General features: G+C 51.8%; 3 protein-coding genes across 10 annotated transcripts in view; all 3 read right to left on the bottom strand.

Annotated features, from left to right (window-relative positions):
* Window positions 1–36452: 36452 nt before the first annotated feature.
* Window positions 36453–49355, bottom strand: LOC142464220 (uncharacterized). The gene is made up of 8 exons (XM_075567596.1): window positions 49196–49355; window positions 42804–42942; window positions 41537–41676; window positions 39649–39793; window positions 38896–38996; window positions 38303–38335; window positions 38110–38188; window positions 36453–37466 (listed from the first exon to the last, which is right to left on the bottom strand). Exons 1-8 carry the CDS (start codon window positions 49272–49274, stop codon window positions 37205–37207), a joined length of 978 nt encoding a protein of 325 aa, XP_075423711.1. The 5' UTR covers window positions 49275–49355; the 3' UTR covers window positions 36453–37204.
* Window positions 49356–49562: 207 nt separating this feature from the next.
* FBXO3 (F-box protein 3) lies at window positions 49563–63667 on the bottom strand. Of its 4 annotated transcripts, none has more exons than XM_075567593.1 (11): window positions 63522–63667; window positions 61491–61580; window positions 60942–61105; window positions 60389–60503; window positions 59452–59656; window positions 59137–59182; window positions 58839–58889; window positions 57903–57966; window positions 57198–57313; window positions 55369–55556; window positions 49563–54303 (listed from the first exon to the last, which is right to left on the bottom strand). In XM_075567593.1, the coding sequence occupies exons 1-11, from the start codon at window positions 63611–63613 to the stop codon at window positions 54178–54180; spliced, it is 1257 nt and encodes a 418-aa protein (XP_075423708.1). In that variant the 5' UTR covers window positions 63614–63667; the 3' UTR covers window positions 49563–54177. The 4 variants fall into 4 exon arrangements, with proteins under 4 accessions (XP_075423708.1, XP_075423710.1, XP_075423707.1 ...); XM_075567595.1 differs by having other exon boundaries at window positions 57961–58083; window positions 58805–58889; window positions 63522–63666; XM_075567592.1 differs by having other exon boundaries at window positions 57961–58083; window positions 58805–58889; window positions 63506–63644.
* Window positions 63668–69723: 6056 nt separating this feature from the next.
* The window catches only part of LMO2 (LIM domain only 2), a 32981-nt gene continuing 32256 nt past the window's right edge, over window positions 69724–70448 (bottom strand). For all 5 annotated transcript variants that reach the window (XM_075567587.1, XM_075567586.1, XM_075567590.1 and 2 more), the window contains exon 4: window positions 69724–70448. This exon is cut by the window's right edge and continues 2450 nt beyond it. The gene's annotated coding sequence lies outside the window, so the exon portion shown is untranslated.

Below are 70448 nucleotides of genomic sequence, written 5' to 3'. Positions count from 1 at the left end.
GTGTTTGCCAGACTGACTGGTGACTGGGGTTTGCCAGACTGATTGGGGTTTGACCGGTGTTTGCCCTTTTCCTCCCTGCCCTTTGCCCCCCCGCCCCTCCCTGCCCTTTGCCCCCCGCCCCTCCCTGCCCTTTGTCCCTCCCTGCCCTTTGTCCCTCCCTGCCCTTTGCCCCGCTCTGCCCTTTGCCCCGCCCCTCCCTGCCCTTTCTCCTGCCCCTCCCTGCCCTTTCTCCCGCCCCTCCCTGCCCTTTCTCCCGCCCCTCCCTGCCCTTTCTCCCGCCCCTCCCTGCCCTTTGCCCCTCCCTGCCCTTTGCCCCCCCTCTGCCCCTCCCTGCCCTTTGCCCCCGCCGCCCCTCCCTGCCCTTTGCCCCCCCCGCCCCTCCCTGCCCTTAGCCCCTCCCTGCCCTTTGCCCCCCCGCCCCTCCCTGCCCCTCCCTGCCCTTTGCCCCCCCCGCCCCTCCCTGCCCTTTGCCCCCTCCCTACCCTTTGCCGCCCCTCCCTGCCCTTTGCCCCCCGCCCCTCCCTGCCCTTTTCCCCCCCCGCCCCTCCCTGCCCTTTTCCCCCCCCGCCCCTCCCTGCCCTTTGCCCTCCCCGCCCCTCACTGCCCTTTGCCCCTCCCGCCCCTCCCTGCCCTTTGCCCCCCCCACCCCTCCCTGCCCTTTGCCCCTCCCCCGCCCCTCCCTGCCCTTTGCCCCTCCCCCGCCCCTCCCTGCCCTTTGCCACTCCCCCGCCCCTCCCTGCCCTTTGCCCCTCCCCCGCCCCTCCCTGCCCTTTGCCCCTCCCCCGCCCCTCCCTGCCCTATATAAAAAAGAAAAAGAAAGAAACAGGCGCACACCTAGTGCATTACCATAATAAAAATGTATTAAAGGAACATAAAATCTATAAAATGCCCACTCACAAAGGTACTGCAATAATAAGCGTGTATGAGATAGGCTCTCATGTGCCAGCAGCTCCAGCAACAGCGTCCAGCTTAGATCAGTGGCGTCGTCACGTGGACCTCCTCCATGCAGCAGGAACCGGAAACAGAATCCCTCGCCTTTGGTGTTCAGCGTGTACAGCGAAACGGGTCTCACCAGGAAACAGAGTCTTGAGAGTCCTCAGTTCAGCTGAGCAATGGCCACAACAAGCGCACACGGGAGCCCAAAGTCTCTGTGCAAGTAACAGCAGTGTTCGTGGGCAAATGGCGGCCGCAATCTAGCCACGCCCTACGCGTTTCGTCATCAATGATGACTTCTTCAGGGTAGGCTTATTATTGCTGTCCCTTTGTGAGTGGGCATTTTATAGATTTTATGTTCCTTTAATACATTTTTATTATGGTAATGCACTAGGTGTGCGCCTGTTTCTTTCTTTTTCTTTTTTCTAGATATCTTTAGGGACTGGTGATCCCTTCGAAACGGGCTGCAAAGAACCTGGAGTTTGTGCCATTGGAACAGGACTTTATGTACTAAAGGTTTTTTAATTTTTATTTTAATTTTTTGACAATTTTTTCTACATTTTTTACATATTAAATTCATTTTTTTGATTTTTCCATATATTTTTTACAGGGTTGTATTGTCAGAAGATTGCACTAATATTGTATTATTTTATTGTTTGTATCATAGTGTATTAGTCTATATCTAGCCGCCCCGCTAAGCACATTCATGATTAGCTACTGGTTCTTCTAAGACTATATATATTTTTTATCAGGATATATAGAGGCGCTACTTCTATTTCTGCTTGTTTTGTAGTATATATATATTATATATATATATATATATATATATATATATATATATATATATATATATATATATATATATATATATATATATATACTGACTGGTGTTTGCCAGACTGACTGGTGTTTGCCAGACTGACTGGTGACTGGTGTTTTCCAGACTGACTGGTGACTGGTGTTTGCCAGACTGACTGGTGACTGGTGTTTGCCAGACTGACTGGTGACTGCTAGACTGACTGCTGTTTGCTAGACTGACTGGTGACTGCTGTTTGCTAGACTGACTGGTGACTGCTGTTTGCTAGACTGACTGGTGACTGCTGTTTGCTAGACTGACTGGTGTTTGCCAGACTGACTGCTGTTTGCCAGACTGACTGCTGTTTGCCAGACTGACTGCTGTTTGCCAGACTGACTGCTGTTTGCCAGACTGACTGCTGTTTGCCAGACTGACTGCTGTTTGCCAGACTGACTGCTGTTTGCCAGACTGACTGCTGTTTGCCAGACTGACTGCTGTTTGCCAGACTGACTGGTGACTGCTGTTTGCCAGACTGACTGGTGACTGCTGTTTGCCAGACTGACTGGTGACTGCTGTTTGCCAGACTGACTGGTGACTGCTGTTTGCCAGACTGACTGGTGACTGCTGTTTGCCAGACTGACTGGTGACTGGTGTTTGCCAGAATGACTGGTGACTGCCAGACTGACTGGTGACTGCCAGACTGACTGGTGACTGCCAGACTGACTGGTGACTGCCAGACTGACTGGTGACTGCCAGACTGACTGGTGACTGCTAGACTGACTGGTGACTGCTGTTTGCTAGACTGACTGGTGACTGCTGTTTGCTAGACTGACTGGTGACTGCTGTTTGCCAGATTGACTGCTGTTTGCCAGACTGACTGCTGTTTGCCAGACTGACTGCTGTTTGCCAGACTGACTGCTGTTTGCCAGACTGACTGGTGACTGCTGTTTGCCAGACTGACTGCTGTTTGCCAGACTGACTGCTGTTTGCCAGACTGACTGCTGTTTGCCAGACTGACTGGTGACTGCTGTTTGCCAGACTGACTGGTGACTGCTGTTTGCCAGACTGACTGGTGACTGCTGTTTGCCAGACTGACTGCTGTTTGCCAGACTGACTGGTGACTGCTGTTTGCCAGACTGACTGGTGACTGCTGTTTGCCAGACTGACTGGTGACTGCTGTTTGCCAGACTGACTGGTGACTGGTGTTTGCCAGACTGACTGGTGACTGGTGTTTGCCAGACTGACTGGTGACTGGTGTTTGCCAGACTGACTGGTGACTGGTGTTTGCCAGACTGACTGGTGACTGCCAGACTGACTGGTGACTGCCAGACTGACTGGTGACTGCCAGACTGACTGGTGACTGCTAGACTAACTGGTGACTGCTGTTTGCCAGACTGACTGGTGACTGGTGTTTGCCAGACTGACTGGTGACTGCTGTTTGCCAGACTGACTGGTGACTGCTGTTTGCCAGACTGACTGGTGACTGCTGTTTGCCAGACTGACTGGTGACTGCTGTTTGCCAGACTGACTGGTGACTGGTGTTTGCCAGACTGACTGGTGACTGGTGTTTGCCAGACTGACTGGTGACTGGTGTTTGCCAGACTGACTGGTGACTGCCAGACTGACTGGTGACTGCCAGACTGACTGGTGACTGCTAGACTGACTGGTGACTGCTAGACTGACTGGTGACTGCTAGACTGACTGGTGACTGCTAGACTGACTGGTGACTGCTAGACTAACTGGTGACTGCTGTTTGCTAGACTGACTGGTGACTGCTGTTTGCTAGACTGACTGGTGACTGCTGTTTGCCAGACTGACTGCTGTTTGCCAGACTGACTGCTGTTTGCCAGACTGACTGCTGTTTGCCAGACTGACTGCTGTTTGCCAGACTGACTGCTGTTTGCCAGACTGACTGCTGTTTGCCAGACTGACTGGTGACTGCTGTTTGCCAGACTGACTGGTGACTGCTGTTTGCCAGACTGACTGGTGACTGCTGTTTGCCAGACTGACTGGTGACTGCTGTTTGCCAGACTGACTGGTGACTGCTGTTTGCCAGACTGACTGGTGACTGCTGTTTGCCAGACTGACTGGTGACTGGTGTTTGCCAGACTGACTGGTGACTGGGGTTTGCCAGACTGATTGGGGTTTGACCGGTGTTTGCCCTTTGCCTCCCTGCCCTTTGCCCCCCCGCCCCTCCCTGCCCTTTGCCCCCCCGCCCCTCCCTGCCCTTTGTCCCTCCCTGCCCTTTGTCCCTCCCTGCCCTTTGCCCCGCTCTGCCCTTTGCCCCGCCCCTCCCTGCCCTTTCTCCTGCCCCTCCCTGCCCTTTCTCCCGCCCCTCCCTGCCCTTTCTCCCGCCCCTCCCTGCCCTTTCTCCCGCCCCTCCCTGCCCTTTGCCCCTCCCTGCCCTTTGCCCCCCCTCTGCCCCTCCCTGCCCTTTGCCCCCCCCGCCCCTCCCTGCCCTTTGCCCCCTCCCTGCCCTTAGCCCCTCCCTGCCCTTTGCCCCCCCACCCCTCCCTGCCCCTCCCTGCCCTTTGCCCCCCCCCGCCCCTCCCTGCCCTTTGCCCCCCCCCCCGCCCCTCCCTACCCTTTGCCGCCCCTCCCTGCCCTTTGCCCCCCGCCCCTCCCTGCCCTTTTCCCCCCCCCCGCCCCTCCCTGCCCTTTGCCCCTCCCCCGCCCCTCCCTGCCCTATATAAAAAAGAAAAAGAAAGAAACAGGCGCACACCTAGTGCATTACCATAATAAAAATGTATTAAAGGAACATAAAATCTATAAAATGCCCACTCACAAAGGTACTGCAATAATAAGCGTGTATGAGATAGGCTCTCATGTGCCAGCAGCTCCAGCAACAGCGTCCAGCTTAGATCAGTGGCGTCGTCACGTGGACCTCCTCCATGCAACAGGAACCGGAAACAGAATCCCTCACCTTTGGTGTTCAGCGTGTACAGCGAAACGGGTCTCACCAGGAAACAGAGTCTTGAGAGTCCTCAATTCAGCTGAGCAGTGGCCACAACAAGCGCACACGGGAGCCCAAAGTCTCTGTGCAAGTAACAGCAGTGTTCGTGGGCAAATGGCGGCCGCAATCTAGCCACGCCCTACGCGTTTCGTCATCAATGATGACTTCTTCAGGGTAGGCTTATTATTGCTGTCCCTTTGTGAGTGGGCATTTTATAGATTTTATGTTCCTTTAATACATTTTTATTATGGTAATGCACTAGGTGTGCGCCTGTTTCTTTCTTTTTCTTTTTTCTAGATATCTTTAGGGACTGGTGATCCCTTCGAAACGGGCTGCAAAGAACCTGGAGTTTGTGCCATTGGAACAGGACTTTATGTACTAAAGGTTTTTTAATTTTTATTTTAATTTTTTGACAATTTTTTCTACATTTTTTACATATTAAATTCATTTTTTTGATTTTTCCATATATTTTTTACAGGGTTGTATTGTCAGAAGATTGCACTAATATTGTATTATTTTATTGTTTGTATCATAGTGTATTAGTCTATATCTAGCCGCCCCGCTAAGCACATTCATGATTAGCTACTGGTTCTTCTAAGACTATATATATTTTTTATCAGGATATATAGAGGCGCTACTTCTATTTCTGCTTGTTTTGTAGTATATATATATTATATATATATATATATATATATATATATATATATATACTGACTGGTGACTGGTGTTTGCCAGACTGACTGGTGACTGGTGTTTGCCAGACTGACTGGTGACTGGTGTTTTCCAGACTGACTGGTGACTGGTGTTTGCCAGACTGACTGGTGACTGGTGTTTGCCAGACTGACTGGTGACTGCTGTTTGCTAGACTGACTGGTGACTGCTGTTTGCTAGACTGACTGGTGACTGCTGTTTGCTAGACTGACTGGTGTTTGCCAGACTGACTGGTGTTTGCCAGACTGACTGCTGTTTGCCAGACTGACTGCTGTTTGCCAGACTGACTGCTGTTTGCCAGACTGACTGCTGTTTGCCAGACTGACTGCTGTTTGCCAGACTGACTGGTGACTGCTGTTTGCCAGACTGACTGGTGACTGCTGTTTGCCAGACTGACTGGTGACTGCTGTTTGCCAGACTGACTGGTGACTGCTGTTTGCCAGACTGACTGGTGACTGCTGTTTGCCAGACTGACTGGTGACTGGTGTTTGCCAGAATGACTGGTGACTGCCAGACTGACTGGTGACTGCCAGACTGACTGGTGACTGCCAGACTGACTGGTGACTGCCAGACTGACTGGTGACTGCCAGACTGACTGGTGACTGCCAGACTGACTGGTGACTGGTGTTTTCCAGACTGACTGGTGACTGGTGTTTGCCAGACTGACTGGTGACTGGTGTTTGCCAGACTGACTGGTGACTGCTAGACTGACTGCTGTTTGCTAGACTGACTGGTGACTGCTGTTTGCTAGACTGACTGGTGACTGCTGTTTGCTAGACTGACTGGTGACTGCTGTTTGCTAGACTGACTGGTGTTTGCCAGACTGACTGGTGTTTGCCAGACTGACTGCTGTTTGCCAGACTGACTGCTGTTTGCCAGTCTGACTGCTGTTTGCCAGACTGACTGCTGTTTGCCAGACTGACTGCTGTTTGCCAGACTGACTGCTGTTTGCCAGACTGACTGGTGACTGCTGTTTGCCAGACTGACTGGTGACTGCTGTTTGCCAGACTGACTGGTGACTGCTGTTTGCCAGACTGACTGGTGACTGCTGTTTGCCAGACTGACTGGTGACTGCTGTTTGCCAGACTGACTGGTGACTGCCAGACTGACTGGTGACTGCCAGACTGACTGGTGACTGCCAGACTGACTGGTGACTGCCAGACTGACTGGTGACTGCTGTTTGCTAGACTGACTGGTGACTGCTGTTTGCCAGATTGACTGCTGTTTGCCAGACTGACTGCTGTTTGCCAGACTGACTGCTGTTTGCCAGACTGACTGCTGTTTGCCAGACTGACTGCTGTTTGCCAGACTGACTGGTGACTGCTGTTTGCCAGACTGACTGCTGTTTGCCAGACTGACTGCTGTTTGCCACACTGACTGCTGTTTGCCAGACTGACTGCTGTTTGCCAGACTGACTGGTGACTGCTGTTTGCCAGACTGACTGGTGACTGCTGTTTGCCAGACTGACTGGTGACTGCTGTTTGCCAGACTGACTGGTGACTGGTGTTTGCCAGACTGACTGGTGACTGGTGTTTGCCAGACTGACTGGTGACTGGTGTTTGCCAGACTGACTGGTGACTGCCAGACTGACTGGTGACTGCCAGACTGACTGGTGACTGCCAGACTGACTGGTGACTGCCAGACTGACTGGTGACTGCTAGACTGACTGGTGACTGCTAGACTAACTGGTGACTGCTGTTTGCCAGACTGACTGGTGACTGCTGTTTGCCAGACTGACTGGTGACTGGTGTTTGCCAGACTGACTGGTGACTGCTGTTTGCCAGACTGACTGGTGACTGCTGTTTGCCAGACTGACTGGTGACTGCTGTTTGCCAGACTGACTGGTGACTGCTGTTTGCCAGACTGACTGGTGACTGGTGTTTCCCAGACTGACTGGTGACTGGTGTTTGCCAGACTGACTGGTGACTGGTGTTTGCCAGACTGACTGGTGACTGCCAGACTGACTGGTGACTGCCAGACTGACTGGTGACTGCTAGACTGACTGGTGACTGCTAGACTGACTGGTGACTGCTAGACTGACTGGTGACTGCTGTTTGCTAGACTGACTGGTGACTGCTGTTTGCTAGACTGACTGGTGACTGCTGTTTGCCAGACTGACTGCTGTTTGCCAGACTGACTGCTGTTTGCCAGACTGACTGCTGTTTGCCAGACTGACTGCTGTTTGCCAGACTGACTGCTGTTTGCCAGACTGACTGCTGTTTGCCAGACTGACTGCTGTTTGCCAGACTGACTGCTGTTTGCCAGACTGACTGCTGTTTGCCAGACTGACTGGTGACTGCTGTTTGCCAGACTGACTGGTGACTGCTGTTTGCCAGACTGACTGGTGACTGCTGTTTGCCAGACTGACTGGTGACTGCTGTTTGCCAGACTGACTGGTGACTGGTGTTTGCCAGACTGACTGGTGACTGGGGTTTGCCAGACTGATTGGGGTTTGACCGGTGTTTGCCCTTTTCCTCCCTGCCCTTTGCCCCCCCGCCCCTCCCTGCCCTTTGCCCCCCGCCCCTCCCTGCCCTTTGTCCCTCCCTGCCCTTTGCCCCGCTCTGCCCTTTGCCCCGCCCCTCCCTGCCCTTTCTCCTGCCCCTCCCTGCCCTTTCTCCCGCCCCTCCCTGCCCTTTCTCCCGCCCCTCCCTGCCCTTTCTCCCGCCCCTCCCTGCCCTTTGCCCCTCCCTGCCCTTTGCCCCCCCTCTGCCCCTCCCTGCCCTTTGCCCCCGCCGCCCCTCCCTGCCCTTTGCCCCCCCCCGCCCCTCCCTGCCCTTAGCCCCTCCCTGCCCTTTGCCCCCCCGCCCCTCCCTGCCCTTTGCCCCCCCCGCCCCTCCCTGCCCTTTGCCCCCTCCCTACCCTTTGCCGCCCCTCCCTGCCCTTTGCCCCCCGCCCCTCCCTGCCCTTTTCCCCCCCCCGCCCCTCCCTGCCCTTTTCCCCCCCCGCCCCTCCCTGCCCTTTGCCCTCCCCGCCCCTCACTGCCCTTTGCCCCTCCCGCCCCTCCCTGCCCTTTGCCCCCCCCGCCCCTCCCTGCCCTTTGCCCCTCCCCCGCCCCTCCCTGCCCTTTGCCCCTCCCCCGCCCCTCCCTGCCCTTTGCCACTCCCCCGCCCCTCCCTGCCCTTTGCCCCTCCCCCGCCCCTCCCTGCCCTTTGCCCCTCCCCCGCCCCTCCCTGCCCTATATAAAAAAGAAAAAGAAAGAAACAGGCGCACACCTAGTGCATTACCATAATAAAAATGTATTAAAGGAACATAAAATCTATAAAATGCCCACTCACAAAGGTACTGCAATAATAAGCGTGTATGAGATAGGCTCTCATGTGCCAGCAGCTCCAGCAACAGCGTCCAGCTTAGATCAGTGGCGTCGTCACGTGGACCTCCTCCATGCAGCAGGAACCGGAAACAGAATCCCTCGCCTTTGGTGTTCAGCGTGTACAGCGAAACGGGTCTCACCAGGAAACAGAGTCTTGAGAGTCCTCAGTTCAGCTGAGCAATGGCCACAACAAGCGCACACGGGAGCCCAAAGTCTCTGTGCAAGTAACAGCAGTGTTCGTGGGCAAATGGCGGCCGCAATCTAGCCACGCCCTACGCGTTTCGTCATCAATGATGACTTCTTCAGGGTAGGCTTATTATTGCTGTCCCTTTGTGAGTGGGCATTTTATAGATTTTATGTTCCTTTAATACATTTTTATTATGGTAATGCACTAGGTGTGCGCCTGTTTCTTTCTTTTTCTTTTTTCTAGATATCTTTAGGGACTGGTGATCCCTTCGAAACGGGCTGCAAAGAACCTGGAGTTTGTGCCATTGGAACAGGACTTTATGTACTAAAGGTTTTTTAATTTTTATTTTAATTTTTTGACAATTTTTTCTACATTTTTTACATATTAAATTCATTTTTTTGATTTTTCCATATATTTTTTACAGGGTTGTATTGTCAGAAGATTGCACTAATATTGTATTATTTTATTGTTTGTATCATAGTGTATTAGTCTATATCTAGCCGCCCCGCTAAGCACATTCATGATTAGCTACTGGTTCTTCTAAGACTATATATATTTTTTATCAGGATATATAGAGGCGCTACTTCTATTTCTGCTTGTTTTGTAGTATATATATATTATATATATATATATATATATATATATATATATATATATATATATATATATATATATATATATATATATATATATATATATATATATATATATACTGACTGGTGACTGGTGTTTGCCAGACTGACTGGTGACTGGTGTTTGCCAGACTGACTGGTGACTGGTGTTTTCCAGACTGACTGGTGACTGGTGTTTGCCAGACTGACTGGTGACTGGTGTTTGCCAGACTGACTGGTGACTGCTAGACTGACTGCTGTTTGCTAGACTGACTGGTGACTGCTGTTTGCTAGACTGACTGGTGACTGCTGTTTGCTAGACTGACTGGTGACTGCTGTTTGCTAGACTGACTGGTGTTTGCCAGACTGACTGCTGTTTGCCAGACTGACTGCTGTTTGCCAGACTGACTGCTGTTTGCCAGACTGACTGCTGTTTGCCAGACTGACTGCTGTTTGCCAGACTGACTGCTGTTTGCCAGACTGACTGGTGACTGCTGTTTGCCAGACTGACTGGTGACTGCTGTTTGCCAGACTGACTGGTGACTGCTGTTTGCCAGACTGACTGGTGACTGCTGTTTGCCAGACTGACTGGTGACTGGTGTTTGCCAGACTGACTGGTGACTGCCAGACTGACTGGTGACTGCCAGACTGACTGGTGACTGCCAGACTGACTGGTGACTGCCAGACTGACTGGTGACTGCCAGACTGACTGGTGACTGCTAGACTGACTGGTGACTGCTGTTTGCTAGACTGACTGGTGACTGCTGTTTGCTAGACTGACTGGTGACTGCTGTTTGCCAGATTGACTGCTGTTTGCCAGACTGACTGCTGTTTGCCAGACTGACTGCTGTTTGCCAGACTGACTGCTGTTTGCCAGACTGACTGGTGACTGCTGTTTGCCAGACTGACTGCTGTTTGCCAGACTGACTGCTGTTTGCCACACTGACTGCTGTTTGCCAGACTGACTGCTGTTTGCCAGACTGACTGGTGACTGCTGTTTGCCAGACTGACTGGTGACTGCTGTTTGCCAGACTGACTGGTGACTGCTGTTTGCCAGACTGACTGCTGTTTGCCAGACTGACTGGTGACTGCTGTTTGCCAGACTGACTGGTGACTGCTGTTTGCCAGACTGACTGGTGACTGCTGTTTGCCAGACTGACTGGTGACTGGTGTTTGCCAGACTGACTGGTGACTGGTGTTTGCCAGACTGACTGGTGACTGGTGTTTGCCAGACTGACTGGTGACTGGTGTTTGCCAGACTGACTGGTGACTGGTGTTTGCCAGACTGACTGGTGACTGCCAGACTGACTGGTGACTGCCAGACTGACTGGTGACTGCCAGACTGACTGGTGACTGCCAGACTGACTGGTGACTGCTAGACTAACTGGTGACTGCTGTTTGCCAGACTGACTGGTGACTGGTGTTTGCCAGACTGACTGGTGACTGCTGTTTGCCAGACTGACTGGTGACTGCTGTTTGCCAGACTGACTGGTGACTGCTGTTTGCCAGACTGACTGGTGACTGCTGTTTGCCAGACTGACTGGTGACTGGTGTTTGCCAGACTGACTGGTGACTGGTGTTTGCCAGACTGACTGGTGACTGGTGTTTGCCAGACTGACTGGTGACTGCCAGACTGACTGGTGACTGCCAGACTGACTGGTGACTGCTAGACTGACTGGTGACTGCTAGACTGACTGGTGACTGCTAGACTGACTGGTGACTGCTAGACTAACTGGTGACTGCTGTTTGCTAGACTGACTGGTGACTGCTGTTTGCTAGACTGACTGGTGACTGCTGTTTGCCAGACTGACTGCTGTTTGCCAGACTGACTGCTGTTTGCCAGACTGACTGCTGTTTGCCAGACTGACTGCTGTTTGCCAGACTGACTGCTGTTTGCCAGACTGACTGCTGTTTGCCAGACTGACTGCTGTTTGCCAGACTGACTGGTGACTGCTGTTTGCCAGACTGACTGGTGACTGCTGTTTGCCAGACTGACTGGTGACTGCTGTTTGCCAGACTGACTGGTGACTGCTGTTTGCCAGACTAACTGGTGACTGGTGTTTGCCAGACTGACTGGTGACTGGTGTTTGCCAGACTGACTGGTGACTGGGGTTTGCCAGACTGATTGGGGTTTGACCGGTGTTTGCCCTTTGCCTCCCTGCCCTTTGCCCCCCCGCCCCTCCCTGCCCTTTGCCCCCCCGCCCCTCCCTGCCCTTTGTCCCTCCCTGCCCTTTGTCCCTCCCTGCCCTTTGCCCCGCTCTGCCCTTTGCCCCGCCCCTCCCTGCCCTTTCTCCTGCCCCTCCCTGCCCTTTCTCCCGCCCCTCCCTGCCCTTTCTCCCGCCCCTCCCTGCCCTTTCTCCCGCCCCTCCCTGCCCTTTGCCCCTCCCTGCCCTTTGCCCCCCCTCTGCCCCTCCCTGCCCTTTGCCCCCCCCGCCCCTCCCTGCCCTTTGCCCCCCCCCCGCCCCTCCCTGCCCTTAGCCCCTCCCTGCCCTTTGCCCCCCCGCCCCTCCCTGCCCCTCCCTGCCCTTTGCCCCCCCCCGCCCCTCCCTGCCCTTTGCCCCCCCCCCGCCCCTCCCTACCCTTTGCCGCCCCTCCCTGCCCTTTGCCCCCCGCCCCTCCCTGCCCTTTTCCCCCCCCCCGCCCCTCCCTGCCCTTTGCCCCTCCCCCGCCCCTCCCTGCCCTATATAAAAAAGAAAAAGAAAGAAACAGGCGCACACCTAGTGCATTACCATAATAAAAATGTATTAAAGGAACATAAAATCTATAAAATGCCCTCTCACAAAGGTACTGCAATAATAAGCGTGTATGAGATAGGCTCTCATGTGCCAGCAGCTCCAGCAACAGCGTCCAGCTTAGATCAGTGGCGTCGTCACGTGGACCTCCTCCATGCAGCAGGAACCGGAAACAGAATCCCTCGCCTTTGGTGTTCAGCGTGTACAGCGAAACGGGTCTCACCAGGAAACAGAGTCTTGAGAGTCCTCAATTCAGCTGAGCAGTGGCCACAACAAGCGCACACGGGAGCCCAAAGTCTCTGTGCAAGTAACAGCAGTGTTCGTGGGCAAATGGCGGCCGCAATCTAGCCACGCCCTACGCGTTTCGTCATCAATGATGACTTCTTCAGGGTAGGCTTATTATTGCTGTCCCTTTGTGAGTGGGCATTTTATAGATTTTATGTTCCTTTAATACATTTTTATTATGGTAATGCACTAGGTGTGCGCCTGTTTCTTTCTTTTTCTTTTTTCTAGATATCTTTAGGGACTGGTGATCCCTTCGAAACGGGCTGCAAAGAACCTGGAGTTTGTGCCATTGGAACAGGACTTTATGTACTAAAGGTTTTTTAATTTTTATTTTAATTTTTTGACAATTTTTTCTACATTTTTTACATATTAAATTCATTTTTTTGATTTTTCCATATATTTTTTACAGGGTTGTATTGTCAGAAGATTGCACTAATATTGTATTATTTTATTGTTTGTATCATAGTGTATTAGTCTATATCTAGCCGCCCCGCTAAGCACATTCATGATTAGCTACTGGTTCTTCTAAGACTATATATATTTTTTATCAGGATATATAGAGGCGCTACTTCTATTTCTGCTTGTTTTGTAGTATATATATATTATATATATATGTATATATATATATATATATATATATATATATATATATACTGACTGGTGACTGGTGTTTGCCAGACTGACTGGTGACTGGTGTTTGCCAGACTGACTGGTGACTGGTGTTTTCCAGACTGACTGGTGACTGGTGTTTGCCAGACTGACTGGTGACTGGTGTTTGCCAGACTGACTGGTGACTGCTGTTTGCTAGACTGACTGGTGACTGCTGTTTGCTAGACTGACTGGTGACTGCTGTTTGCTAGACTGACTGGTGTTTGCCAGACTGACTGGTGTTTGCCAGACTGACTGCTGTTTGCCAGACTGACTGCTGTTTGCCAGACTGACTGCTGTTTGCCAGACTGACTGCTGTTTGCCAGACTGACTGCTGTTTGCCAGACTGACTGCTGTTTGCCAGACTGACTGGTGACTGCTGTTTGCCAGACTGACTGGTGACTGCTGTTTGCCAGACTGACTGGTGACTGCTGTTTGCCAGACTGACTGGTGACTGCTGTTTGCCAGACTGACTGGTGACTGGTGTTTGCCAGAATGACTGGTGACTGCCAGACTGACTGGTGACTGCCAGACTGACTGGTGACTGCCAGACTGACTGGTGACTGCCAGACTGACTGGTGACTGCCAGACTGACTGGTGACTGCCAGACTGACTGGTGACTGGTGTTTTCCAGACTGACTGGTGACTGGTGTTTGCCAGACTGACTGGTGACTGGTGTTTGCCAGACTGACTGGTGACTGCTAGACTGACTGCTGTTTGCTAGACTGACTGGTGACTGCTGTTTGCTAGACTGACTGGTGACTGCTGTTTGCTAGACTGACTGGTGACTGCTGTTTGCTAGACTGACTGGTGTTTGCCAGACTGACTGGTGTTTGCCAGACTGACTGCTGTTTGCCAGACTGACTGCTGTTTGCCAGTCTGACTGCTGTTTGCCAGACTGACTGCTGTTTGCCAGACTGACTGCTGTTTGCCAGACTGACTGCTGTTTGCCAGACTGACTGCTGTTTGCCAGACTGACTGCTGTTTGCCAGACTGACTGGTGACTGCTGTTTGCCAGACTGACTGGTGACTGCTGTTTGCCAGACTGACTGGTGACTGCTGTTTGCCAGACTGACTGGTGACTGCTGTTTGCCAGACTGACTGGTAACTGCTGTTTGCCAGACTGACTGGTGACTGCTGTTTGCCAGACTGACTGGTGACTGCCAGACTGACTGGTGACTGCCAGACTGACTGGTGACTGCCAGACTGACTGGTGACTGCCAGACTGACTGGTGACTGCCAGACTGACTGGTGACTGCTAGACTGACTGGTGACTGCTGTTTGCTAGACTGACTGGTGACTGCTGTTTGCTAGACTGACTGGTGACTGCTTCTGTTTGCCAGACAGACTGCTGTTTGCCAGACTGACTGCTTGTTTTCCCAGACTGACTGCTGTTTGCCAGACTGACTGCTGTTTGCCCAGACTGACTGGTGCCTGCTGTTTGCCAGACTGACTGCTGTTTGCCAGACTGACTGCTTGTTTGCCAACAGCTGACTGCTGTTTGCCAGACATGACTGCTGTTTGCCAGACTGACTGGTGACTGCTGTTTGCCAGACTGACTGGTGACTGCTGTTTGGCAGACTGACCTGGTGACTGCTGTTTGCCAGACTGACTGGTGACTGCTGTTTGCCAGACTGACTGGTGACTGGTGTTTGCCAGACTGACTGGTGACTGGTGTTTGCCAGACTGACTGGTGACTGGTGTTTGCCAGACTGACTGGTGACTGCCAGACTGACTGGTGACTGCCAGACTGACTGGTGACTGCTAGACTGACTGGTGACTGCTAGAACTAACTGGTGACTGCTGTTTGCCAGACTGACTGGTGACTGGTGTTTGGCCAGACTGACTGGTGACTGGTGTTTGCCAGACTGACTGGTGACTGCTGTTTGCCAGACTGACTGGTGACATGCTGTTTGCCAGACTGACTGGTGACTGCTGTTTTGCCAGACTGACTGGTGACTGGTGTTTGCCAGACTGACTGGTGGACTGGTGTTTGCCAGACTGACTGGTGACTGGTGTTTGCCAGACTGACTGGTGACTGCCAGACTGACTGGTGACTGCCAGACCGACTGGTGACTGCTAGACTGACTGGTGACTGCTAGACTGACTGGTGACTGCTAGACTAACTGGTGACTGCTGTTTGCTAGACTGACTGGTGACTGCTGTTTGCTAGACTGACTGGTGACTGCTGTTTGCCAGACTGACTGCTGTTTGCCAGACTGACTGCTGTTTGCCAGACTGACTGCTGTTTGCCAGACCTGACTGCTGTTTGCCAGACTGACTGCTGTTTGCCAGACTGACTGCTGTTTGCCAGACTGACTGGTGACTGCTGTTTGCCAGACTGACTGGTGACTGCTGTTTGCCAGACTGACTGGTGACTGCTGTTTGCCAGACTGACTGGTGACTGCTGTTTGCCAGACTGACTGGTGACTGGGGTTTGCCAGACTGATTGGGGTTTGGACCCGGTGTTTGCCCTTTGCCTCCCTGCCCTTTGCCCCCCCCGCCCCTCCCCTAGCCCTTTGCCCCCCCCGCCCCTCCCTGCCCTTTGTCCCTCCCTGCCCTTTGTCCCTCCCCTGCCCTTTGCCCCCGCTCTGCCCTTTTGCCCCGCCCCCTCCCCTGCCCTTTCCTCCTGCCCCTCCCTGCCCTTTCTCCCGCCCCCTCCCCTGCCCCTTTCTCCCCGCCCCCTCCCTGCCCTTTCTCCCGCCCCTCCCTGCCCTTTTGCCCTCCCTGCCCTTTGCCCCCCCCTCTGCCCCTCCCTGACTGCTGTTTGCCAGATGACTGGGTGACTGCTGTTTGCCAGACTGACTGGTGACTGCTGTTTGCCAGACTGACTGGTGACTGCTGTTTGCCAGACTGACTGGTGACTGCTGTTTGCCAGACTGACTGGTGACATGGTGTTTGCCAGACTGACTGGTGACTGGGGTTTGCCAGACTGACTGGTGACTGGGGTTTGCCAGGACAGATTGGGGTTTGACCGGTGTTTGCCCTTTTGCCTCCCTGCCCTTTGCCCCCCCCGCTCCTCCCTGCCCCTTTGCCCCCCCGCCCCCTCCCTGCCCTTTGTCCCTCCCTGCCCTTTGCCCCGCTCTGCCCTTTGCCCCGCCCCTCCCTGCCCTTTCTCCTGCCCCTCCCTGCCCTTTCTCCCGCCCCTCCCTGCCCTTTGCCCTCCCTGCCCTTTGCCCCCCCCTCTGCCCTCCCTGCCCTTTGCCCCCCCCGCCCCTCCCTGCACTTTGCCCCCCCCCCGCCCCTCCCTGCCCTTAGCCCCTCCCTGCCCTTTGCCCCCCCCCGCCCCCTCCCTGCCCCTCCCTGCCCTTTGCCCCCCCCCACCTGACTGGTGACTGGTGTTTGCCAGACTGACTGGTGACTGCCAGACTGACTGGTGACTGCCAGACTGACTGGTGACTGCTAGACTGACTGGTGACTGCTAGACTGACTGGTGACTGCTAGACTAACTGGTGACTGCTGTTTGCTAGACTGACTGGTGACTGCTGTTTGCTAGACTGACTGGTGACTGCTGTTTGCCAGACTGACTGCTGTTTGCCCAGACTGACTGCTGTTTGCCAGACTGACTGCTGTTTGCCAGACTGACTGCTGTTTGCCAGACTGACTGCTGTTTGCCAGACTGACTGGTGACTGGTGTTTTCCAGACTGACTGGTGACTGGTGTTTGCCAGACTGACTGGTGACTGCTGTTTGCCAGACTGACTGGTGACTGCTGTTTGCCCAGACTGGACTGGTGACTGCTGTTTGCCAGACTGACTGGTGACTGCTGTTTGCCAGACTGACTGGTGACTGGTGTTTGCCAGACTGACTGGTGACTGGGTTTGCCAGACTGACTGGGTGACTGGGGTTTGCCAGACAGATTGGGGTTTGACCGGTGTTTGCCCTTTGCCTCCCTGCCCTTTGCCCCCCCCGCTCCTCCCTGCCCTTTGCCCCCCCCGCCCCTCCTGCCTTTGTCCCTCCCTGCCCTTTGCCCCCGCTCTGCCCTTTGCCCCGCCCCTCCCTGCCCTTTCTCCTGCCCCTCCCTGCCCTTTCTCCCGCCCTCCCTGCCCTTTCTCCCGCCCCTCCCTGCCCTTTGCCCCTCCCTGCCCTTTGCCCCTCCCTGCCCTTTGCCCCCCCTCTGCCCCTCCCTGCCCTTTGCCCCCCCCCGCCCCTCCCTGCCCTTTGCCCCCCCCCCGCCCCTCCCTGCCCTTTGCCCCCTCCCTACCCTTTGGCCGCCCCCTCCCTGCCCTTTGCCCCCCGCCCCTCCCTTCCCTTTTCCCCCCCCGCCCCTCCCTGCCCTTTTCCCCCCCCCGCCCCTCCCTGCCCTTTGCCCTCCCCCGCCCCTCACTGCCCTTTGCCCCTCCTCCCGCCCCTCCCTGCCCTTTGCCCCCCCCGCCCCTCCCTGCCCTTTGCCCCCTCCCCCGCCCCTCCCTGCCCTTTGCCCCTCCCCCGCCCCTCCCCTGCCCTTTGCCACTCCCCCGCCCCTCCCTGCCCTTTGCCCCTCCACCCGCCCCTCCCTGCCTTTGCCCCTCCCTGCCCTATATAAAAAAGAAAAAGAAAGAAACAGGCGCACACCTAGTGCATTACCATAATAAAAATGTATTAAAGGAACATAAAATCTATAAAATGCCCACTCACAAAGGTACTGCAATAATAAGCGTGTATGAGATAGGCTCTCATGTGCCAGCAGCTCCAGCAACAGCGTCCAGCTTAGATCAGTGGCGTCGTCACGTGGACCTCCTCCATGCAGCAGGAACCGGAAACAGAATCCCTCGCCTTTGGTGTTCAGCGTGTACAGCGAAACGGGTCTCACCAGGAAACAGAGTCTTGAGAGTCCTCAGTTCAGCTGAGCAATGGCCACAACAAGCGCACACGGGAGCCCAAAGTCTCTGTGCAAGTAACAGCAGTGTTCGTGGGCAAATGGCGGCCGCAATCTAGCCACGCCCTACGCGTTTCGTCATCAATGATGACTTCTTCAGGGTAGGCTTATTATTGCTGTCCCTTTGTGAGTGGGCATTTTATAGATTTTATGTTCCTTTAATACATTTTTATTATGGTAATGCACTAGGTGTGCGCCTGTTTCTTTCTTTTCTTTTTTCTAGATATCTTTAGGGACTGGTGATCCCTTCGAAACGGGCTGCAAAGAACCTGGAGTTTGTGCCATTGGAACAGGACTTTATGTACTAAAGGTTTTTTAATTTTTATTTTAATTTTTTGACAATTTTTTCTACATTTTTTACATATTAAATTCATTTTTGATTTTTCCATATATTTTTTACAGGGTTGTATTGTCAGAAGATTGCACTAATATTGTATTATTTTATTGTTTGTATCATAGTGTATTAGTCTATATCTAGCCGCCCCGCTAAGCCACATTCATGATTAGCTACTGGTTCTTCTAAGACTATATATATTTTTTATCAGGATATATAGAGGCGCTACTTCTATTTCTGCTTGTTTTGTAGTATATATATATTATATATATATATATATATATATATATATATATATATATATATATATATATATATATATATATATATATATACTGACTGGTGACTGGTGTTTGCCAGACTGACTGGTGTTTGCCAGTCTGACTGGTGACTGGTGTTTTCCAGACTGACTGGTGTTTGCCAGACTGACTGGTGACTGGTGTTTGCCAGACTGACTGGTGACTGCTAGACTGACTGCTGTTTGCTAGACTGACTGGTGACTGCTGTTTGCTAGACTGACTGGTGACTGCTGTTTGCTAGACTGACTGGTGACTGCTGTTTGCCAGACTGACTGCTGTTTGCCAGACTGACTGCTGTTTGCCAGACTGACTGCTGTTTGCCAGACTGACTGCTGTTTGCCAGACTGACTGCTGTTTGCCAGACTGACTGCTGTTTGCCAGACTGACTGGTGACTGCTGTTTGCCAGACTGACTGGTGACTGCTGTTTGCCAGACTGACTGGTGACTGCTGTTTGCCAGACTGACTGGTGACTGCTGTTTGCCAGACTGACTGGTGACTGGTGTTTGCCAGAATGACTGGTGACTGCCAGACTGACTGGTGACTGCCAGACTGACTGGTGACTGCCAGACTGACTGGTGACTGCCAGACTGACTGGTGACTGCCAGACTGACTGGTGACTGCTAGACTGACTGGTGACTGCTGTTTGCTAGACTGACTGGTGACTGCTGTTTGCTAGACTGACTGGTGACTGCTGTTTGCCAGATTGACTGCTGTTTGCCAGACTGACTGCTGTTTGCCAGACTGACTGCTGTTTGCCAGACTGACTGCTGTTTGCCAGACTGACTGGTGACTGCTGTTTGCCAGACTGACTGCTGTTTGCCAGACTGACTGCTGTTTGCCACACTGACTGCTGTTTGCCAGACTGACTGCTGTTTGCCAGACTGACTGGTGACTGCTGTTTGCCAGACTGACTGGTGACTGCTGTTTGCCAGACTGACTGGTGACTGCTGTTTGCCAGACTGACTGCTGTTTGCCAGACTGACTGGTGACTGCTGTTTGCCAGACTGACTGGTGACTGCTGTTTGCCAGACTGACTGGTGACTGCTGTTTGCCAGACTGACTGGTGACTGGTGTTTGCCAGACTGACTGGTGACTGGTGTTTGCCAGACTGACTGGTGACTGGTGTTTGCCAGACTGACTGGTGACTGGTGTTTGCCAGACTGACTGGTGACTGCCAGACTGACTGGTGACTGCCAGACTGACTGGTGACTGCCAGACTGACTGGTGACTGCCAGACTGACTGGTGACTGCTAGACTAACTGGTGACTGCTGTTTGCCAGACTGACTGGTGACTGGTGTTTGCCAGACTGACTGGTGACTGCTGTTTGCCAGACTGACTGGTGACTGCTGTTTGCCAGACTGACTGGTGACTGCTGTTTGCCAGACTGACTGGTGACTGCTGTTTGCCAGACTGACTGGTGACTGGTGTTTGCCAGACTGACTGGTGACTGGTGTTTGCCAGACTGACTGGTGACTGGTGTTTGCCAGACTGACTGGTGACTGCCAGACTGACTGGTGACTGCCAGACTGACTGGTGACTGCTAGACTGACTGGTGACTGCTAGACTGACTGGTGACTGCTAGACTGACTGGTGACTGCTAGACTGACTGGTGACTGCTAGACTAACTGGTGACTGCTGTTTGCTAGACTGACTGGTGACTGCTGTTTGCTAGACTGACTGGTGACTGCTGTTTGCCAGACTGACTGCTGTTTGCCAGACTGACTGCTGTTTGCCAGACTGACTGCTGTTTGCCAGACTGACTGCTGTTTGCCAGACTGACTGCTGTTTGCCAGACTGACTGCTGTTTGCCAGACTGACTGCTGTTTGCCAGACTGACTGGTGACTGCTGTTTGCCAGACTGACTGGTGACTGCTGTTTGCCAGACTGACTGGTGACTGCTGTTTGCCAGACTGACTGGTGACTGCTGTTTGCCAGACTAACTGGTGACTGGTGTTTGCCAGACTGACTGGTGACTGGTGTTTGCCAGACTGACTGGTGACTGGGGTTTGCCAGACTGATTGGGGTTTGACCGGTGTTTGCCCTTTGCCTCCCTGCCCTTTGCCCCCCCGCCCCTCCCTGCCCTTTGCCCCCCCGCCCCTCCCTGCCCTTTGTCCCTCCCTGCCCTTTGTCCCTCCCTGCCCTTTGCCCCGCTCTGCCCTTTGCCCCGCCCCTCCCTGCCCTTTCTCCTGCCCCTCCCTGCCCTTTCTCCCGCCCCTCCCTGCCCTTTCTCCCGCCCCTCCCTGCCCTTTGCCCCTCCCTGCCCTTTGCCCCTCCCTGCCCTTTGCCCCCCCTCTGCCCCTCCCTGCCCTTTGCCCCCCCCGCCCCTCCCTGCCCTTTGCCCCCCCCCCGCCCCTCCCTGCCCTTAGCCCCTCCCTGCCCTTTGCCCCCCCGCCCCTCCCTGCCCCTCCCTGCCCTTTGCCCCCCCCCGCCCCTCCCTGCCCTTTGCCCCCCCCCCCGCCCCTCCCTACCCTTTGCCGCCCCTCCCTGCCCTTTGCCCCCCGCCCCTCCCTGCCCTTTTCCCCCCCCCCGCCCCTCCCTGCCCTTTGCCCCTCCCCCGCCCCTCCCTGCCCTATATAAAAAAGAAAAAGAAAGAAACAGGCGCACACCTAGTGCATTACCATAATAAAAATGTATTAAAGGAACATAAAATCTATAAAATGCCCACTCACAAAGGTACTGCAATAATAAGCGTGTATGAGATAGGCTCTCATGTGCCAGCAGCTCCAGCAACAGCGTCCAGCTTAGATCAGTGGCGTCGTCACGTGGACCTCCTCCATGCAGCAGGAACCGGAAACAGAATCCCTCGCCTTTGGTGTTCAGCGTGTACAGCGAAACGGGTCTCACCAGGAAACAGAGTCTTGAGAGTCCTCAATTCAGCTGAGCAGTGGCCACAACAAGCGCACACGGGAGCCCAAAGTCTCTGTGCAAGTAACAGCAGTGTTCGTGGGCAAATGGCGGCCGCAATCTAGCCACGCCCTACGCGTTTCGTCATCAATGATGACTTCTTCAGGGTAGGCTTATTATTGCTGTCCCTTTGTGAGTGGGCATTTTATAGATTTTATGTTCCTTTAATACATTTTTATTATGGTAATGCACTAGGTGTGCGCCTGTTTCTTTCTTTTTCTTTTTTCTAGATATCTTTAGGGACTGGTGATCCCTTCGAAACGGGCTGCAAAGAACCTGGAGTTTGTGCCATTGGAACAGGACTTTATGTACTAAAGGTTTTTTAATTTTTATTTTAATTTTTTGACAATTTTTTCTACATTTTTTACATATTAAATTCATTTTTTTGATTTTTCCATATATTTTTTACAGGGTTGTATTGTCAGAAGATTGCACTAATATTGTATTATTTTATTGTTTGTATCATAGTGTATTAGTCTATATCTAGCCGCCCCGCTAAGCACATTCATGATTAGCTACTGGTTCTTCTAAGACTATATATATTTTTTATCAGGATATATAGAGGCGCTACTTCTATTTCTGCTTGTTTTGTAGTATATATATATTATATATATATGTATATATATATATATATATATATATATATATATATATATATACTGACTGGTGACTGGTGTTTGCCAGACTGACTGGTGACTGGTGTTTGCCAGACTGACTGGTGACTGGTGTTTTCCAGACTGACTGGTGACTGGTGTTTGCCAGACTGACTGGTGACTGGTGTTTGCCAGACTGACTGGTGACTGCTGTTTGCTAGACTGACTGGTGACTGCTGTTTGCTAGACTGACTGGTGACTGCTGTTTGCTAGACTGACTGGTGTTTGCCAGACTGACTGGTGTTTGCCAGACTGACTGCTGTTTGCCAGACTGACTGCTGTTTGCCAGACTGACTGCTGTTTGCCAGACTGACTGCTGTTTGCCAGACTGACTGCTGTTTGCCAGACTGACTGGTGACTGCTGTTTGCCAGACTGACTGGTGACTGCTGTTTGCCAGACTGACTGGTGACTGCTGTTTGCCAGACTGACTGGTGACTGCTGTTTGCCAGACTGACTGGTGACTGGTGTTTGCCAGAATGACTGGTGACTGCCAGACTGACTGGTGACTGCCAGACTGACTGGTGACTGCCAGACTGACTGGTGACTGCCAGACTGACTGGTGACTGCCAGACTGACTGGTGACTGGTGTTTTCCAGACTGACTGGTGACTGGTGTTTGCCAGACTGACTGGTGACTGGTGTTTGCCAGACTGACTGGTGACTGCTAGACTGACTGCTGTTTGCTAGACTGACTGGTGACTGCTGTTTGCTAGACTGACTGGTGACTGCTGTTTGCTAGACTGACTGGTGACTGCTGTTTGCTAGACTGACTGGTGTTTGCCAGACTGACTGGTGTTTGCCAGACTGACTGCTGTTTGCCAGACTGACTGCTGTTTGCCAGTCTGACTGCTGTTTGCCAGACTGACTGCTGTTTGCCAGACTGACTGCTGTTTGCCAGACTGACTGCTGTTTGCCAGACTGACTGGTGACTGCTGTTTGCCAGACTGACTGGTGACTGCTGTTTGCCAGACTGACTGGTGACTGCTGTTTGCCAGACTGACTGGTGACTGCTGTTTGCCAGACTGACTGGTGACTGGTGTTTGCCAGACTGACTGGTGACTGCTGTTTGCCAGACTGACTGGTGACTGCTGTTTGCCAGACTGACTGGTGACTGCTGTTTGCCAGACTGACTGGTGACTGCCAGACTGACTGGTGACTGCCAGACTGACTGGTGACTGCCAGACTGACTGGTGACTGCCAGACTGACTGGTGACTGCTAGACTGACTGGTGACTGCTGTTTGCTAGACTGACTGGTGACTGCTGTTTGCTAGACTGACTGGTGACTGCTGTTTGCCAGATTGACTGCTGTTTGCCAGACTGACTGCTGTTTGCCAGACTGACTGCTGTTTGCCAGACTGACTGCTGTTTGCCAGACTGACTGCTGTTTGCCAGACTGACTGCTGTTTGCCAGACTGACTGCTGTTTGCCAGACTGACTGCTGTTTGCCAGACTGACTGGTGACTGCTGTTTGCCAGACTGACTGCTGTTTGCCAGACTGACTGCTGTTTGCCACACTGACTGCTGTTTGCCAGACTGACTGCTGTTTGCCAGACTGACTGGTGACTGCTGTTTGCCAGACTGACTGGTGACTGCTGTTTGGCAGACTGACTGGTGACTGCTGTTTGCCAGACTGACTGGTGACTGCTGTTTGCCAGACTGACTGGTGACTGGTGTTTGCCAGACTGACTGGTGACTGGTGTTTGCCAGACTGACTGGTGACTGGTGACTGCCAGACTGACTGGTGACTGCCAGACTGACTGGTGACTGCCAGACTGACTGGTGACTGCCAGACTGACTGGTGACTGCTAGACTAACTGGTGACTGCTGTTTGCCAGACTGACTGGTGACTGGTGTTTGCCAGACTGACTGGTGACTGCTGTTTGCCAGACTGACTGGTGACTGCTGTTTGCCAGACTGACTGGTGACTGCTGTTTGCCAGACTGACTGGTGACTGCTGTTTGCCAGACTGACTGGTGACTGCTGTTTGCCAGACTGACTGGTGACTGGTGTTTGCCAGACTGACTGGTGACTGGTGTTTGCCAGACTGACTGGTGACTGCCAGACTGACTGGTGACTGCCAGACTGACTGGTGACTGCTAGACTGACTGGTGACTGCTAGACTGACTGGTGACTGCTAGACTAACTGGTGACTGCTGTTTGCTAGACTGACTGGTGACTGCTGTTTGCTAGACTGACTGGTGACTGCTGTTTGCCAGACTGACTGCTGTTTGCCAGACTGACTGCTGTTTGCCAGACTGACTGCTGTTTGCCAGACTGACTGCTGTTTGCCAGACTGACTGCTGTTTGCCAGACTGACTGCTGTTTGCCAGACTGACTGCTGTTTGCCAGACTGACTGGTGACTGCTGTTTGCCAGACTGACTGGTGACTGCTGTTTGCCAGACTGACTGGTGACTGCTGTTTGCCAGACTGACTGGTGACTGGGGTTTGCCAGACTGATTGGGGTTTGACCGGTGTTTGCCCTTTGCCTCCCTGCCCTTTGCCCCCCCGCCCCTCCCTGCCCTTTGCCCCCCCGCCCCTCCCTGCCCTTTGTCCCTCCCTGCCCTTTGTCCCTCCCTGCCCTTTGCCCCGCTCTGCCCTTTGCCCCGCCCCTCCCTGCCCTTTCTCCTGCCCCTCCCTGCCCTTTCTCCCGCCCCTCCCTGCCCTTTCTCCCGCCCCTCCCTGCCCTTTCTCCCGCCCCTCCCTGCCCTTTGCCCCTCCCTGCCCTTTGCCCCCCCTCTGCCCCTCCCTGACTGCTGTTTGCCAGACTGACTGGTGACTGCTGTTTGCCAGACTGACTGGTGACTGCTGTTTGCCAGACTGACTGGTGACTGCTGTTTGCCAGACTGACTGGTGACTGCTGTTTGCCAGACTGACTGGTGACTGGTGTTTGCCAGACTGACTGGTGACTGGGGTTTGCCAGACTGACTGGTGACTGGGGTTTGCCAGACAGATTGGGGTTTGACCGGTGTTTGCCCTTTGCCTCCCTGCCCTTTGCCCCCCCGCTCCTCCCTGCCCTTTGCCCCCCCGCCCCTCCCTGCCCTTTGTCCCTCCCTGCCCTTTGCCCCGCTCTGCCCTTTGCCCCGCCCCTCCCTGCCCTTTCTCCTGCCCCTCCCTGCCCTTTCTCCCGCCCCTCCCTGCCCTTTGCCCCTCCCTGCCCTTTGCCCCTCCCTGCCCTTTGCCCCCCCTCTGCCCCTCCCTGCCCTTTGCCCCCCCCGCCCCTCCCTGCCCTTTGCCCCCCCCCCGCCCCTCCCTGCCCTTAGCCCCTCCCTGCCCTTTGCCCCCCCGCCCCTCCCTGCCCCTCCCTGCCCTTTGCCCCCCCCACCTGACTGGTGACTGGTGTTTGCCAGACTGACTGGTGACTGCCAGACTGACTGGTGACTGCCAGACTGACTGGTGACTGCTAGACTGACTGGTGACTGCTAGACTGACTGGTGACTGCTAGACTAACTGGTGACTGCTGTTTGCTAGACTGACTGGTGACTGCTGTTTGCTAGACTGACTGGTGACTGCTGTTTGCCAGACTGACTGCTGTTTGCCAGACTGACTGCTGTTTGCCAGACTGACTGCTGTTTGCCAGACTGACTGCTGTTTGCCAGACTGACTGGTGACTGGTGTTTTCCAGACTGACTGGTGACTGGTGTTTGCCAGACTGACTGGTGACTGCTGTTTGCCAGACTGACTGGTGACTGCTGTTTGCCAGACTGACTGGTGACTGCTGTTTGCCAGACTGACTGGTGACTGCTGTTTGCCAGACTGACTGGTGACTGGTGTTTGCCAGACTGACTGGTGACTGGGGTTTGCCAGACTGACTGGTGACTGGGTTTTGCCAGACAGATTGGGGTTTGACCGGTGTTTGCCCTTTGCCTCCCTGCCCTTTGCCCCCCCGCTCCTCCCTGCCCTTTGCCCCCCCGCCCCTCCCTGCCCTTTGTCCCTCCCTGCCCTTTGCCCCGCTCTGCCCTTTGCCCCGCCCCTCCCTGCCCTTTCTCCTGCCCCTCCCTGCCCTTTCTCCCACCCCTCCCTGCCCTTTCTCCCGCCCCTCCCTGCCCTTTGCCCCTCCCTGCCCTTTGCCCCTCCCTGCCCTTTGCCCCCCCTCTGCCCCTCCCTGCCCTTTGCCCCCCCGCCCCTCCCTGCCCTTTGCCCCCCCCCCCGCCCCTCCCTGCCCTTTGCCCCCCCCCCCGCCCCTCCCTGCCCTTAGCCCCTCCCTGCCCTTTGCCCCCCCGCCCCTCCCTGCCCCTCCCTGCCCTTTGCCCCCCCCGCCCCTCCCTGCCCTTTGCCCCCCCCCCCGCCCCTCCCTACCCTTTGCCGCCCCTCCCTGCCCTTTGCCCCCCCGCCCCTCCCTGCCCTTTGCCCCCCGCCCCTCCCTGCCCTTTTCCCCTCCCCGCCCCTCACTGCCCTTTGCCCCTCCCGCCCCTCCCTGCCCTTTGCCCCCCCCGCCCCTCCCTGCCCTTTGCCCCTCCCCCGCCCCTCCCTGCCCTTTGCCCCTCCCCCGCCCCTCCCTGCCCTTTGCCCCTCCCCCGCCCCTCCCTGCCCTTTGCCCCTCCCCCGCCCCTCCCTGCCCTATATAAAAAAGAAAAAGAAAGAAACAGGCGCACACCTAGTGCATTACCATAATAAAAATGTATTAAAGGAACATAAAATCTATAAAATGCCCACTCACAAAGGTACTGCAATAATAAGCGTGTATGAGATAGGCTCTCATGTGCCAGCAGCTCCAGCAACAGCGTCCAGCTTAGATCAGTGGCGTCGTCACGTGGACCTCCTCCATGCAGCAGGAACCGGAAACAGAATCCCTCGCCTTTGGTGTTCAGCGTGTACAGCGAAACGGGTCTCACCAGGAAACAGAGTCTTGAGAGTCCTCAGTTCAGCTGAGCAGTGGCCACAACAAGCGCACACGGGAGCCCAAAGTCTCTGTGCAAGTAACAGCAGTGTTCGTGGGCAAATGGCGGCCGCAATCTAGCCACGCCCTACGCGTTTCGTCATCAATGATGACTTCTTCAGGGTAGGCTTATTATTGCTGTCCCTTTGTGAGTGGGCATTTTATAGATTTTATGTTCCTTTAATACATTTTTATTATGGTAATGCACTAGGTGTGCGCCTGTTTCTTTCTTTTTCTTTTTTCTAGATATCTTTAGGGACTGGTGATCCCTTCGAAACGGGCTGCAAAGAACCTGGAGTTTGTGCCATTGGAACAGGACTTTATGTACTAAAGGTTTTTTAATTTTTATTTTAATTTTTTGACAATTTTTTCTACATTTTTTACATATTAAATTCATTTTTTTGATTTTTCCATATATTTTTTACAGGGTTGTATTGTCAGAAGATTGCACTAATATTGTATTATTTTATTGTTTGTATCATAGTGTATTAGTCTATATCTAGCCGCCCCGCTAAGCACATTCATGATTAGCTACTGGTTCTTCTAAGACTATATATATTTTTTATCAGGATATATAGAGGCGCTACTTCTATTTCTGCTTGTTTTGTAGTATATATATATAATATATATATATATATATATATATATATATATATATATATATATATATATATATATATATATATACTGACTGGTGACTGGTGTTTGCCAGACTGACTGGTGACTGGTGTTTGCCAGACTGACTGGTGTTTTCCAGACTGACTGGTGACTGGTGTTTGCCAGACTGACTGGTGACTGGTGTTTGCCAGACTGACTGGTGACTGCTAGACTGACTGCTGTTTGCTAGACTGACTGGTGACTGCTGTTTGCTAGACTGACTGGTGACTGCTGTTTGCTAGACTGACTGGTGACTGCTGTTTGCTAGACTGACTGGTGTTTGCCAGACTGACTGCTGTTTGCCAGACTGACTGCTGTTTGCCAGACTGACTGCTGTTTGCCAGACTGACTGCTGTTTGCCAGACTGACTGCTGTTTGCCAGACTGACTGCTGTTTGCCAGACTGACTGGTGACTGCTGTTTGCCAGACTGACTGGTGACTGCTGTTTGCCAGACTGACTGGTGACTGCTGTTTGCCAGACTGACTGGTGACTGCTGTTTGCCAGACTGACTGGTGACTGGTGTTTGCCAGAATGACTGGTGACTGCCAGACTGACTGGTGACTGCCAGACTGACTGGTGACTGCCAGACTGACTGGTGACTGCCAGACTGACTGGTGACTGCCAGACTGACTGGTGACTGCCAGACTGACTGGTGACTGCCAGACTGACTGGTGACTGCCAGACTGACTGGTGACTGCTAGACTGACTGGTGACTGCTGTTTGCTAGACTGACTGGTGACTGCTGTTTGCTAGACTGACTGGTGACTGCTGTTTGCCAGATTGACTGCTGTTTGCCAGACTGACTGCTGTTTGCCAGACTGACTGCTGTTTGCCAGACTGACTGCTGTTTGCCAGACTGACTGCTGTTTGCCAGACTGACTGGTGACTGCTGTTTGCCACACTGACTGCTGTTTGCCAGACTGACTGCTGTTTGCCACACTGACTGCTGTTTGCCAGACTGACTGCTGTTTGCCAGACTGACTGGTGACTGCTGTTTGCCAGACTGACTGGTGACTGCTGTTTGCCAGACTGACTGGTGACTGCTGTTTGCCAGACTGACTGCTGTTTGCCAGACTGACTGGTGACTGCTGTTTGCCAGACTGACTGGTGACTGCTGTTTGCCAGACTGACTGATGACTGCTGTTTGCCAGACTGACTGGTGACTGGTGTTTGCCAGACTGACTGGTGACTGCTGTTTGCCAGACTGACTGGTGACTGGTGTTTGCCAGACTGACTGGTGACTGGTGTTTGCCAGACTGACTGGTGACTGGTGTTTGCCAGACTGACTGGTGACTGCCAGACTGACTGGTGACTGCCAGACTGACTGGTGACTGCTAGACTGACTGGTGACTGCTAGACTAACTGGTGACTGCTGTTTGCCAGACTGACTGGTGACTGGTGTTTGCCAGACTGACTGGTGACTGGTGTTTGCCAGACTGACTGGTGACTGCTGTTTGCCAGACTGACTGGTGACTGCTGTTTGCCAGACTGACTGGTGACTGCTGTTTGCCAGACTGACTGGTGACTGCTGTTTGCCAGACTGACTGGTGACTGCTGTTTGCCAGACTGACTGGTGACTGCTGTTTGCCAGACTGACTGGTGACTGCCAGACTGACTGGTGACTGCCAGACTGACTGGTGACTGCTAGACTGACTGGTGACTGCTAGACTGACTGGTGACTGCTAGACTAACTGGTGACTGCTGTTTGCTAGACTGACTGGTGACTGCTGTTTGCTAGACTGACTGGTGACTGCTGTTTGCCAGACTGACTGCTGTTTGCCAGACTGACTGCTGTTTGCCAGACTGACTGCTGTTTGCCAGACTGACTGCTGTTTGCCAGACTGACTGCTGTTTGCCAGACTGACTGCTGTTTGCCAGACTGACTGGTGACTGCTGTTTGCCAGACTGACTGGTGACTGCTGTTTGCCAGACTGACTGGTGACTGCTGTTTGCCAGACTGACTGGTGACTGCTGTTTGCCAGACTGACTGGTGACTGCTGTTTGCCAGACTGACTGCTGTTTGCCAGACTGACTGGTGACTGCTGTTTGCCAGACTGACTGGTGACTGCTGTTTGCCAGACTGACTGGTGACTGCTGTTTGCCAGACTGACTGGTGACTGCTGTTTGCCAGACTGACTGGTGACTGGTGTTTGCCAGACTGACTGGTGACTGGTGTTTGCCAGACTGACTGGTGACTGGGGTTTGCCAGACTGATTGGGGTTTGACCGGTGTTTGCCCTTTGCCTCCCTGCCCTTTGCCCCCCCGCCCCTCCCTGCCCTTTGCCCCCCCGCCCCTCCCTGCCCTTTGTCCCTCCCTGCCCTTTGTCCCTCCCTGCCCTTTGCCCCGCTCTGCCCTTTGCCCCGCCCCTCCCTGCCCTTTCTCCTGCCCCTCCCTGCCCTTTCTCCCGCCCCTCCCTGCCCTTTCTCCCGCCCCTCCCTGCCCTTTGCCCCTCCCTGCCCTTTGCCCCTCCCTGCCCTTTGCCCCCCCTCTGCCCCTCCCTGCCCTTTGCCCCCCCCGCCCCTCCCTGCCCTTTGCCCCCCCCCCGCCCCTCCCTGCCCTTAGCCCCTCCCTGCCCTTTGCCCCCCCGCCCCTCCCTGCCCCTCCCTGCCCTTTGCCCCCCCCGCCCCTCCCTGCCCTTTGCCCCCCCCCCCGCCCCTCCCTACCCTTTGCCGCCCCTCCCTGCCCTTTTCCCCCCGCCCCTCCCTGCCCTTTTCCCCCCCCCGCCCCTCCCTGCCCTTTTCCCCCCCCGCCCCTCCCTGCCCTTTGCCCTCCCCGCCCCTCACTGCCCTTTGCCCCTCCCGCCCCTCCCTGCCCTTTGCCCCCCCCGCCCCTCCCTGCCCTTTGCCCCTCCCCCGCCCCTCCCTGCCCTTTGCCCCTCCCCCGCCCCTCCCTGCCCTTTGCCCCTCCCCCGCCCCTCCCTGCCCTTTGCCCCTCCCCCGCCCCTCCCTGCCCTATATAAAAAAGAAAAAGAAAGAAACAGGCGCACACCTAGTGCATTACCATAATAAAAATGTATTAAAGGAACATAAAATCTATAAAATGCCCACTCACAAAGGTACTGCAATAATAAGCGTGTATGAGATAGGCTCTCATGTGCCAGCAGCTCCAGCAACAGCGTCCAGCTTAGATCAGTGGCGTCGTCACGTGGACCTCCTCCATGCAGCAGGAACCGGAAACAGAATCCCTCGCCTTTGGTGTTCAGCGTGTACAGCGAAACGGGTCTCACCAGGAAACAGAGTCTTGAGAGTCCTCAATTCAGCTGAGCAGTGGCCACAACAAGCGCACACGGGAGCCCAAAGTCTCTGTGCAAGTAACAGCAGTGTTCGTGGGCAAATGGCGGCCGCAATCTAGCCACGCCCTACGCGTTTCGTCATCAATGATGACTTCTTCAGGGTAGGCTTATTATTGCTGTCCCTTTGTGAGTGGGCATTTTATAGATTTTATGTTCCTTTAATACATTTTTATTATGGTAATGCACTAGGTGTGCGCCTGTTTCTTTCTTTTTCTTTTTTCTAGATATCTTTAGGGACTGGTGATCCCTTCGAAACGGGCTGCAAAGAACCTGGAGTTTGTGCCATTGGAACAGGACTTTATGTACTAAAGGTTTTTTAATTTTTATTTTAATTTTTTGACAATTTTTTCTACATTTTTTACATATTAAATTCATTTTTTTGATTTTTCCATATATTTTTTACAGGGTTGTATTGTCAGAAGATTGCACTAATATTGTATTATTTTATTGTTTGTATCATAGTGTATTAGTCTATATCTAGCCGCCCCGCTAAGCACATTCATGATTAGCTACTGGTTCTTCTAAGACTATATATATTTTTTATCAGGATATATAGAGGCGCTACTTCTATTTCTGCTTGTTTTGTAGTATATATATATTATATATATATATATATATATATATATATATATATATATATATATATATATATATATATATATATATATATATATATATATTGAATGGAAGTTTCACCAGAAGCTGTTCAAATAAAACCAAATACACCATGTGTATATATTATATACACCAAATACACCCGGTATATATTAACCCTTTTCCAGCTTCAGCTCACGTGCGATTCATTTTGCGAGATGACTTAAGGCGCAAGATCCGGATGTTCCAGCAGAAAAGTAGGATTCGGCACAGACATTGGTAAGGAGCATGTGCGTACCGAAGCCGGCGTTGTTACCAAACCAGTACCTTTTATAAAGCATTGCTAACGTGCGCTATGGGGATGATCCTATAGGTGCCTCCTATAGGTGCCTACTAAGTGGCCGATCGGGTCGTTTTCCGCTGAAATTCCCCATGGACTCTAATGGGGAAAGTCGGCCACTTCGGGCACATATAGAATCGCCCCCCTATGTGTTATGTGAACACTCGAAGACGCAACCTATGAGATTGGGAAATCTCTGTACCCCAAGATCTCATAGGATCAGGAAAACAGGCCCTGTCCCAAGGAATTCTCCATGGGGTGGAGAGAGAGGCAGGATACCAACTTTTGGGGGCACAAAGTTACCCATAAATATAGTGAATAGTCACAAACTTGTGATTTTGTTGAGATTAGGCTCAGTGGCACAACACGCAGCACCCTGAGCAGTGTAACTGTGTGAATTATAATCACAGGGTCCCCCTCTTAAAGCTGCAGTTCAAGCTGCCATGTAAAAATGTATTTATTTTTTCCCCAAATACAATCTGCACACTGACAAGTGATTAGCTAAGCTGCCCATCGATCCGTTCTCCTGTAATCGATCGCTGAAGATTCGGCTCAGGGGTTCTTTAAATCACTGTTAGGGCTGTAGAAGATTACCCAGGATGCAATGTTCTGTGTGGAAGATCATGTGACCAGGCAGGCACTAGATACAATTGGTGCATCGCTAGAGAGAGGGCGGGGCTCAAGAGCCAGAGCCTCTCAGATGAGGGAGGAGATGTGACTTTGTAAATGATTTCTATAGAAACAAAAATGCTTGTTACATTAGAATACATTAAAAATGTCTTTTAAAAATAGTTTTTTTTCCTCCAAATAAAATGCTACAAGTATTTTCTCACAGTACAGAACTGATTTATTTAAAAAAACAAAACAAAAAAAACCATGTAGGATATTGCTTGAACCTGGAGTTTGTGCCATTGGAACAGGACTTTATGTACTAAAGGTTTTTTAATTTTTATTTTAATTTTTTGACAATTTTTTCTACATTTTTTACATATTAAATTCATTTTTTTGATTTTTCCATATATTTTTTACAGGGTTGTATTGTCAGAAGATTGCACTAATATTGTATTATTTTATTGTTTGTATCATAGTGTATTAGTCTATATCTAGCCGCCCCGCTAAGCACATTCATGATTAGCTACTGGTTCTTCTAAGACTATATATATTTTTTATCAGGATATATAGAGGCGCTACTTCTATTTCTGCTTGTTTTGTAGTATATATATATTATATATATATATATATATATATATATATATATATATATATATATATATATATATATATATATACTGACTGGTGACTGGTGTTTGCCAGACTGACTGGTGACTGGTGTTTGCCAGACTGACTGGTGACTGGTGTTTTCCAGACTGACTGGTGACTGGTGTTTGCCAGACTGACTGGTGACTGGTGTTTGCCAGACTGACTGGTGACTGCTAGACTGACTGCTGTTTGCTAGACTGACTGGTGACTGCTGTTTGCTAGACTGACTGGTGACTGCTGTTTGCTAGACTGACTGGTGACTGCTGTTTGCTAGACTGACTGCTGTTTGCCAGACTGACTGCTGTTTGCCAGACTGACTGCTGTTTGCCAGACTGACTGCTGTTTGCCAGACTGACTGCTGTTTGCCAGACTGACTGCTGTTTGCCAGACTGACTGCTGTTTGCCAGACTGACTGCTGTTTGCCAGACTGACTGCTGTTTGCCAGACTGTCTGCTGTTTGCCAGACTGACTGCTGTTTGCCAGACTGACTGCTGTTTGCCAGACTGACTGTTGTTTGCCAGACTGACTGGTGACTGCTGTTTGCCAGACTGACTGGTGACTGCTGTTTGCCAGACTGACTGGTGACTGCTGTTTGCCAGACTGACTGGTGACTGCTGTTTGCCAGACTGACTGGTGACTGGTGTTTGCCAGAATGACTGGTGACTGCCAGACTGACTGGTGACTGCCAGACTGACTGGTGACTGCTAGACTGACTGGTGACTGCTGTTTCCTAGACTGACTGGTGACTGCTGTTTGCTAGACTGACTGGTGACTGCTGTTTGCCAGATTGACTGCTGTTTGCCAGACTGACTGCTGTTTGCCAGACTGACTGCTGTTTGCCAGACTGACTGGTGACTGCTGTTTGCCAGACTGACTGCTGTTTGCCAGACTGACTGCTGTTTGCCACACTGACTGCTGTTTGCCAGACTGACTGCTGTTTGCCAGACTGACTGGTGACTGCTGTTTGCCAGACTGACTGGTGACTGCTGTTTGCCAGACTGACTGGTGACTGCTGTTTGCCAGACTGACTGCTGTTTGCCAGACTGACTGGTGACTGCTGTTTGCCAGACTGACTGGTGACTGCTGTTTGCCAGACTGACTGGTGACTGCTGTTTGCCAGACTGACTGGTGACTGGTGTTTGCCAGACTGACTGGTGACTGGTGTTTGCCAGACTGACTGGTGACTGCTGTTTGCCAGACTGACTGGTGACTGCTGTTTGCCAGACTGACTGGTGACTGCTGTTTGCCAGACTGACTGGTGACTGCTGTTTGCCAGACTGACTGGTGACTGCCAGACTGACTGGTGACTGCCAGACTGACTGGTGACTGCCAGACTGACTGGTGACTGCCAGACTGACTGGTGACTGCCAGACTGACTGGTGACTGCCAGACTGACTGGTGACTGCTAGACTAACTGGTGACTGCTGTTTGCCAGACTGACTGGTGACTGGTGTTTGCCAGACTGACTGGTGACTGCTGTTTGCCAGACTGACTGGTGACTGCTGTTTGCCAGACTGACTGGTGACTGCTGTTTGCCAGACTGACTGGTGACTGCTGTTTGCCAGACTGACTGGTGACTGGTGTTTGCCAGACTGACTGGTGACTGGTGTTTGCCAGACTGACTGGTGACTGCCAGACTGACTGGTGACTGCCAGACTGACTGGTGACTGCCAGACTGACTGGTGACTGCCAGACTGACTGGTGACTGCTAGACTGACTGGTGACTGCTAGACTGACTGGTGACTGCTAGACTGACTGGTGACTGCTAGACTAACTGGTGACTGCTGTTTGCTAGACTGACTGGTGACTGCTGTTTGCTAGACTGACTGGTGACTGCTGTTTGCCAGACTGACTGCTGTTTGCCAGACTGACTGCTGTTTGCCAGACTGACTGGTGACTGCTAGACTGACTGGTGACTGCTAGACTAACTGGTGACTGCTGTTTGCCAGACTGACTGGTGACTGGTGTTTGCCAGACTGACTGGTGACTGCTGTTTGCCAGACTGACTGGTGACTGGTGTTTGCCAGACTGACTGGTGACTGGTGTTTGCCAGACTGACTGGTGACTGGGGTTTGCCAGACTGATTGGGGTTTGACCGGTGTTTGACTGCCAGACTGACTGGTGACTGCTAGACTGCTCACGTGCGATTCATTTTGCGAGATGACTTAAGGCGCAAGATCCGGATGTTCCAGCAGAAAAGTAGGATTCGGCACAGACATTGGTAAGGAGCATGTGCGTACCGAAGCCGGCGTTGTTACCAAACCAGTACCTTTTATAAAGCATTGCTAACGTGCGCTATGGGGATGATCCTATAGGTGCCTCCTATAGGTGCCTACTAAGTGGCCGATCGGGTCGTTTTCCGCTGAAATTCCCCATGGACTCTAATGGGGAAAGTCGGCCACTTCGGGCACATATAGAATCGCCCCCCTATGTGTTATGTGAACACTCGAAGACGCAACCTATGAGATTGGGAAATCTCTGTACCCCAAGATCTCATAGGATCAGGAAAACAGGCCCTGTCCCAAGGAATTCTCCATGGGGTGGAGAGAGAGGCAGGATACCAACTTTTGGGGGCACAAAGTTACCCATAAATATAGTGAATAGTCACAAACTTGTGATTTTGTTGAGATTAGGCTCAGTGGCACAACACGCAGCACCCTGAGCAGTGTAACTGTGTGAATTATAATCACAGGGTCCCCCTCTTAAAGCTGCAGTTCAAGCTGCCATGTAAAAATGTATTTATTTTTTCCCCAAATACAATCTGCACACTGACAAGTGATTAGCTAAGCTGCCCATCGATCCGTTCTCCTGTAATCGATCGCTGAAGATTCGGCTCAGGGGTTCTTTAAATCACTGTTAGGGCTGTAGAAGATTACCCAGGATGCAATGTTCTGTGTGGAAGATCATGTGACCAGGCAGGCACTAGATACAATTGGTGCATCGCTAGAGAGAGGGCGGGGCTCAAGAGCCAGAGCCTCTCAGATGAGGGAGGAGATGTGACTTTGTAAATGATTTCTATAGAAACAAAAATGCTTGTTACATTAGAATACATTAAAAATGTCTTTTAAAAATAGTTTTTTTTCCTCCAAATAAAATGCTACAAGTATTTTCTCACAGTACAGAACTGATTTATTTAAAAAAACAAAACAAAAAAAACCATGTAGGATATTGCTTGAACTGCAGCTTAAATGGCTAATGAGTATAATACAAAAAAGTATTACAAATAATTTTATTAATACAGGAGTTAAAATTCAATGGGGACAAATCAACAATACATAACCCGTGAAATAACAATTTACAGTGTGACTTGTGAGTGAGTGTGCACTCTGTCATGAGCACGGTCACTGGGGGTAGGTGAGTGTAGAACTGCTGCGGAGCGGGGCCACGCTATAAGGTAGGAGAGTGACGGACCAGTGCCTTGTGGGTAAATAAAAGGTAACGGCAGAGAACATGGAGTCGGTGCGGTCTCCCAATCCCCACTTAGCTATTCGCTTGGCCCAGTAAATTAGTGATGTGTTATTGGCAGGGGGGGGGGGCACCAGTGAGGCCGGAGGGTAAGAGCCGAGTATATGATAGTTACTTTGTAACTGGATGTATGCAGCGCGTGGCTGGCTGTATCAGTAATACCTGCAGTGATGCCCCATCACAAATAGTGCACAGCCCTGGCGGTATTGCCTGCAGCAAGTGAATATTACAAAGATGCCTCCTAGGCCGTGCGCTCCACTCAGATAAACCCTTAGACTACCCGTGTGACCGGTTCATAAGACAGTAAGCTGAATAGTATCCGGTCAAGTGTCACACCATATCTTGCTGGCGTTCATTGTTCACATGATGAACATAGACAATGGGCTATTACGGTGTTGAACGGGAAGCTCCATGTACATGTGAGGCTCAGGTAGGTGTCCCTTCGGCGCGCTCTGTATGTACCCAGAGCTGCCGGCACCTCGCCCAGCTGTCCGGCTGCCCTTCACTCGTCTCCAGTTGTGTCGAAGCCCAAGTTGCTATAGGTGTGAATTCTGTACTTGCTCATGTCTGGGTGGATAACCGGTGGTCGCTTCTCGAACACAAAGTCAGACGTGTTGACATACTTGGGGTCCATGAGATTATTCAGAGGCCGAAATGAACTGGTGGTGTTCCACGTGGGTACCGGAGGGGGCGGGAGATTGATTCCTCCCGGGACATCTGACTTCACTGTGCGTCTGTTCTCAGGGCAGCAGACAAACTGGTTCCTGGAACCAAAAAAAAGAGGATGAACCTTCACCCTTTATAGACCATTCTGCACCCATCTTCCTCGCTATGTAGCACGGCCAGGAGCTGCCCTACCAGTATTAGGGGAGACGTTTTTGTTTTTTGGGGGGTCCTTTCCCCCACTTCCCCAAATATTTTCCCAACCCCCATAATTTCACTCAATCCCCATGCATGAACTCAATGTGTGCGTACAAATGGGTGCCAGCAAGTTGTTGCCATGTTCAGAGCTAATGGTTAAACACAGTCTCCCTCCCTCTACACTGGCATGACCCTCATTACAGCTGGTAAACATCAAGGACCAAGGTAAATGGACCAATGGTCATTGTAAGTCTAACCCCTTCACTGCCAAATAGACCCCACAATGCATTGCAGATCTCTTTGGCAGGTAAAGCGTTATTAGAATAATTCTGACTTTAGTATCTCAAACTGTATAGGGGTAAATGAGCGGATTGCGTCAGTGCCACACCTGGACTCCGCTGACAGACCAGTGCTGCTTACATCGAATCATTTGGGAACTGCCACAATGAGCAGAATACCTGAAATGTATTGCTAGTATTCCAGCAATATCCCATTACAGGTGGCTGTGTGCACCTGTCCCGTTCATTGTAACTGCTCGTCACTCACCCTCTCATAAACACAGCAGCAAACAGCAAGATGAGAAATATAGAGCCTAGGATGCAGGCAATGAGGATCCTCTTCCAGGCTACGGAGAGACACACACACAGGAAAACATGTGAGGAACACATCAAAAACACGCTAGAGTGACTGTTTTCTGAATCATGGAACAATAACGGGGGGCACACTGAAAAGGACTTACTTTTGTCATTCCGTTGAATGAGGAAATCTGGCACTGCGGGAAAGCAACAAACATTGTTATTTCCCAGCATGACTTGGGTGGGAGCCGTCCCGCCCCATGTACCTCATCGTTTAGGAAAATGTTCGGTGCATTGGCAAGTGTTTACTCTTTCCTTCTTTCACACACAAGTCAGACGTGTGCGGTGTGTAGGGATGAATGTGGTGTGATGGAAATGTCTAGAGAGTTACCCATGACTGAGAGAAGGTTCCCCTGGGATTCTTCATAAAAACTGATATACCCAAAAAGTTTTGCCAATGCTCCAACTCAAACTGGACCTTCTTGGACGACCCAACATTAATACAGGCATAGAGTAATGGAGGAGGGCAGAGACAGGCGTAAGCACACATTTATTAGCCAAATCGTATCGTCTTCATTACTCTATGCCTAGAAAGAGTTACCTGCCATTCCTACTCAGCCAACACTGGACATTGCAAACCCCCAATATGTGCAGAGTCAACAAGTCATCGTATCAGCAAACAGATCGCCCCTAATTCCGTGTCGTCTGAACCCCCAAATGTGACAGCTTGCTTGCAGACTTTGTTTACTGTACTTACACTGGGCGTTATAGCAGTAAGCAGATGCCACACAGGGGGTGACTTCAAACGTGGTAGTATTTACCCGGAATATTCCAACTCCATAGTCGTACCAAGCATGTCTGATAGAAACAAAGACGAATTGTTCAGATCCCTTGGACAAGGGTGGAATGAAGATAGATCACATGCTAAGGGTATCGTTAGAGAGTATTTGCAGACTTTATTACCATTCACATGCTTTGTGACAACTTCATGTGTCTTGTGGCTGTGTGGGATCCTGTAGGAGCTGGAAGACCATTGGATTTTGCCCATCTCCGTGGGCCGATGGTCCCCCCCCCATCTGTTCCATGAGGTTATTATGTAACAATGTAAATCACTATGTACTTATATAATTGTATGTACATAAACATCAAGGTAACGAACTGTGTAAATAACAGACTCAAACTTCTGTTCTGCCTCACCAGTTGCATTACTGAATCAGCATTAACAATGAGTGATATTTAAATTGCTGTGGAAGTGGCAAATTCAGCCCTAACGAGCCAACACACACAGAAATTGGTTGAAAATGTCAAGCACAGAACGCAATGCAAGCAGGCGTCGGTAATAAGAACGCAATGCAAGCAGCCGTCGGTAATAAGAACGCAATGCACGCAGGCGTCGGTAATAAGAACGCAATGCTAGCAGCCGTCGGTAATAAGAACGCAGTGCACGCAGGCGTCGGTAATAAGAACGCAATGCACGCAGGCGTCGGTAATAAGATATCCCAGCACATACTGATGTATTGTTGTTGTCGGATTAGCCATCTTTTCGATCTGTTTCCGTGTGGCTACTTTGTCGCCGTTACTTGCACAGCGATTCACGGCTTCTTCATAGGATATGAGGCGAGCTGCGGTAATGGGATACAGCAGGTCGGATGCTCCTAGAATTGGGATAATGTTATGTAGCTGAACCAGTACATAGCTTCACACGTCAATGTGTCCCGACTGCATGGAAGGGAGTGACATTGTAACAACGCTTTATGTTTCACAAACCTTTTAAAACTGCGCGTCCCAAAAGCGATTGTGCATGAAATACAGAATGGGTTATCCAAACACAAAGACAACCACAATTTAAATAATATATGTGGCGAAAATGGGGGTAATCAGCGCATTAATAAAGGCAGTGGGCTCAGCTGGTTACCCCTATTTCGCGTTGGGGATGAATGGGTTAATTCTATATGCATGGCTGTCCCCATTTTGCAGGCTAATCTCTACCTGCAGTGAAGTGCCTTTCTGTTGCTGTTTTAAAATGTACAGGCAGGATGCTATTTTTTTTGTCTGCCTGCCTTTGTAAGGCAGTAAGGAACAAATGTTATGCATACAGGAGCCCCCTGTTGGGTTGAAAGATCCCAGATTCGTAAAGTGTCACTTAATCAGGATGTTTCTGAGTAGCAGATCCTGTTACTCCTCCTGGATATTTCACACCTCGGGACCCAAACTCCAGACATTGCGTCCCCAGAAATGAGTGGCCCCTTTTTACTTAGCAGTGCTACCAAGCTGCTTACTGAGCATGCTCAGAGATACCTGAGCTGGCTGTAGGACTGGCCCATGTGACCTGGCAGGTTCTGATAGGAGGAAGATAATTCCTTGCCAATGGGATGAGGCTAATGTATCCCTTCAAAGGCCCTTGTCCTTAAAAAGGCCTGTACCCCTCATTCCGTGGTTATTCCTGTGTTGTTGCTGTTGCTGTTACCTGATTTCTTCAAGCGGATAAGACCTAAGTACAGCGGCTACGATTCCAGAACGCAAGGGGTTAAAAACATCGCAACAAGGAAACTTGCCCTGCTTCAGGATTTCGTTAGCCCTGGGTATCCAGACCAATCCCAGAGAACCAGAAAAGACTTTGCCCATTCACAGAAGGATTGGACTGGGGCTATTTATTTGGCAATTTGCAAATGGACTACATTTTAAAGAACAATCTTCTGGTGCTTTGCATCTTTCTGGACATTATCCTCTGTTTCTCTACCCGTGAGTGTAATTATTAAGTTTATTCTGCAGTTGTCGTGTGTTTGCCTATCAAGGGAATAAATCTCAGTTTATTTTGCTCAACCTGTTCTGCTCAATCAGGACCCACGAAATATAAATGTGTTATTAAGCGCATCTCCCGTGACAATATAGACTCCATATTGGGGAATATATTCATTCGGTTCCTGGTGCAGGGAAATGGTTCTCTGTGTTATTTTCTGTATATCCCATGTCTCCTCGTTCTGTATCATTCTCTCACTATAACTACTCACCCTCCCTGCTACATGCTTACACTCACTATAAGTACTTACTCACCTGCCCTACTACACACATGCTCTCTCACTATACGTACTTACTCACCTCACTGCTACATGCTAACTCACTTTAAGTACTTACTCCCAAGCCCACCTCTATGCAACCAGGTTTGTCCGGAAAGATTTCCGCTGCCCGGCAGGTGTAATAGGGACTTTACCTTGTACGTTAGGTGCAGGAATCGTGTAACTCCCATGTTACCGGTGTACTCTTATCCATGTATTTCCCACGCATGTTCACCCTTCATATGCATATAGTGTGTGTGCATACATGTCCGTGCTATGCAGGAATGAATGAATAATACTGTACGTGCAATAAGCCTCTCAGACCCCCGTTCCTGAACTCACCATCACTCTTGAAACAGAAGACGCTGTTCCCCTTCATGCCCAGGCATTCTCTGTGCACAATTCCCAGGCTGTAGTTGGTACATTTTTCCGATGGATTGAGACGAAGCATCAAAACGCTGTGACCTTCTACCCAGCCCCACCTAGTCACATAAAGAACAGGTCACACCACAGGAGACGCAGAGCACAACCCCGGGATCCCCTTTATAGAGCCCCACAGACTCACACCGGGTTTGGTAACATGACACGGATAACGCATTTCAGGGCACTAGTCCCGCTGTGCGAGACGCCCCTTTGACTGGGATGGGAAAGGTCTTCCTGAGAAGTTCGTTTGAATATATTCGACTGGACCGATCGTATAACCTACCCAGATGTGATGGTGAAAACCAAGATGCAAATGGGATTGGTGATCGAGTTCTAGACTTGGTTCTCGGACCAAGATAAAGACCATATGCAGGATTCCAATACTGAAGCGTGTTATTTCATGTGACTAATTCTAGGAGGGGAACTCGTCGTCGAGAGCCACCAACAGGCCAGGTTTTAAGTATATCCCTGCTGATTGAGCCACCTGTGCTGAAGCAGGGATATCCTTAAAACCTGACCTGTTGGGGGCTCTTGAAGACTGGAGTTTGCCACCTCTGGTATATGCCATCTAACCAGGAGGAAAACTAAAGCTGCGGTGATATATTTCATTGGACCGAGAGCGGTTTGTCCGTATGCAAGCTAAGGCTTTGTCCCCGCTGGCGCTGAGCGCGCCCATGCTTGGAGAGCTCTCCAAGCATGAGCGCCGGGTGTCCTTAAAATTTTTGCAAGCGCTCGCGGGGGGGGGGGGGGACGCTGCAGGGGAAGCTGAGCGCGCTAGGAAGTTTAAAAAATTTGTTTATATAAGCGCCGAGCGCCGGTGAGCGTGTGTGCCCGCGCATCGCATGAGCCGAGACTTGCATATATATATACATATATATATATATATATATATATATATGTATATATATATATATGTAAGTCACCTCGCCAAGAGCCGCCCGTTCAGCGAGCTCAGCGCTAGCGGGGACGCAGCCTAAGGCTCCAACCCTGCACAGCGCAAACGTATCGCTAGACCAATACAAGGCATCAAAGTACCTATATGTATTCGTTATAAGTTCCTCTTTTCACCGCAGGGAGCAATATGGCTACTAGTCAGTTCTATCAAACACACGTTCTCTCTCCTATTGGTCCCTATTCTTCGCCTGCGCCTCCTTCAGTCCGTACTGCACAACAAACACTGACTCACTTGCAGTCCTCGTAGCCGTGCAGGTATGCATTGGTGACTTGTTCCACATTGGCCAGTGCTGCACCATGGCTGTTACAGGTCGGTGCCGTGTCGGCAAACTCCAGGGTATTCTCTGGTGTTAGGAATACTCCAGAGATAACTGAAAGAAAAGCAGAGAGAAACTCATCCATTTCACATCTTATTGTGGAGAGGAAATGTTGTTTGTGATCCATTTTTAATAGACTAGCTATCACCGTAGTTCATTACGGCCAGGGGTTGCCTTCTGCTGAATGATCAAATGGCGTCACGGTGCCATTTTGAGGGGACCATGCAGGGGGAGATGCCGCCCGAGAAGTCAGTGAAGACTTCTGGGTCGGACGCTGGGGCTCGCTCCTCTGCCGCCCTGCTTTACTCCTCTGCCGCCCTGCTTTGCTCCTCTGCCGCCCTGCTTTACTCCTCTGCCGCCCTGCTTTGCTTCTCCTCTGCCGCCCTGCTTTGCTCCTCCTCTGCCGCCCTGCTTTGCTCCTCCTCTGCCGCCCTGCTTTGCTCCTCCTCTGCCGCCCTGCTTTGCTTCTCCTCTGCCGCCCTGCTTTGCTCCTCCTCTGCCGCCCTGCTTTGCTCCTCCTCTGCCGCCCTGCTTTGCTCCTCTGCCGCCCTGCTTTGCTCCTCCTCTGCCGCCCTGCTTTGCTCCTCTGCCGCCCTGCTTTGCTCCTCTGCCGCCCTGCTTTGCTCCTCTTCTGCCGCCCTGCTTTGCTCCTCCTCTGCCGCCCTGCTTTGCTCCTCCTCTGCCGCCCTGCTTTGCTCCTCCTCTGCCGCCCTGCTTTGCTCCTCTTCTGCCGCCCTGCTTTGCTCCTCTTCTGCCGCCCTGCTTTGCTCCTCTGCCGCCCTGCTTTGCTCCTCCTCTGCCGCCCTGCTTTGCTCCTCTTCTGCCGCCCTGCTTTGCTCCTCTTCTGCCGCCCTGCTTTGCTCCTCTGCCGCCCTGCTTTGCTCCTCTTCTGCCGCCCTGCTTTGCTCCTCTGCCGCCCTGCTTTGCTCCTCCTCTGCCGCCCTGCTTTGCTCCTCCTCTGCCGCCCTGCTTTGCTCCTCTTCTGCCGCCCTGCTTTGCTCCTCTGCCGCCCTGCTTTGCTCCTCCTCTGCCGCCCTGCTTTGCTCCTCTTCTGCCGCCCTGCTTTGCTCCTCCTCTGCCGCCCTGCTTTGCTCCTCTGCCGCCCTGCTTTGCTCCTCTTCTGCCGCCCTGCTTTGCTCCTCTGCCGCCCTGCTTTGCTCCTCCTCTGCCGCCCTGCTTTGCTCCTCCTCTGCCGCCCTGCTTTGCTCCTCTTCTGCCGCCCTGCTTTGCTCCTCTGCCGCCCTGCTTTGCTCCTCCTCTGCCGCCCTGCTTTGCTCCTCTTCTGCCGCCCTGCTTTGCTCCTCCTCTGCCGCCCTGCTTTGCTCCTCTGCCGCCCTGCTTTGCTCCTCCTCTGCCGCCCTGCTTTGCTCCTCTGCCGCCCTGCTTTGCTCCTCCTCTGCCGCCCTGCTTTGCTCCTCCTCTGCCGCCCTGCTTTGCTCCTCTTCTGCCGCCCTGCTTTGCTCCTCTGCCGCCCTGCTTTGCTCCTCCTCTGCCGCCCTGCTTTGCTCCTCTTCTGCCGCCCTGCTTTGCTCCTCCTCTGCCGCCCTGCTTTGCTCCTCTGCCGCCCTGCTTTGCTCCTCCTCTGCCGCCCTGCTTTGCTCCTCCTCTGCCGCCCTGCTTTGCTCCTCTTCTGCCGCCCTGCTTTGCTCCTCTGCCGCCCTGCTTTGCTCCTCCTCTGCCGCCCTGCTTTGCTCCTCTTCTGCCGCCCTGCTTTGCTCCTCCTCTGCCGCCCTGCTTTGCTCCTCTGCCGCCCTGCTTTGCTCCTCTGCCGCCCTGCTTTGCTCCTCTTCTGCCGCCCTGCTTTCCTCCTCTGCCGCCCTGCTTTGCTCCTCCTCTGCCGCCCTGCTTTACTCCTCCTCTGCCGCCCTGCTTTGCTCCTCTGCCGCCCTGCTTTGCTCCTCCTCTGCCGCCCTGCTTTACTCCTCCTCTGCCGCCCTGCTTTGCTTCTCTGCCGCCCTGCTTTGCTCCTCTGCCGCCCTGCTTTGCTCCTCTTCTGCCGCCCTGCTTTGCTCCTCCTCTGCCGCCCTGCTTTGCTCCTCCTCTGCCGCCCTGCTTTGCTCCTCCTCTGCCGCCCTGCTTTGCTCCTCTGCCGCCCTGCTTTGCTCCTCCTCTGCCGCCCTGCTTTACTCCTCCTCTGCCGCCCTGCTTTGCTCCTCCTCTGCCGCCCTGCTTTACTCCTCCTCTGCCGCCCTGCTTTGCTCCTCTGCCGCCCTGCTTTGCTCCTCCTCTGCCGCCCTGCTTTGCTCCTCTGCCGCCCTGCTTTGCTCCTCTGCCGCCCTGCTTTGCTCCTCTTCTGCCGCCCTGCTTTGCTCCTCCTCTGCCGCCCTGCTTTGCTCCTCTGCCGCCCTGCTTTGCTCCTCTGCCGCCCTGCTTTGCTCCTCCTCTGCCGCCCTGCTTTACTCCTCCTCTGCCGCCCTGCTTTGCTCCTCTGCCGCCCTGCTTTGCTCCTCTGCCGCCCTGCTTTGCTCCTCCTCTGCCGCCCTGCTTTGCTCCTCCTCTGCCGCCCTGCTTTACTCCTCCTCTGCCGCCCTGCTTTGCTCCTCTGCCGCCCTGCTTTGCTCCTCTGCCGCCCTGCTTTGCTCCTCCTCTGCCGCCCTGCTTTGCTCCTCTGCCGCCCTGCTTTACTCCTCCTCTGCCGCCCTGCTTTGCTCCTCCTCTGCCGCCCTGCTTTGCTCCTCTGCCGCCCTGCTTTGCTCCTCTGCCGCCCTGCTTTGCTCCTCTGCCGCCCTGCTTTGCTCCTCCTCTGCCGCCCTGCTTTACTCCTCCTCTGCCGCCCTGCTTTGCTCCTCCTCTGCCGCCCTGCTTTGCTCCTCTGCCGCCCTGCTTTGCTCCTCCTCTGCCGCCCTGCTTTGCTCCTCTGCCGTCCTGCTTTGCTCCTCCTCTGCCGCCCTGCTTTGCTCCTCTTCTGCCGCCCTGCTTTGCTCCTCTGCCGCCCTGCTTTGCTCCTCCTCTGCCGCCCTGCTTTGCTCCTCTTCTGCCGCCCTGCTTTGCTCCTCTGCCGTCCTGCTTTACTCCTCCTCTGCCGCCCTGCTTTGCTCCTCCTCTGCCGCCCTGCTTTACTCCTCCTCTGCCGCCCTGCTTTACTCCTCCTCTGCCGCCCTGCTTTGCTCCTCTGCCGCCCTGCTTTGCTCCTCTGCCGCCCTGCTTTGCTCCTCTGCCGCCCTGCTTTGCTCCTCCTCTGCCGCCCGGCTTTGCTCCTCTGCCGCCCTGCTTTGCTCCTCTGCCGCCCTGCTTTGCTCCTCTGCCGCCCTGCTTTGCTCCTCTGCCGCCCTGCTTTGCTCCTCCTCTGCCGCCCTGCTTTGCTCCTCCTCTGCCGCCCTGCTTTGCTCCTCTTCTGCCGCCCTGCTTTGCTCCTCTGCCGCCCTGCTTTGCTCCTCTGCCGCCCTGTTTTGCTCCTCTGCCGCCCTGCTTTGCTCCTCTGCCGCCCTGCTTTGCTCCTCTGCCGCCCTGCTTTGCTCCTCTGCCGCCCTGCTTTGCTCCTCCTCTGCCGCCCTGCTTTGCTTCTCCTCTGCCGCCCTGCTTTGCTCCTCTGCCGCCCTGCTTTGCTCCTCTGCCGCCCTGCTTTGCTCCTCCTCTGCCGCCCTGCTTTGCTCCTCTGCCGCCCTGCTTTGCTCCTCCTCTGCCGCCCTGCTTTGCTCCTCCTCTGCCGCCCTGCTTTACTCCTCCTCTGCCGCCCTGCTTTGCTCCTCCTCTGCCGCCCTGCTTTACTCCTCCTCTGCCGCCCTGCTTTGCTCCTCCTCTGCCGCCCTGCTTTGCTCCTCTGCCGCCCTGCTTTGCTCCTCCTCTGCCGCCCTGCTTTGCTCCTCCTCTGCCGCCCTGCTTTGCTCCTCTGCCGCCCTGCTTTACTCCTCCTCTGCCGCCCTGCTTTGCTCCTCCTCTGCCGCCCTGCTTTGCTCCTCCTCTGCCGCCCTGCTTTGCTCCTCCTCTGCCGCCCTGCTTTGCTCCTCCTCTGCCGCCCTGCTTTGCTCCTCCTCTGCCGCCCTGCTTTGCTTCTCCTCTGCCGCCCTGCTTTGCTCCTCTGCCGTCCTGCTTTGCTCCTCCTCTGCCGCCCTGCTTTGCTTCTCCTCTGCCGCCCTGCTTTGCTCCTCCTCTGCCGCCCTGCTTTGCTCCTCCTCTGCCGCCCTGCTTTGCTCCTCTGCCGCCCTGCTTTGCTCCTCCTCTGCCGCCCTGCTTTGCTCCTCCTCTGCCGCCCTGCTTTGCTCCTCCTCTGCCGCCCTGCTCCTTCTCCCTCCACCGCCCCCCAGTCTGCGCCTCGCCCGGCGATTTGTAAAACTAAACCTGTAACCCGGAGATAGGTAACCCATAGTCTCCGGGCCAAACCCGGCGTGGTGGCAACCCTGATTATGGCCCATATCCACTCAATGGCGCTAAGCTTTAACATATTTTAATTCCGACTCCTTTGGGAGGAAGAGCATGCTAAAGTGTAGCAGCATTTAGTGAATATGGGTCAAAGAAGGCGCCATAAACAAAGATGTGTTGATACTTCTCAGAGCCATCTTAAGAATTGGTTGGGCCGCTAGGTCAAGTCTAAGTTGGGGCCCCACCCACAAAGCTCAGATTTAAATACAAATACAGTACAGGCATACCCCGCATTAATGTACGCGATGAGTCCAGAGCATGTATGTAAAGCGAAAATGTGCCTAAAGTGAAGCACTACCTTTTTTTCACTTGGGTAGAGGTAAGGAGCCGGTCTTGCTGTCCAGGACGTGCCTGTGTCACAGGCGCATGCGCGAGCTGCCGCTGTCCAGGACGTGCCTGTGTCACAGGCGCATGCGCGAGCTGCCGCTGTCCAGGACGTGCCTGTGTCACAGGCGCATGCGTGAGCTGCCGCTGTCCAGGACGTGCCTGTGTCACAGGCGCATGCGCGAGCTGCCGCTGTCCAGGACGTGCCTGTGTCACAGGCGCATGCGTGAGCTGCCGCTGTCCAGGACGTGCCTGTGTCACAGGCGCATGCGCGAGCTGCCGTTTTCCTCATTGAGTGAGGGGAATCGGCGCGTCACACAACTACGGCGGCCTGTAGGGCTGAATAAGTGTCCGTACTTGCGAAGCGAGCGTAGGGACACAGGGAGAATGGTGCCATTGTAAATATGTCCGCACTCGCGAGTGTCCGTAAAGTGAAAGTCCGTACAGCGCGGTATGCCTGTATGTTTTTGTTGAACATTAAAATAAAACTTATTGAAATTCTGCAAATATTACTAGAAAACAAACATTTTAATTACCTACACGTCTGTCTTTGTATTTGCAAAGTCAAAAATAACAGGTCGTTCGATTTCATGAAATATTATCTCATTCGATGGGCAAAGGAAAGAGCGATCAAAGCCCGTGGAGGCGCAAACTGCGGCGCTCGTTCTGAACAAGTTTCGCCTTCGCAGTTTGCGTCCGTCACCGATTGAAATCTCTTAATGAATGTTCCTATGTTCGGAAACGCCGGCTCCAGTTTGTCCCGCTGTAAAAGTGCGCCGCGCGGTGACGGCGTAACAGCGTGCCACGCGGTTCCAGTTCTTTGTTGCGCTTTAATTTATGAAATACTTTTCCGACAAATCAATTAAACTACCTCTTTCATAAATAATTGTAGAAACATTATCTTTGAATAAAAATGTTTTATAAAGTTGTTCTACATAAAATTTAAAAGCAATACTGTTAAAATCGCACCAAAAAGTTAAAATAATCCTTACGTGCGTTCAGTTAGAACTACGGAAGTAAAATGACATTTTGCGCCCGTGTGTTTGTAGAGCGTCTGGAAGGTCGGGGGTCGGGGCCACAGCCTAGCTGGACCCTGCAAGAAGCTGGACCTGCATCTCCTGTAACATTCATTGAACTAATGCAACTGCATCATTACCTTGCTAAACATAGAAGACATCACATATTACTGTGAAACCGGACCTCATATTTTATCTCTGACTGGTCTTGACTAAGCATTAATTCCTTTGCTGTATTTGCCTCCACCACCTCTCCTGCAAAGCTGTTCCCTGCATGCACTACCTCCCTAAACTAAACATTGCTCATGAGCTTGTCCAGCTGCAGTGTGTGACCCCCTTCTTCTAGAGCAGGGGTGGCCAACTCCAGTCCTCAAGGGCCACCCACAGGTCAGGTATTAAGGATATCCCTGCTTCTGCACAGGTGCCTCAATCAGTGGCATATCCCTCATACGTGGCCTGTTGGTGGACCTTGAGCACTGGAGTTGGCCACCCCTCTTATCTTTCAAATCATGGCCCAATGTATATTGATGAGATTTTATTGCCGAGTTATAATAAACAAATCATAAACCACCTGTAAAAGCTGCCGTAAAAAAGCTCTGCATTCTTACCTTGATACGGCGTCGCCGAGCGAGCGCAGGGAAGCGCCGCGAGTAAGAGCAGCAGCAGCGCGTCTGCAAGTCGAAGCATATTGCTGGCTTGTCTAAACGCTGCCAGGAATAAGGTACCAGAGGAGCAAGGTACATTACATATCAGTGGGATGGTATTCTGCCGCTCCCAGCCATGGGTGGGGATAAGACAAAAGGTTTAGGAGAGCGTGATTGGGCGGCGCAGGAATTTGGCTGCACCTGTAACTTTCCTCCGTGCCGTCACTCACATTCTCCAGCAATTTATCAGGGTCCCGCTGAGCGTCTTCTCAGGAATAAGGTTTGCCGTGGTTTGATTTTTGCCTCGAGCACAGAAAGACACACACGGACATTTTCAGCATGGGGTTTTTATTTTTGTACGTCTCCTTACAAATCATGTAACACAATTAATTCAACAAGTAGCAAAAACATTCTTCCCTGTGAGAATATGGCAGCCATATTATACTCCCCCATCCCCCAGAAACAAAACACAAGCCGGGATCTGTCTGATCTGTCCGGTCGGACCACGAGCGGAAAGCTGGGGAAACCAGAACGTGTCTTTTTAGAAATCGGTTTCAATGACAAATGGGGCAACATCTAACAAAGCCCAGAAATAAATGGATATGCCCCACGGGGTCAGTTAAGGAACGGCTTCTTTTGCTTCATATAAACAGCGGTGCTCCATTCCAGTCCAGAAGACACGCCCCTCCTCAACAGGTTTTCAGGATATCCCGGCTTCAGCGCAGGTGGCTCAGTCAAAGACTGAGCCTCTGATTGAGCCACTTGTGCTGAAGCAGGGATATCCTGAAAACCTGATCTGTTGGGGGGGTGAGGGGGGTCTTGAGGACCAGAGTCGAGCCCCCCTGCATATAAAGACCCATATAGCACCTTTCTAAATAATGCTGAAACTACAAAACTAAAATTCAAAGCACCTTGATATATTGACTCAAGTAACTCATATTTTAATTGACAATGCACCCGCCAACTTATAGAAGGGTATTCTATACAACCCCCTCTATATGCAACACCCACTGACATATTCTATACAACCCCCTCTATATGCAACACCCACTGACATAAACATGACACCCGTCCCATTGTAGGAATGCATCCCTGCCTGAGAAAGTACAAGCCTTGCTAGCACGCCGTTACCCCAACAGCCGCACAAGGCGACACCCGGGGAATCTTGGCGAACTGGTTTTTGGTTCTGCCAGTAAGAACCCGTTCAGCCGGCAGCTCTATCAGTCCTGCAGGGAATGACTGGATACCATTTGAAAGTTGTGATACCTTTTACTGGAATAAGGTTCTCAAGGTCTGGGACCAAACGCATGTCCGCGTGAGGACCCTCGGTGTTGGCGTTTAGAAGGGTCCCAGGGGGTGTGATGAGCGGGGACCCCCCACATCCAGCTGCCCCGAGTATCGCATTTATATTATTTCAGTCCAATGTTTGTATATAAAATCTCCAAAACAGGACCCCCCCGGAGAGTTCCTTAATCAACAGGAACGGCCAACATCTGTTCCTAATGTGGGCGGCACGTACCACAACAAGGGGTGTAAAACTAGATCCCATAATATCGTGCGAGTGGAGTTACCTAGTAACGGCGGCCATGTTTAATGACACCCTCAAAAATGTATGCAACGTCCCAAAAAAAAAAAAGCCTGGCAAATGTAATTAATGCAATAACGTAATCATAATTAATAACGTGTAAATACAAACGAAGAGACGCTTGTTAAACTCCGTGCTGTATATAAGAAAACCCCTCCGGCTTATAAAGAACCCTTCACAGGCGCGCCTCCTACAGAGACGCAAGCAGCCTGGGAAGGGAACGCTCTCACAGAATCCTTCCCTGGGTACCGGGCTTCCCAGGCGCGCCTCCTACAGAGACGCAAGCAGCCTGGGAAGGGAACGCTCTCACAGAATCCTTCCCTGGGTACCGGGCTTCCCAGGCGCGCCTCCTACAGAGACGCAAGCAGCCTGGGAAGGGAACGCTCTCACAGAATCCTTCCCTGGGTACCGGGCTTCCCAGGCGCGCCTCCTACAGAGACGCAAGCTGCCTGGGAAGGGAACGCTCTCACAGAATCCTTCCCTGGGTACCGGGCTTCCCAGGCGCGCCTCCTACAGAGACGCAAGCTGCCTGGGAAGGGAACGCTCTCACAGAATCCTTCCCTGGGTACCGGGCTTCCCAGGCGCGCCTCCTACAGAGACGCAAGCAGCCTGGGAAGGGAACGCTCTCACAGAATCCTTCCCTGGGTACCGGGCTTCCCAGGCGCGCCTCCTACAGAGACGCAAGCTGCCTGGGAAGGGAACGCTCTCACAGAATCCTTCCCTGGGTACCGGGCTTCCCAGGCGCGCCTCCTACAGAGACGCAAGCAGCCTGGGAAGGGAACGCTTTCACAGAATCCTTCCCTGGGTACCGGGCTTCCCAGGCGCGCCTCCTACAGAGACGCAAGCAGCCTGGGAAGGGAACGCTTTCACAGAATCCTTCCCTGGGTACCGGGCTTCCCAGGCGCGCCTCCTACAGAGACGCAAGCAGCCTGGGAAGGGAACGCTCTCACAGAATCCTTCCCTGGGTACCGGGCTTCCCAGGCGCGCCTCCTACAGAGACGCAAGCAGCCTGGGAAGGGAACGCTCTCACAGAATCCTTCCCTGGGTACCGGGCTTCCCAGGCGCGCCTCCTACAGAGACGCAAGCAGCCTGGGAAGGGAACGCTCTCACAGAATCCTTCCCTGGGTACCGGGCTTCCCAGGCGCGCCTCCTACAGAGACGCAAGCAGCCTGGGAAGGGAACGCTCTCACAGAATCCTTCCCTGGGTACCGGGCTTCCCAGGCGCGCCTCCTACAGAGACGCAAGCAGCCTGGGAAGGGAACGCTCTCACAGAATCCTTCCCTGGGTACCGGGCTTCCCAGGCGCGCCTCCTACAGAGACGCAAGCAGCCTGGGAAGGGAACGCTTTCACAGAATCCTTCCCTGGGTACCGGGCTTCCCAGGCGCGCCTCCTACAGAGACGCAAGCAGCCTGGGAAGGGAACGCTTTCACAGAATCCTTCCCTGGGTACCGGGCTTCCCAGGCGCGCCTCCTACAGAGACGCAAGCAGCCTGGGAAGGGAACGCTCTCACAGAATCCTTCCCTGGGTACCGGGCTTCCCAGGCGCGCCTCCTACAGAGACGCAAGCAGCCTGGGAAGGGAACGCTTTCACAGAATCCTTCCCTGGGTACCGGGCTTCCCAGGCGCGCCTCCTACAGAGACGCAAGCAGCCTGGGAAGGGAACGCTTTCACAGAATCCTTCCCTGGGTACCGGGCTTCACACAGCAGCTCCTGAGTAACGGTGGGAACGGCCCTTTTCAGCGAGCTACTTTGCTCTATGTTATGACATTTATCAGCGGTTATATAAAAGGTAAGAAAGGACGGGCCTTTCTGCAGTAATGCATCTACAGGACAATATAATGGGGCTCACGAGTCCGGCCTAAGGATCAAAGCCTGTTGCAATATGGGGCCGGGGGCCGCTGCTGCAGTATGGGGCCGCTGCTGCAGTATGGGGCCGCTGCTGCAGTATGGGGCCAGGGGCCGCTGCTGCAATATCGGGCTGGGGTCTTCTGCTGCAATATGGGGCCGCTGCTGCAATATGGGGCTGGGGTCTTTCACACTAAACACTGTGCTCCTAGCGTTCCACACAAGGGATCTCTGCGGGCCGCAGAATGAGCGTTTATACAGGGACCACGCGCTGCAGACATGTCTGATTTATGGTGCGATCTTTATTGGTCGTGTGAAAGAAAGCACCGCCCCGGAAACAGAGCGCTCACAAAGGGGCGTGACAGAGCGCTCACAAAGGGGCGTGACAGAGCGCTCACAAAGGGGCGTGACAGTGCGCTCAAAAAGGGGCGTGACAGAGCGCTCACAAAGGGGCGTGACAGAGCGCTCACAAAGGGGCGTGACAGAGCGCTCACAAAGGGGCGTGACAGAGCGCTCACAAAGGGGCGTGGCAGAGCGCTCACAAGGGCGTGGCAGAGCGCTCACAAGGGCGTGGCAGAGCGCTCACAAAGGGGCGTGACAGAGCGCTCACAAAGGGGCGTGACAGAGCGCTCACAAAGGGGCGTGGCAGAGCGCTCACAAAGGGGTGTATTCATGTGGGGCACAGTAGGAATATTGCTGTCATATATACAATTCTCAGAGACTACATCCACACAGAGTGGATATAACTCCATCACACTGATCCCTCTCCTTCCAGGGGGTGGGAGAGACAGTGCCGACTACGCACCCAGCTCCAACATTGGAACCAATTGTCAACGCCCCCTCACTGCAGAGCAATGTATATACCAGCACGCAGAGCAGGGTGCTGCACATGGCAACCCCTCACTGCAGAGCAATGTATATACCAACACGCAGAGCAGAGCGCTGCACCTGCTTCCGGGAGTGACGGAGATCTCCTATCCAGCTAACCCTGTTCCCACACAGGAAAGTAATAGCTCTTGCTGTCTCAGGTGAGCTCACCTGAATTTAAGCGCTATGGTTGTAATATATGCACACACACACACACTTTATAACAATATAATATAGTTCTTAGCCGCTCTCACCCCACCCCTGTATAACCCGAGGATCAGACTGCAGGAAGGGAGAGCTGAGGGCTATTAATGTACAGACCTGCCCCTCTCACCCCAGTGATATTTGCATACCCGTCACAGAGAGGCAAATCTCTGTCATATATAAACACAATGCATCATTCATCCCACGTAGCGCAGAACAAGCAGAGAATATTCCTCAGTAACAAAAGCGCATTATAGAAAAACGACGCGCATTTCTATAACAGTAAAAGCCCCTCCCGGGCGGAGGGGACCACCCAGCAGAGCACCCCAAAAAAATCAAATAAACAATTGGCGCAAACGGTAAGAGGCGGCAGGAATAATCCTATGAAAGTGTAGGATTTACTTCAGTGCCTGTCAGGTGAGGATAGTGCTGCGTGCAGCCACTGCTCAGGTGTAACGCGGGCAGCGGACGGGCGGGCTGCCGATGTCCAACACTCGCCGTCTGTCCTCATACTCATCAGTGTCGGTAGAATCCTCGTCCTCGTGCGGAACATATTCCCCGCCGTTCGTTTCCTACATGGGAGGACACAACGGCAGAGGTCAGCACCAACGGGACTGACTGGGATCTGCAGATGACTTCTAAAAACGAGCCCCCGAATCTGTAGGTACGCCCACGTGTGGCACCCATATACCGCCGCGGACTTCTAATGGTACAAGTCCTCACCTTTCTGGTTAGTCATCCTACTAACTTGTTCCACAGAACTGCACCTGGGAGTCACAGCGGGAATATCAGGCTACCAGGGGCATCTGCTGGGTAGCACAAGAGACCTAGAACCTACTTTGCCCGTCTCGGCAAGCACACCGATAACGGCTCCTAATCGCATTCTCTGTGCTTCCGCCTTCTGAGAGTGGGAAATTATGCTTTAAAGAAGCGGAGTAACAAACGCTCTTATTGAAAGTTGGTTCACTTTCTGCCGGATCGGCATCGACAATACCATGCCCGTCCGGCCTTTCTGGCAGCAGAGGCGCTAGAGAAGTTCTCGGTTGTTCCACATTCAGACCATTTACCTTATTACCGCTCTGAGCTTTCATCTGAGCGGGAACATTTCCCTGTTTCCAGGGAGTGCAATATTACAGCAAAATGGTCAGGATCCTCAGCGTTAAGAAAACAGTAAACTAAAGGTTTAAATAACATTAATGTTGTGCTAGACCAGGCCTGCACAACTCCAGTCCTCGAGGGCCGCAAACAGGCCAGGTTTTCAGGATATCACTACTTCAGCACAGCTGGCTCAATTAGTGGCTCAGTATAACTAAGCCACTAATTGAGCCAGCTGTGCTGAAGTAGGGATATCCTGAAAACCTGGCCTGTTTGCGGCCCTCGAGGACTGGAGTTGTGCAGGCCTGTGCTAGACCCTCAGTGCATCCAGTTATACAGAACCTGGAGGCGTACAACACACCCCGATCAGCACCGGGCTCCCTCCCTGGGTTTAGAAGAGCAGAACCACTCCGAGGGCATCATAATAGGTATACAATGTATTGCAACGTGTTACATCCCCCATTGGCAGCAAGAGGTTAAATAATACATACGGAATGAAAACGTATTTGGTAAAAAGGTCAACAGCTCCTCAGGTCTCTTACTGTGCCTGCCGCAGACACTCTGAATGTCGGACACACCATGTGGAACCGAGGGATGGTCACATTGAAGATTTCGCCCTTGCCCAGGCGGTGGAAGGTGTAATATCCCTCCATGTACCCCGAGGTGGTGGAGAAGGTGGTGCAGCTCGTGTACTCGTACACACGGCCGGCTCGCAGCTGCGGGTAGTCTCCTGGGAACACAAAATAAATGTCCCTCCAGATCTGTGCGCAGGGTCATGTCGGTAGGAAGGAGATCTAGACTGGTCAGAGGCTCATGCGGGCTGCTGATTTATCCAGAGAAGAAACACACGCTCAGATGCCAGCGTGGTTATCTTAATTAAACGCAGAGCAAGAAGCTCACCCACTGGCTGCTAAAACATTAACACAAAATATTCCTTCCTGACCCTCACGGAGAGGCCATCACTCATCCCTTTCTTCAAAGTACAGGTCACCTGATGAAAGGTCCATGTGGGACCTAAAACGTGGCCTTTCCACTGTCCGTGGCTGTCACATTAAATGGAGAATTGCATTATGAACGTGGGAGTAGAGATGTACTTTGTATCTCTGTCCCAGAGGAGACCTGCACTGTGTATCTCTGTCCTAGAGGAGACCTGCACTGTGTATCTCTGTCCTAGAAGAGACCTGCACTGTGTATCTCTGTCCCAGAGGAGACCTGCACTGTGTATCTCTGTCCTTGAGACCTGCCCTGTGTATCTCTGTCCCAGAGGAGACCTGCACTGTGTATCTCTGTCCTAGAGGAGACCTGCACTGTGTATCTCTGTCCTAGAGGAGACCTGCCCTGTGTATCTCTGTCCTAGAGACCTGCACTTTGTATCTCTGTCCTAGAGGAGACCTGCCCTGTGTATCTCTGTCCTAGAGACCTGCACTTTGTATCTCTGTCCTAGAGGAGACCTGCCCTGTGTATCCCTGTCCTAGAGGAGACCTGCACTCTGTATCTCTGTCATAGAGGAGACCTGCCCTGTGTACCTCTGTCCTAGAGGAGACCTGCCCTGTGTATCTCTGTCCTAGAGACCTGCACTTTGTATCTCTGTCCTAGAGGAGACCTGCACTTTGTATCTCTGTCCTAGAGACCTGCACTTTGTATCTCTGTCCTAGAGGAGACCTGCCCTGTGTATCCCTGTCCTAGAGGAGACCTGCACTCTGTATCTCTGTCATAGAGGAGACCTGCCCTGTGTACCTCTGTCCTAGAGGAGACCTGTCCTGTGTATCTCTGTCCTAGAGGAGACCTGCCCTGTGTATCTCTGTCCTAGAGACCTGCACTTTGTATCTCTGTCCTAGAGGAGACCTGCCCTGTGTATCTCTGTCCCAGAGGAGACCTGCACTTTGTATCTCTGTCCCAGAGGAGACCTGCACTGTGTATCTCTGTCCTAGAGGAGACCTGCCCTGTGTATCTCTGTCCCAGAGGAGACCTGCACTTTGTATCTCTGTCCCAGAGGAGACCTGCACTGTGTATCTCTGTCCTAGAGGAGACCTGCCCTGTGTATCTCTGTCCTAGAGACCTGCCCTGTGTACCTCTGTGGACCTGCACTTTGAGGAAATTGTTTGTCTGTGTTGTGTTGGCTGCACAAGCAGGATTCTCCTCGTCTGAAGCCGTTTCCCCCGCACTTTGGAATTGTATACCATTCCATCCCCGATCAGTACACACAGTACAAACAGACAGCCTTGTCCTAGCTTTGAATCTGATGGCCTTCTGCAATTTGTAGTTCTTTTCAGTAAATAAACCAAGCCTACAAATAGGAAAATGTTTACATGGAGGCGTTAAAATCTCAGGAATGCCGAGCACATTACACGAGACCACTCTGCTCTCTTACCGACGACCCCCGGCCCCTGCACTTCCTCCACATCCCCCTTAGCGTTGGTTATTCTCCAGTAGCGGCTGTCCAGCTGGCAGGCTCTCTCTGGGAAGGCGTCTTTGGACATCTCGAGCCTAGTGAACAGAAACCCTTGTGATTGGAGATTATGCCTCATTTGTTGGTGGAATTGCTGCATTGTTTCAATATACTCCCTACATTAAACACAAAGCTGCCTGGTACGAACTATCCCACAGCGTGAAACCTCTCTGCGCTAAATGAATTACGTATATACAGCATATCAGAAAACAATTTGGTCTGTTTCCCCCCCCAAATCGTCTCCAACCCTTTGACCCTACTTGACCCCTCATCCACACCACATTGAATTCCTACATATCAAGCCAAGAACATAACTGGTTTAGCCTCGCTCAGTACTGCTGGGACACTGCTCCAAGCTGCCACTACTAATTTAGTGAAAAGCCTGTTCCCCCAAACGCACAGTTGAACTGATTTGTTATGTTCTGGTATTTATACACTGAAAATACTCTTCTCTCCTGTTCCTTGTACCTTTCAGGTATCTGCCGGTTCCACTCTCCCTTGTTTCTGTATTATACACCCTTTCCTTGTCTAGGGTGGACATGTTAAAAGTCCCTCAGCCTGTCCATGCGTGGCTCAGAGCCACGACTACCCTCAGACTCCCACCAATGCGCATTTTTCTTGACGTACGGTTTACTGCCGATAGTTTCCGACATCAGACCGGCAGGACGGCAGCCTCCCTGCTCACCTGATTCTGTATGTGAAGAAGTAATGAGGTGGATGGACAGAGCTCAGCTCAGGGAGAAAGGACGTAGAGACAGACACTGTGATGTCATCAGTAGTGGACACGCAGTCCTTATCATGCACATACCTGGTGGGGAAGCAGCATGTCAGACAGATATGTTCTATACAGAGATATTGGGACACAGCCTTGGGCCTCCTTTATATGAGGGGGCTCAATGTGTATATTTTCAACACATAGTTAACCCTTGCAGTGATGGAGGGTATAGCATTGCAAATAAGCAAAGCAAAAAAGGGGCGATGGGGAGAGGAACTCGGGCAGCATTAAAATCCAAAACAATATTGAAATCAGCCCTGCATGTTAATGGTCCCTTCCCTGAAAGAGTTCAACAAAAAACCCATTGTGTTTGAATGTAAGAGGGGGAAAAAAGTGAACATTAGTGTGGAATAATTATATGACAATAAGAAGCGCTTCTAAATAATAATTCTTATTTTAAGTAATATTGTCCACAATGTTATTGTTGTATTTTAACACAACTGAATGGGGTATTCCTTCAATAGTGTATTTATAAAATGTGTTTATTTACAGGCTGCCCACCCGAACACCCAGCGAGGAACCGGCTAAAATTGGGTTCTGTGGCTTTGGGTTCTGTGGCTTTCAAATATCAGGGTTACTGCTATCACATTACAACAGGTGTGATGGCTGCTCACGTATGTAATAGTCGTGCATCGTGGTTATACAGTGATCATGTAGCAGACACAAACGCACACAATAGATGATCCTCCCCTTCCTTCTCTGGGTTACTATGTTATTACGTAGGTGTGTTAGGGATGTATCCAGTCCACACTACCTGAAGATCTGGTCCCTGATGATTGGATAGTCACCTGTGACAACATGCTGCACATATGAAGTAAACCACTGGGAAAAAGAGGTACCTGATATCAAAAGAACAAACAGGAAAGTGTCAGGAGCGGTCACACCCAGCTAGAAATATTACTGCTGTGCCAGGGCTACGTCGCCTTTCAGAGCCACGCCACACGAGTAATCTGAACATACAACTGAAAGCCGCACTCGTCCCACCAGTCTCACAGGAGCACTGATCTTTTACATTACAAACCACGGAAAGAGACTCAATTTGTGCCGAAATGTGGTACCAGAAAAAGAACGCATCGGGTGTCCTACCTGTAATGAACATGTCAATGGCCGCGGGATTGTGCGCAGTCTGATCCTAAAACAGAGAGGTAGACATCACACGCCTGACAATTAGCAAGTAACTCCACGTTCTTACCACGTACAAATTGTTACTGTTTAAACAAAAAAATGAAATTAAGTGGCAATCACACATCTCTATTTCTGGTTTTAACGCATAAATGCAGCAGAAACCCCTAACTGCACAGCAGGCATTGCAGGCTCGGGTGCAGCCGCGTGATATCAGGCTCAGTGGCACAATGTAATAGTATCCTGACCCTGCTGATCAGTGTTGCATGGTTTCCTTACTGGGCACTGATAGAAGATCTCACTGCACCGCCGCCCCTCAGCGTCTGCCAGCGCCATGTACTGACTGAGCCCCGTGTGGATACAGAAGGTTATGGGCAAGCATTGATTGAGTCCCATTCTGCGCTGGAAGCCCCCCGCTGCAGTATCTATGTCCAGCAGGTCCTCCGAGCGATAGTGGTTTGATAAGGCCATGCTGCCCATCAGCCTGGAAGACGAAACGGAAAACATGATCTTCCGTCAGCCCGTATAACACACCATACAGAGCTATAGCACCAGCGACACAGTGTTACATAGTAGATGAGGTTGAAAAAAGACTTCCGGCCATCAAGTTCAACCTATGCTAAATTTAGTCAACAGATACATTATCCTATAATCTATACTTATTGATCCAGAGAAAGGCAAACAAAAAACCCCAGTGACACATTATCCAATGATATCTCATAAGAGGAGAAATAAATTCCTTCCTGACTCCAAGAATTGGCAATTGGATTAATCCCTGGATCAACATCCTTCCCATGTATACTTATTTGGTATATCCCTGTATACCTTTCCCATCTAAAAAGATGCCAACCTTTTTTTGAACATATCTATTGTATCTGCCATCAGTCTCCATGGGTAATGAATCCCACACTGTAACTGCCCTTACTGTAAAGAACCCTTTCCTTTGTTGCTGGTGAAATCTCCTTTCCTCCAACCTTAAGGGATGGCCCCGAGTCCTTTATACTGCCCGTGGGATGAATAGCTCTTTTGAAAGCTCCTTGTATTGTCCCCGAATATATTTGTATATAGTTATACAATAGTTATAGTATAATATATATATAAACTATATAGAGTTATAGTTATCATATCCCCTCTTAGACTCCTCTTTTCTAATGTAAATAAATCTAATTTAGCTAGCCTCTCCTCATAAGTTAGATTCCCCGAGTTCAGGTCTCACCCAGGGACCACGAGCTTCTGTCCATTGTGAATCCGGAAGGAGCAGCGATAATCCTCGGGGAGCTTGCAGCCTATTCTGTCTTCCACGGCGTTTAGCTCTTCTTCCCGCACGCCAGCTGCGGAGAAATCCCCAGACAGAGCGCCAAAATGAACAACGCAGTACAGATGTGCACAGAAAAGGGTTCTCTCCACTGGCCTCCTCAATGTCAAATACATGAACACATAGCTCTGGGAAATGAGGGGATCTCTTCAATAAAGTACACGCGAGAAGCGTGTTCATGGTCGTCACCTTACCTTCCATGCATTGCCCGTCTCAGAGATTAATATACATGTACACACTGCTGTGTATCACAGAATACACATACTACGAGACTCCGCAGGTTAACATGCATCAGCAGTCATTCTTGGATCCATCCCTGGAAGTCTGCACTTCTAGAACTCATTACACTAGGAATCTTTTCTTGGAACACCCTGTTGCTTTACAATGCATCTGAAATAGTGAAGGAGTCCACAGGTAACCCAACTCCTCAGGTGCAAATAGTGGTGACAAATACCTTTCAAGGAACTGATCATCCTGGGACAGCGGTCAGCCAGATACTGCTCCAATGCATCCCAGGCCATCTTCAGCGTAGCATAGTGACCGATGTACCGGCCTAGGTCACGGTAATAATCTAGGAAAGTCGCCATCCAGCTCCGAACCTTCTGCGTCTTTCTGTCTCTAACAGGAAGGGAAATAAAAGCCTTAGAATGCAGGCTGTGTGCGCGAGTCTAATACGCGCGTGCATACTCTCGCACACACACGCGAGCGAGCATGCACAGTCACTTAAAGCACAACATTTTTGTGCATCAAGTAGTGTTGTAGTGTGCAATAAAATAGCACAAACTGTAACTGTCCCAGCGCGGAGACGACATCAGGTGAGGGTCCCTGGCAAACTGTTCATGTAAAAATGGTCTGCAGTATTTTTTTTTATTTATTTGAAGCCCTTAATGCATTGCAGGAGTCGAGTTACCATGACATCACAGACGGACCCAAGTTATTACCCTGAAGTGATTGTACACAGGGGTAAATGTACCGTTATCCTGCCCCCTCCTCACACACTCACTCTGACAGCAGCCAGTACACTCTGCAGTGTCGCTTCCACAGAGGCTCATGGGCAGACAGCTGGTGCAGCCGGCGGCTAACAATACTGCAGCTGAAAGAGAGAAAAACAAGGAGATTCATACAGGGCTCACACAGGAGGGGGAGAGAGAGAAATATATATCTATCTCTCGACAAATGGACTCGCCGGCACGCCACGGGCGAGTGCATTTTTGCCGCTGTCGAGCACTTACCTGCGGCGGGGTCCGGCGGCGTGGTGCGGCGATCTCCGTCTTCTCCCCAGCAAATTGTACTCTTTCCCCTGCAGGTCCTGAAAAAATGGCTGCGCGGCGTGACATGCCAAGACAACGTAACGCTACGTGATGTCACCCGGCGCCCCGTTACCATGGCAACGCGGCACAGCTGTTTTTCCAGGACCTGCAGGGAAAAGAGTACAGTTTGCAGGGGAGAAGACGGAGATCGCCGCACCACACCGAGTCCTGAGAGAAGGGGGGGGGGGGGGTAGCAGTGAGCAACTTTTTTTTGGGGGGGGGGGGGGGTTTCCCCTAGTTTGTCAAGGTGTGTGTGTGCATATAAATGTATGTGGGGAAATATAATGCATAGAGGGGGGGAGGGGGAGATATAATGCACAGAGGGAGGGATATATAATGCGCAGGGGGGATATATAATGCGCAGGGGGGAGGGGGATATATAATGCGCAGGGGGAGGGGGATATATAATGCGCAGGGGGGGAGGGGGATATATAATGCGCAGGGGAGGAGGGGGACATATAATGCGCAGGGGGGAGGGGGGATATATAATGCGCAGGGGGGAGGGGGTATATAATGCACAGGGTGGAGGGGGGATATATAATGCACAGGGGGGAGGGGGGATATATAATGCACAGGGGGGAGGGGGGATATATAATGCACAGGGGGGAGGGGGGATATATAATGCACAGGGGGGAGGGGGATATATAATGCACACAGGGGGATATATAATGCGCACAGGGGGATATATAATGTACACAGGGGGAGGGGGATATATAATGCACACAGGGGGAGGGGGGATATATAATGCACACAGGGGAGGGGGATATGTAATGCACACAGGGGGGAGGGAAATATATAATGCACACATGGGGGAAGGGGGGTTATATAATGCACACATGGGGGAAGGGGGGTTATATAATGCACACATGGGGGAAGGGGGGTTATATAATGCACACAGGGGGGAAGGGGGGTTATATAATGCACACAGGGGGGAAGGGGGATATATAATGCACACAGGGGGGAAGGGGGGTTATATAATGCACACAGGGGGGAAGGGGGTTATATAATGCACACAGGGGGAAAGGGGGGTTATATAATGCACACAGGGGGAAAGGGGGGTTATATAATGCACACAGGGGGGAAGGGGGGTTATATAATGCACACAGGGGAGGGGGGATATATAATGCACACAGGGGGAGGGGTGTGTGTATATATATATATATATATATATATATATATATATATATATAATGCACACAGGGGGAGGGGTGTGTGTATATATATAATGCACACAGGGGGAGGGGTGTATATATAATGCACACAGGTGGGGGGGATATATAATGCACACGGGGGGAGGGAGGATAAATAATGCACACAGGGGGAGGGGTGTGTGTGTATATATAATGCACACAGGGGGAGGGGTGTGTGTGTATATATAATGCACACAGGGGGAGGGGTGTGTGTATATATATATATAATGCACACAGGGGGAGGGGTGTGTATATATAATGCACACGGGGGGTGTATATATAATGCACACAGGGGGAGGTGTGTGTATATATAATGCACACGGGGGGAGGGAGGATATATAATGCACACAGGGGGAGGGGTGTGTATATATAATGCACACGGGGGGAGGGAGGATATATAATGCACACGGGGGGAGGGACGATATATAATGCACACAGGGGGAGGGGTGTGTATATATAATGCACACGGGGGGGAGGGAGGATATATAATGCACACGGGGGGTGGATATATAATGCACACTATTGCCCCCATACTGCAGCAGGTCCCGGAAGTCCAGGTGAGACAGGATGAGCAGCAGCGGGTCCGTCGGCAGCTCCCCCAGACCCAGGACCCCAGACACCGCCATCTTGGAGGAGACTAACTGCGCCTGCGCGGGCCTGACCCACTCACAGGCCACGCCCCACCTCGCCTCTTACACAACGGCCCCGCCCCCTCCCCTCACAGGCCCCGCCCTATTCCTAGTACACAGTGCCGCCCCTCTTTCGGGCCCCGCCCATTGGAAATACACTTGTCCCTGTCATATGCGTCACTTCCGGTACGGCTGTCTGAGGCCTGGGCTAGTGGGAAATTGGAGGAGGAGGGGCAGATTAGGAGATGAGGCACAAACAGGAGTGGGAGGGGTAGTTATGGATGTTGAGGGGATGGTACTGGTGAGGGATATTTATTGATGGGACGGGAGGGTACTGTTGAGGGGTTATTATACATGGGGGTACTGGTGAGGGGTTATTATAGATGGGAGGGTACTGGTGAGGTTTAGTTATAGATGGGGGTACTGGAGGGGGGTTATTATACATGGGGGGTACTGGTGGGGGGTTATTATAGATGGGAGGGTTTAGTTATAGATCGGGGGTACTGGTTGGGGGTAGTTATAGATGGGGGGTACTGTTGAGGCGTTATTATAGATGGGAGGGTACTGGTGAGGGGTAGTTGTAGATGTGGGGGGTAGTTAGAAATGGGGTACTGGTGGGGGTAGTTAGACGACATGGGGGGTAGTTAGACATGGGGGGGTACTGGTGGGGGGTAGTTAGAGATGGGGGGGTACTGATGGGGGGTAGTTAGAGGTCGGGGTAGGTATAGATGGGGGATGGTACTGATGGGGGATAGTTATAGCTGGGGAGTACTGGTGAGGGGTAGTTATAGATGGGGGGTACTGGTGAGGGTAGTTATAGATGGGGGGCACTGGTGAGGGGCAATTATAGATGGGGGCACTGGTGAGGGGCAATTATAGATGGGAGGGTACTGGTGGGGGGTAATTATAGATGGGGGTACTGGTGGGGGTAGTTATAGATGGGGATATACTGATGGGGGGTACTTGTGGGTGTAGTTATAGATGGGGTACTGGTGGGGGTAGTTATAGATGGGGTGGGGGGTACTTATAGTTGGGGGGTACTGGTGGGGGGTAGTTATAGATGGCACGGTACTGGAGGGGGTTAGTAATTGATGGGGGGTACTGGTGGGGGGTAGTTATAGATGTGGTGGGTAGTTATAGATGGGGTGGGGGTACTGGTGGGGGTTAGTTATAGATGGAGTGGGGGGAAGTTATTGATTGAGGGGGGTTTGGGTGTTGGGTAGGTATAGATTGGGATGCTTGTGGAGGTAGTTGAGAATGGGGGTTCTGGTGAGAGGTATTGGAGGATGGGGAGCTGGTGAAGGTGGGTTGAGTTGAGGGTGGGTGCTAGCGATGGGTTGGATGCGGGTACTGGTAAGTGATGGGTAGTTATTGAGTGGGGGGCTGGTGAGGTGTCATTGAGGATTATTGTACAAGCATTATCTGATTTTTGAAGTGCAAGCAGATCTACTATCTGCACACTGTGACCTTGAACAGGTCACTTAGATTAAGTGCGAAAGTGGTTCCTATCGTCAATATTTCATAATCCAAACCCACACCTGATTATTCTGTGTAGTGAAACGCTCGGGTCACTGACCGCTCTGTGAATCGGGGGAGGGGGGGGTGATGGCATTTACATTATACATCAAACACCAATAATCTGGTCCCCCAAATGGGGAGGTAAATCCGTCCTGATGTCTGAAGAGGCACATTGTGTTAATAAAAGACCAAAAAACAGCGCACAACGCTCATAGTGTAGTAGAATTTAGTAAAAATATATTGTAAAAGGTAAGTATTCTGCGTACATCAGATCAAACACAAGCGGGCATTACATGTAACAAGACATGCGTTACCAACACAGGAAACCGGACCAGGCGAGGAGTGGACAGCTTCTGATCACCCGATATGAGGCTTCAAAGTAGGTGGCCCCACACAACCGGGCACAAGAGTCCTCAGTCACCACGTCTTGAAAGAGACCCGATCAGTACAGGTGGCCCCGTAAGGCAAAGTGTCAGTCCTCTCCTGGAATACAGGCACAGTGCAGCTCACCAAAAAACGGACAAACAGCAACTTAACCAGGCGGTGTCACTACCAGCGTGACCCGCCTCTAGTAGTATAGAACAAGCAGTCCCCACTCCTCGCCTGGTCCGGTTTCCTGTGCTGGTAACGCATGTCTTGTTACATGTAATACCCGCTTGTGTTTGATCTGATGTACGCAGAATACTTACCTTTTACAATATATTTTTACTAAATTCTACTACACTATGAGCGTTGTGCGCTGTTTTTTTGTCTTTTGTTTCTTGTAGCGCTGTGGGGTGCTGGGCCATCCCTGTTGTATAGCTGCAGACGCTCTCTTCCTACTATTCCCATCAAGGTTATGTACTTATTATTTAGTATGTACACTGGTTGATTATTATCACTGTTGGGCCATATACATATATTTGCCTATTTCTTGTATTTAGGATCACATTAGAAGCGCATTTTATTTTCACCTTTTTGTACATTGTATTAATAAAGACGGTGGCTCAGAATGGAGACCTTCCCTTCTTCAGCCAGGAGGAGGCGGGCAGGGACGTCGCACAGGCGGGGACGTCGCACAGGCGGGGACGTCGCACAGGCGGGGACGTCGCACAGCCATGCTTCACTGCTGCGCTTTTGTTTATAACATTTTTTCGGGATATAATTAGTGTTCCCAGCACTCCAAAAGAAAACTGTGACGCGGTTTCAATATAAAAAAAATGCACAATGTATTTATATAAGGCAGTATCAGCGCAACCTACTGCAAAAGGCAAGCCAGGGTAAAATAAGTACACAGGCCCAGCCTGGAGGAAGGGGATCACAGACAGGGTGAGGTGGTGAAAGTAACCAACAAATGGGGTGGGGAATATAAGTATAATGTCCCCCAAAGTATATTCTGTAATAAAATGTACTTTATTGTGTTTTTACATTTACTATAAGGCTCTCTGCAGTCGGCCAGGGCATATGTGCCAGCTAGTCTGTATAGAGTCCGTAGATGAAAGAGGAGACGGGATGTGGAGAGGTGCCGGGGTGCTAAGTGGACGGGGCAGGGCGTAGTACTGGGTCCGGAGAACAAAGACCCCCTGTGGGGAGGACCCTCTGGTTTGTAGGACTCAGTGGAGCCAGCCCAGTAGGTGGCAATGGGTTGACTGGGGGGGAGGGGAGTGGCAGAATGTTGGCACGTTTCCCATTGGTCAATTCGTATGTCCCACCCACGGGGCATCCCAAGCCGGCTTGGCACGCGCCCCTCCTCTGACGTCAGCCAAAGAACGAGCCCTTCTTTCTATTGACTGGCGGGGAGGAATTCCCACACTGGTCGCTCCTACCTACATGCTGAACATAGAACGGTGGAGGGTATGTAAGGAGACGGCCGGGGCAGAGACCAGACCATCTTGAGTCGCTGAAGCTAGGACGGGCTTTTCAAAGTTGCTTTGTTCGAAATAGCAAAGCAACCGGCTTCGTTTTGAAGCTAGAAAATCCTGCCTCGCAGAGACTAAGTCCCGCCTTTTGCGGCCAAGTTCTCAAAATCAAACTAGCGGTTGCGGTCAGGATTTCGTGCCGAAATCAGTTCCAGGGGGCTCAGGACTAGTTCCCGTTTAGGATTTTCTGTTGGGTTTCGATCCAGGACGTCCGGAACAAGATTCTTTTCGGGGTAAGCCCATGCAAGCGGGCGTCCTGCACCTAGGAAAGGTAGGTCTCAGACCCCAGTAAGTGTGTATATTTCTGTGTTTCCGGGGTCTTCTCCGAATAAACCTCATTTTATTTCACTGCCTTGTTTTGCCTGTTGACTGACCCCTTAAATATAAATGGTGTAAAAATACCTGGTCTACCGTGACATAAGTGTAATACTTTATTTTGCTTTTTATATATAAAACCATCTGCACTATCTTGTCCTCTCTTCTTCATACATGGGAATTCTACCCATCCCACCCATCTGGTTCTCCGGGACGTCTCCTGAAAGCACCTGAACAAACGTCCGAGTTTGGTTACTCTACACAACCACACTGCCTTTAAAATCATCGCAATTGCGAGTGAGATACCTACCAAGTGTCATCTTTCACTTTTCAGTTAGAACATTATTGCACTATATATTGTCTCATTGTTTGCATAATCCTGGATGTATTTGCGTTCCTGATCTCCCCACCTGTCTTGACTTGGATTAAGTCTATTTCCAGAGCTGCACTACCTCCAGTTGTATACATTTTTCACTATTATCACCAGTGTGTTTACTGAGTTCTAAATACACTAAACGATATTTGTGCTTGAATTCTCTTTGCCCTCTGTTCTAGGACCTCTTTTCTCTTTACACCCCTTTCCTGGGCATCTAATGCCGCAGTTTTGGCTTTCACTATAAGCTCTACGCTGATGACACCCAAATCTACCGGTCTTCTTCTGAAGTCTCTCCCTTGTCTTTCTGCTATTTCCTCCTGAATGTCCCACCGCTGCCGACCTCAACAGGTCCAACACCGAACTAATCATCTCCTCTCTCTGATTCTAACCCTACCCTTGATTTCTTACTGACAATAGATACAGTTACTTCACTATCCTCCTGGTACCAGAAGCTAGATGTCCAGGTTTGATACTTAACGCCTCCTCCTTAATATCACACATCCAGTACCTCACCAATTCCTGCCTTTTCAATCTGAAGCTTGCTTACATACACCCTTACCGTGCGATCTACAAAAATGTTAATGTATGCACTTTTATATCCCAACTGGAATACTGTAACCTTCTACTTAGTCTCCACTTCATCCAACAGAGGGGATAACTTGGAAGAGTAGGAGACCAAGTAGGAAAAGGTTTAATTTCTCCAGATCATCCTAATTGCTGCCGCCAGGCTCATGTACCCCACCAACCAGTCTACGTCTTCTGTTTCACGGCCCTACACTGGCTCCCCATACCCAGCAGGTTCCTCACCTACAAAGCTCTCCATCACACAGCCCTTCTCTACATTTCCAATATAATCCCAAGGTACTCCGACACGCACTCCCCATTCAGCTGCTGACTTATTGCTCTTCTCCCTCGTCTCGTTACTTCCTCTCATGCAGCTGCCAAAGACTTCTCCAGGGCTGCATCCCAACTGTGGAACGCCTTAAAACACAAGGGAAAATAGGGGAGCACAAGGTGAACAGCATTGTAGATGTAACTCCTGTGTGGAGATGGACACAAAATGTGTCGAATAGATAATGAATACATCCAATAGAATACAAATAAGAAATAAAAAGGTGTACGAAGGTAAGTACTATGCTTTGTGCTCAAGGAGTTAAAAAAATACCAGTCAAAGCACCAACGCCCGTACCACAAGGGAGGTGAATAGAGATATAAAAATATGTCTGAATGTCGCTCACACGGCCCTGTGCCCACGAGCGTGGTCTGCACTGTGGGATCTTCCCGGTCTGATGACCAGAACCCATCACGTGATCGCTCAGAGCTGTCACGTGACCCATCAGTACCAGAGCGTCTGTGACCACGAGGGGGCGGGACCCCCTGCCACTGAAGGAGTTAAAGAGACGGACATTAACAATCTAATGGCTTTCATTAAACCAATGTGATAAGAAAGGTTTCAGAGCGGCTTTTTGGCTGTTTTTGTTTCTTTGAAAGTTTTAGTACAAACGACTTTTCCTGAATAGCGGAGACTTTGTCAATTCTCCATCCCCCCCCCACCGCCCTTATCTCAGAACCAATGATGGGGAGTGAGACAGAGGGGGCTTTGCCTGTGCAAAGCCCTCCCGCATTCGTGTACCTATCTGGACTTGGATTGAGTCCATTTCCGGAGCCGCACTACGTGTGTGTGTGTGTGTGTGTGTGTGTGTGTGTGTGTGTGTGTGTGTGTGTGTGTGTGTGTGTGTGTGTGTGTGTGTGTGTGTGTGTGTGTGTGTATATATATAAATATATATATATAATTATCACTATTATGTCCACTAGGTTTTAATTCACTAAACGGTAATGCCACACAGCAGAGCACCGCCCTCTATGGGGCAGGTCCCAGTCGCCATGTGTACGTGGGCGCACAAGGCGCGATGATGCGACCGCTGGAGGGAAGGTAGAGAAGGAGAAAAACTGGAAGAGCACTACTGTAAGTATCAAAAAAGTAGAAAGGAGGGTGCGTATCCCATAAAAAGATTATTTATTGGTCATGGAAAAACAGGGCAATGGAGAGCAATACCAACGCTTCACGCGTCACAGAGCGCTTTCTCAAGGTTAGCATTACGCAGTCACATGGCCGCGGGAAGGCAAGGATTTGTCTTTCCCTGCAGCGACGTGGTCACATGGTTGACTAGCAACCAATGGTTGTGCATAGTGTAGACCGTTATGGTCGCGCCCCGCACGTCATGGCTGTGCCCCCCCCCCCCCGTCCGTCATGGCCGCGCCCCCCATCGCTACCTCTAGAGCGCGGCTTTTACCAGTGCACGCGCCGCCAGGCGCTCCGACGCACGTTCAGCCGTGGCCTCTGGGGGCTCAGCCTCAAGTAACACACAGTGACAGACATCAGTGACCCCTCCCAAGCATCAAAGTCATTCCCCCAGGTGTGACCCCATGTCACTGTCACTACAAACTTTGGGCGTTATTCAGTCAATCGGAGTTTCTGTGCGCTTATGTCCCGAACAGCACTATTGCAGTTTAATGAATATCCCCCTTGCTGTAACGTGTACTTGCACACACCCCTGCAGCCCCCATACATCCCTGTGCCTCAGACAGACAGCATTTAAAGTGCTCTCATCACTTCCCGTACTATATGGGAACAGGGTCATTAGATTATAATCAGTATCACCCATGTGAAGAGCGGCAGATGGGGTGACAATGAGCAGGCTTAGTGATTAGGCCTCCGGGGCCT

This window comes from Ascaphus truei, chromosome 12, assembly GCF_040206685.1.
Source record: "Ascaphus truei isolate aAscTru1 chromosome 12, aAscTru1.hap1, whole genome shotgun sequence".
NCBI lineage: Eukaryota > Metazoa > Chordata > Amphibia > Anura > Ascaphidae > Ascaphus > Ascaphus truei.
The sequence above is the reverse complement of the archived record's forward strand: the minus strand, read 5'-3'. Positions and strand labels throughout refer to the sequence as shown.

What these genes read in the sequence shown, in the direction of transcription:
- LOC142464220 (XM_075567596.1), bottom strand. Translation starts at nt 49,274, where the DNA reads ATGCTTCGACTTGCAGACGCGCTGCTGCTGCTCTTACTCGCGGCGCTT. An exon ending in CACGGCTACGAGGACTGCAA is followed by an intron (nt 41,677 to 42,803) that starts GTGAGTCAGTGT and finishes TTATGTGACTAG; the next exon opens with GTGGGGCTGGGTAGAAGGTC. An exon ending in CATTCAACGGAATGACAAAA is followed by an intron (nt 38,189 to 38,302) that starts GTAAGTCCTTTT and finishes GTCTCTCCGTAG; the next exon opens with CCTGGAAGAGGATCCTCATT.
- FBXO3 (XM_075567595.1), bottom strand. Translation starts at nt 63,613, where the DNA reads ATGGCGGTGTCTGGGGTCCTGGGTCTGGGGGAGCTGCCGACGGACCCG. An exon ending in ATCAGGGACCAGATCTTCAG is followed by an intron (nt 58,084 to 58,804) that starts GTAGTGTGGACT and finishes CTTCCCCACCAG; the next exon opens with GTATGTGCATGATAAGGACT. An exon ending in GAGTGTCTGCGGCAGGCACA is followed by an intron (nt 54,304 to 55,368) that starts GTAAGAGACCTG and finishes CCTCCCATGTAG; the next exon opens with GAAACGAACGGCGGGGAATA.